Here is a 67584-nt window from a genome sequence, read left to right as displayed (position 1 = left end):
CGGTCCCCCAACTGTAAAATTGAGAGTGCTCTCTCTCTCTCTCTCTCTCTCTCTCTCTCTCTCTCTCTCTCTCTCTCTCTCTCTCTCTCTCTCTCGCGCTCGCGCTCGCTCTCGCTCTCGCTCTCTCACTCCATCTCCTCTCTTCCCTCTCTTTTTTCTCCCTGTCTTTCTCTCATGCTGTCTCTGTCTCTCTTCTTTTTCATCTGCTTTCTCTTTACCCTCTCTGCTCTCCCCTTTCTACCAGAACTGGGGCACTTGCATCAAAACCTCTGGAGATCTCATCTGGTGCCAACTGATTCGTCTCTAGGGGAAATGAGCTCAGCACTTTAGAAGAGGAGCCTTGTATCCCTGTCCCAGATTTAAAGGCCAGACTGCAGGAGGACACATGGCAGCTGGAAACATGCCAGGCCCCAGGCCCAGAGATCTAGAAAGACTTCTAGGCCATGCAGGGCCCTGGGGAAGGCCCCCTGACTCACACCATTCCAAAAGGAAGAGTATCAGAGCTCTCTTTGAAGAATGCTGAGATTTCCAAGGAAGGCAATGAGAGACTCCTCAGATTAAGTTAGCCTGCGCAACCTTAAAGCAACTGTAATCTCTCTCTTTTGACTTGTTTCCTGGATGTGAGCTAGCATTGGAGTTAGAAATAGGTCTTTTCTCTTTGAGTGGAAACAGAAACAACCGTGTCTGACCTAGGACTAGTCTTGTTTGTAGACCCAGTAAGATGAGATCCTGAATAAGAACCTGCCCAAAGCATAAATTATGTCTGTTTGTTTTTTGTTTAGTCTGGAAGGGTTTTCATTATTCTTACTGAAAAACAAATATTTATCCAAATATGTGATTTCATTGGTATAGGGAATAAATGAAGAAACTCCCTCAACAGTCACCTGATTTGCAATTTTTAGTTTTATATCAAGTTCCTTCCTTCCTTCCTTCCTTCCTTCCTTCCTTCCTTCCCTCAAATATAATAAGCATTTCCTATACGCCAAGTCCTATTTGAGGCCCTTTAGAACAAGAAGCTACGTAAGAGGCAATCCCTGACATCAAAGAGTTTCTGGTCTAATAGAAGTGATAAGATAGGCAGGGTGATGGAATAGAAAGAATCCTGACTTTGAAGTGAGAGGACCCAGACTCCAATCTGCCCTTGCCTACTATCTGAGTTACCTTGGACAAATCACTTGCCCTATAGGATCTCAGTTTCCTTATTATAAAATGAAGAGATTGGAATAGATAGTCTCCTAGGTCTCCTCTAGTTCTAAGAATATGAGCTTATGACAGGGACACGTAGACAATAGAATGACAATGACAATAGAAGGCAGTATATGCTAAGGGCTAATTAATTCCTAGAGAAAATAAATGTTATAGGACCTCATAAGAGGGTGGGTGGAAGGGCTGATCAGGAAGGTAGAAAAGAATACTTGGAAGAAAAAAAGCCTGAGAACAAAAGCGACAAAATTAAAAGACTTCACAATTTTGCTTGGGGTTGGCCTGCTTTGGTCAACATCATTACCATCACCTTGTTCATTAGAGATACATTGTGTTGACAATTCTTCCGATGACTATAGGACCAGGCTCTACAATTTGCTGTGAGTGCCATCTGGTGCCTAGACCCAAACATGAATGTGAAAGAAGGATAAGCTGAGCAACACAGTTTGTAATTCCACTTTAGGAAAGTGGATAAAACAGGAAAAACAAATGAATATTTTTTTAAATCTCTTCTTACTTATTTAAAAGAGCATCAGGTATGCTAGGCTGAGTAAACCCCATCTCTTTCCAGATGTTATCTAAGAATTGGGAGAATGGTGGGGAAAAGAATGCAGTTGGGAAGAAGACAGATTCATCCTCTTTTACCTTCTCTTTACAGGTTAAGATAAATACTAACCATCCCATTTCACTTTATAATCCTTCTGGAGCTTAGAATCATAGATAAGATCATGAATTTAAACATGGAAGTGGTCTTATAAGCCATTGAGTTTAATCCTGCTCACTTTACAAGTGAGCAAACCTAGACAAAGAGAGATTAAATGTTTAGATTCAGAAGCTTTAGAGCAAAATGAATTTTAGGCAACATCCAAACTAATTCCATCTAATCTAATCTAATTTTAAAGATGAAGAAACTGAGATAGAGAGTTCATAGGCAGATGCCTGCCTGATCAATTATTTCATATATGTGTATATATAATTTGTATGTATTTATTTATGTACGTGTTTGTCTCCCAATGAAATGTAAGCTTCTTGAGGACAGAGACTGTTTTCATTTTTGTCTTTGTATCTCTCACACCTACTACAGTGCCTGGAATATGACAAATGTTTGAAGACTGATAAGCAGATTTGAACTCATTTGAACTTTATGATTCCAGGTAAAGCATTACAAAATGTTGCCTTTCCTGCCATGTAAGAATTCTAAGCTTTTCTTTCTATATTTTTCATCCTGATGTCTTATTTGCTCAACAGAAAGAGATAGATAAGATGTTCAGTTGTTTTTTATAGTCGTGTGGGATGGTGTGGTGATCAGGTTAGTCCAGTTACTTCTATCTGTACCTCCCCCTACTACTGACTTAGTGCTTAGATGGGTACAAATATTCGTTCTGCACTCTGGGAAGTAGTATAAAAAGATCTTTAATTATCATTACCTTTTTATTAGCTCTGAGCCCCCAGCCCAAGGATGTACTTCTGACAAGACACGTCAGTATTATATTTCTCTTTATCTCTTCTCTGGGGATAGTCAATTCCCCCCAATCATATCACTAATAAATATACTTGATTAGCAAATGCCATCACTTAAAGTAGCCGACAAAGATCTTTTTTTTAAACTCTTACCTTCCATCTTGGAGTCAATACTATGTATTGGCTCCAAGGCAGAAGAGTGGTAAGGGCTAGGCAATGGGGGTCAAGTGACTTGCCCAGGGTCACACAGCTGGGAAGTGTCTGAGGTCAGATTTGAACCTAGGATCTCTTGTCTCTAGGCCTGGTTCTCATTCCACTGAGCCACCCAGCTGCCCCCTCTACAAAGACCTATTAAACATTTAGAATAAAGAAATGAAACCAATTATCCCTTTGCCTAGAGGAAAAAACTTCAGGTACTCATGAAGGAGCTCAAAGGGAGGAGAAGATAGAAGATTATGGTTTTGGACATGGAAAGAGAGAAAGAGGGAGGAGAGAGACAGAGAAAAGAAAGGGGGAGAATCTAGTTATATACAGATCAAGGGATCTTCTATTCGAGCAGAATGTAAGATCTTTGAAAGCAGGGGCAAATTTAGTGTGATACTTTATGCACAGTAGACTTTTAAAAGTTTCTTGGATTAGATTGGATTATATTCAAGACCATGTAGTAGGCATTATGGGGGAGGCAGAACAAGAAGCACATTGTACACATGAGAAGATTATATAACAATACTAAGAACTATATCATGGTGTAGTAGAAGAACCCTGCTTTGGGAATCAGGAGATATGAGTTCTAGTTTAGGTTTCATCATTAATTCACTGAGTGACTTTTAGTAAGTCATTTCCTTTCTTTGGGCTTCAGTGACCTCATCTTCAAAATGAGAAGGCTGAATTAGGTGACCTCTAAGTTCCTCTTCAGCTTTAAATCTTATCTCTTTTTCCATGTAGTGAGAAGAGCTAGTTTTCAAGACTGAATGCTTAGAAAGTTGCATTTAAGTGTCTTGATCCCCCACGTAATGAGCAGGGATATTTGCCTTCTCTAAGGGTAGGCCTCCTTCTTGTTGAATACTGCTTTTCACAAGAGATCAGGAAGGTGAGGGAAATTCAAGAGTTTACCTCTCCATCAACTTCCCTCCTGAGAGGAAGACCTTTTAAATAATGAACTTTTAGCACAAAGAGTTTGGAAGCAACTTGGCAAGAAGCCTTAGAATTCAGAAGAGTCTCAAGAGGAATGCTTGTTCTCCAGTTGCACATTCAGTCAGGGTGGCCTGGTGTTTGAGAACAAAGGAACAAGGCCATAGGGAAAGTGTGGCCAATGTGGACACAGACCAAGAACCTCAAGGAACTTTATGTGATTGAATTAAGTCGTTTCTAGGGTTAAGAACTGATGAGGGAGGATTAGAGATGGTTGGCTGTGAGATCAGTTTCCAGGACACCCACACATTGCTTATAGGCAGAAAATCCTGATGAGTTTTCAGAAAAAGGCATTTTTCTCATCAATTACTCACCCTTTTCAATAATATTAACATTTCTCTATAGTATACTAAGCAACTGGAATCCACTGGGGCATATTAGCCAGAAATATGCTTAATTGACCATTATGGTGAGAGCTCTGACTAACGTTCTCATTCCATTGGGTACTGGCATTGTTGGCAAACTGACAATTTTCGATTATTTCCCAGGGAATTACCTCCTCCAAACACTGCTTTTTATGGTTGTGCCATGAGAATACTGTGGTGCCAATCCCAATCTCTCCAATTCCTCTCCTCCTGTGTGACCTTTGTCCCCATCCTCCTGTTCACAAGAGAGTCACCCAAAATGTTAGAAGCTTTCCTTTAGATCTTGAATTTCATGAGTATCAATGAAGTATATTGACTATCTACATAGCATATTGCTTTTGGAAAATTTGATAACTTTTTATTTCCATATTTTCCAACCCTCTTAACAGATTTCCAACCTGCCACAAGGTAATGATTTTATTGTTATTTAAGAAGTTGTAGACCGAATCTCATATGGATTGGAGAAGCTGAAAACTTGATGGAATGAAGCAATAGTGGACTGGTAGAGGGCAGAGATGGAAATGGTGAAAGGACTGCTAAGTTCTGGCTGTTAGTGGATATGTGCTCTTAATTTGTGGAGCAATAACCCAACAGTATAAATAAATGGAAATTTCAATTCAATAATTACTTAACACCTACTGTTGAACTAGAGGCCAAGTGGGGATACAAAGACAAACAAAAAAAAGATTCCTGCCCTCAAGAGGGTTACATTTCACTAACATTCTAGATTATGAAAGTGAACAAAATAAAGCAAAATAATGAATTCCAAAACCTAATATAAATTGCCTTTGGATTACCTGCTGTTTTGAATTTTCCAGATATATCTGCATAAGGCTGAACAACTGAGAGCTGAGAGACTAAGGATTCATTCACTTTCACATCCCAGACTGCTCAAGAGGAAATATGCTACCTCACTACCATGTACTATGTCTGCTTGGTCTTAGAATGTTACAATCTCCTATGTGTCTACATATGCATTTGAATCATGTAGCTGTACTTACAGGCAGGAAAAAAAAAACATTTTAATTCAGGCACTCTCTGCCCTACAAATTAACCATGATCTGGTCAGGAGGGTCTGGGACAATCTTCCTCTCCCTTGGCCCATTCCTAGGGGAGTGCCAAAGCATCATTAGTTGAATCTTAACTGTTGAATTCAGGCCTAGCCTCTGAGGTCCAGGAATAAAGAGGTGGGGATGTAAAAATGCCAACAAAGTCTCAGCAGCATTGGAAAAAGTCATTTGTTTATTTTTATTTAAAATCAGCTCATGCATGCACCCATCACCTTCTCTGCTGGATCTGGGAGCCCCAGACTCTATGGATTCCAGCCCACTACAAACTAGGCTTGGCTCCAACAACAACTTTTCCTTTTGCCTTTGATGGATTTGTTTTCTATGGAGGCAAACCCAAAATTGCAAATGGATAGGCAGAGAAGGGAGTAGTTTTTTTTTGTGTATCAGAAGTCTGGACTGGCTTCATTTGGGTAAATAATTGCAAGGGGAGCTATCACAGTCCCAGCATAGATGACAGTTCTATGGAGTTATTACTACCAGAATCAATCATGAGTTAATCATATCAAGAGACAAATTATTGGTATAGTTTCTGTCCCAACTCCAGCAACTCTTTCCCTCTCTCGAGGAATAATCTAGGACAGTGGTGGTGAACCTTTTAGAGACTGAGTACCCAAACTGCAACCCACATGCTGCATGTGAGCCCCCTGCCTTACCCCAGACAGGGGAGGAAGGAAGCACTCCCATGGGGCTGCTGGGCAAAGGGGCAGGTGATGTGAGAAATATCCTCAAGTGTGCATGGAAAGGGAGCAGCCCCCTCCAGCATGCTCTGGCACCCATGCCATAGGTTTGCCAATGTGAATCTAGGATGAGAGATGAGGAGGCTTACTCTATGGTTTGGTCTAGGCACTGGCAGCCAAAATGTCTTTGTCCTCTACTACTGTCTACACAAAGTTTTGAAGGAGACAGGAACAGTTCATTTCACTTTATCTCATTTTAGTTCAAAAATGCCATCTATGTGTCCAACTCTGTGCTAGGTACTTTAGAGGACATGGAAAAATATAAAAGTGCATGAACTCATTTCTCAAGGAACTAAGGCTACAGCTGAGAAAAGAACCATTTGAATTTTCTCAGACAGAATTCTGGTTATCTGGCTAAGGACCAGACAGGGCACAAGTGAAGGAGAAGAAATAAGCAAGAAGAGAATGATTCTGGCTCAATATAAGGAAAAGCTTCCTTTAAAGAAAAAAAAAAGAGCTTTCTGAAAATGTAATAGGCTATTTTGGATAGAAAGTGAGCCTCCAGATGTAGTTCATGAGGGACTAGATGATTATTTGTCCCAACAGTTTTCTAGAGGATTTGTGCTTTTCAGGTAGGATTAGTTAGGTGATTCCTGATGTATCTTCCAGTTTTGAGAATATAGTATTCTAAGTGGTTTGATTTGTCAATTCTATTCACAATCTAATAATGCTAGCACTTTTTTTTTTTTTTTTTAGTATTTTAAGGTTTGAAAAGCACTCTTATGGTTGTCATACAAATTAGCTATTTATTCTCCCAACAACCCTTGGAGGTGGGTGCTATTTTTATGATCATTTTACAGGTGGGGAAACTGAGGCAAACAGAAACATGGGAAAGAACTTGCCTATGATCACACAGTAAGTGTTGGAGATAGGATTTGAACTTGGGTCTTTTGACTCCAACTCGAGAACCCTGTCCAATGTACCCCCTAGCTAATGCCTTTGGGTAAGTTGTGGTGACTCTTCAGTCATTTCTACTCAAGAGCAAATATTCATATTCAGATTAGATAGTTAGTCAATAAGCAACAATTATCTGGCTACAATATTTGTAAATATCTGCATTGTTTTCTGGTTTTTATTTAGTTGTCACTGTTAGGCAGATACAACTGGTGCTTTAGTTTCCCCAGCTATCAGCAAACATCATTTCTTACTCTTCTCCTTCTCAGACAGGGTCTACAAGTGAAGAAGAGAAATTGAGATTGTTAGACAAAAAATCATAACACTTTTCTCCTAAATTACAGTAGGTTGATGTTTCCAACAACAAAAAATCTTTTAGTCTTGAATGATCCAGATAATGGCCTGCGTTCTCCCCAAGATATGGAGAGTGTAGATAAGTTCACAGAGGGTTAACCACAAAACGTCAAGACAGAGCAAAACCCCAGAGCACACAAACACCAGATAATTATATTTGCTGCAGCTCCCTCTAAATCAGTGTTTACTCTCCTGCTTCTCTGTAGCTATAATTGTCTCCATGCTGCTGGTTGCTAAGCAATTGGACAATTTTCCTTATCGGCTAAGCATTTTTTAATGTTCAAGTAAAATGATACACTAGAAACAAATAGGCACCAAGAGAGATTTTTCTCTCACTCTTTGTTTTGAGAAGTTGAATTTTTTTTTCACCTTCTTTTTAATCTAATGAACAAACCTGCGATGCACCCGAATTTCATTAGGAGACCACAGGTTTCTGGGGCTTTGAAGAACTGGTAGGCCCCCAGCAAATCTTAAGTGATAATGCTAATGCATCTGACGTCAGTTGGAATAGGGAAAAGATGAATTCTCAACTGCTTTAAAGTAGGGCTCCTGAAATAGCAAACACTTCCAGGAAGACATGTAGCACTTCAGGCAAAATGATTACCAAATTAATGGTTCAAGGGCTTGCTGATGTTTCTATTACCAAATTAATCATATTTCTTTCAAGCAAGTTGTTCTACTTCGATGGGTGGTCAGAAGTAAATGAAATCTGCCTCAATTTCCACAAAAGTATGTTTGCTCATTAGCTTGCATTTCATGGAAGAGATATAGAATCAGTTAACACTTTCAGGTTCTGATGTAATAGTTTTTTCATATGGGCAGCTAGATGGTGCAGTGGATAGAGTGCTGGACTTGGAGTCAAGAAGATCAGGAAGATTCATCTTCCTGAGTTCAAATGTGACCTCAGATGCTTCCTAGTTGTATAACCCTGGGCAAGTCACTTAACCCTGTCTGTCTCAGTTTTCCCATCTGTAAAAAGAGCTGGAGAAGGAAATGGCAAACCACTCCAATGTTTTTGCCAAGATAACCCCATATGAGGTCACAAAGATTCGGACACAACTGGAATGAATAAACAACAATCTGATGTAATAATGGTGGCTAGCATTTATAGAGTTCTTTAAGGCTTTCAAAGATATTTACAAATATCTTATTCTACCTTCACAACAACCTTGAAAGGTAGGTGCTATTATTATCATCCCCATTTTACTTATGAAAAAAATTGAGGCAGATAGAGGTTAAATGACTTAGCCAGGATCACACAGCTAGCTAATAAATGCCTGAGGCTGATTTTGAACTCAGTTCACTATGACTTCAGATCCCACTCACTCCTGTACCACCTAGCTGCCTATAATTTAGGCCATATACTTAGTATAAGGGACTTATCATAAAGGACTTATGATTAGATTTCAAGGGGTCCATGAACTTGAATGGGAAAAAAATTTTTTTTTGCAATATAATGGGCTTCATTTGTACTTCTACATGTTTTATTTTATTCATTTAAAAACATTATTCTGAGAAGGGGGTCTATGAACTTTACAAGACTGTCAAGGGGATTGATGATATATATATATATATTTAAAGGTTAAGAAAACTTGATGTAGGCACAAAATCTCACTTGATAATGTACCTCAAATATTTTAAGGCTTGATTTTAGGAATCCTAAAATGTCAGAAAACAATTGTCAAAAACTGTTTCTACATGTAACTGGGGGAGGGGGGATGGGAAGACTTGTTTTGGGAGCATCTAGGTGGCTCAGTGGATAGAATGCCAGGACTGAAGTCAGGAGGTCCTGAATTACAAATCTAGCTTTGGGTACTTCCTAGCTTCACAAGATTGCCACGGAAGTCCTGATGACCCTGGGCAAGTCACTTAAGCCCTTGCCCTTCTGTCCTAGAGTTGTCACTAAGACAGAAAATTATGGGTTTAAAATTTTTTAAAGACTTTGACCTCTTTCTTGGACCCAGAGCTTAGTAGGTCCTGAGTCTTTAGTTGTAAATACCCACCATTAAAAAAAAAAGTCTCACTACCCTTCTACTTAGAAGAATTTTTCCAAAAGCAAAAACATTTTATTAAGTAAGATTAGTCCCAGAAATATAAAGATCCCAGGCCAGGTGAGTGCTGAATCTGCAAAAGTCACTGGAGATAGGGAATGGCTGAACAAACTGTGGCCCATTTAATTATATAATCAATCCATGACAACTCAAAGATCTGATAGTGCTAAGATCCTGGAGACATCCCAATTTTGTTAAGGGTAGCTCTTCTCCTAGGAGTCTGAAAGAGTTTTCTCCCAGAGCATTATATTGTAATAAGAGGGATCGTGGAATGAAAGCAGAACTGGGAGAATAACATACTGTAAAAAAATAAATAAATTATTAATTGATTGATTTATGATCTATCCCTAGTTTATGATCTACCCCTAATTTATTTCCAATCAGTGTTATTTAATTTAGTGTGATTACATATGTGATGGTTCAATATACCCATATTCAATATGTAGTCAATCATGTTTGATCATATAGTTTCTCCATATCATATTCACATTAGGCTAAAGTACTCTTTGTTATATCAGACTTGTTAAGTCATAAGAAGCAGGTTCAAGACTGTACACTAAGAACCATGAGTGTATTTGCTGAACCACAAAAATGTTTGAGCTAAAGGATTTCCACCCATGTGGCCAACATGAGGAAAGGGATCATCCCAACCTCCAGACCTCCACCCTCACTCAACTTGGGGAGATAAGCATTCCATTTTGCCCATCTCATGAGCCCTCAGTCAGTGATTGGTGTGCCCATCCTATAAGCAGAGATGACCCTTATCTTGTCCCTCTTATGACTCCCACCCCCACCCCATGGAATGTCCCCAAGTTATTTTAGGAGCCCCTTGACCCTTCCTCATTTCCCTCAATTGTCCAACTTCGGGTGGGATTCTGCTTACTGAATGGTTGCCCAACTCCTGCTTGTTCTGCCTGCCGGTTGTCTCAAGACCACCAATAAGAATTTGTATTTTGTGGTATATCATATGGACTATCCAGGACCTGAAGATTATAAAATCTGTTCTGGGGAATAAGAGGGGATCTTAGATTGTAAGGAAGATCTGAGGTCCCATTCATTAAAGGGGACCAGGTCCCCTTGATAATTGGTTATTGGTTCAGAGTTCTGCCTCAGTGGTTTTTATTGCAGATTGGACAGATTTTTTTCACAACACAATGAATACAATAATGAAAATGAGAAGAAAATGAAAATAAATCCAGAATGCTGAGTAATCATTATGACCACTCTTGGCCCCTGGAAGAAAAGTGAAGAAGTATCTCAGTCCATTCAGTAGAGAGGAGGAGGATTATGGTTACAATTTGTTTCACTGCCACAAGTGTTAATTTAGTTGGTTTTGCATTTCTTTGTTACAATTGGTACATATATGGAAATGACTGTGATGTAAGAAATAAGGTATCAATAGTCTGTAGGAGGAATATATTTGGAAATGAATGTGGTTTTTTAAAAAAAAGGCATCAGTAAAACGTATTTAAGAAGAAAAAAGATCATATGGACAAAACTGGGATGCAAAATCTGGTTTTTCAGGTTGAAAATCCAGCATTCTTTCTACTGCCTCATCCAGCATCTCTTTGCCTTCCAAAATATCTTTGACTTTCTATGTAGCTCTTTGAGGCAAGAACTAGGACCAACTGATAGAATTGATGGGAAGCAGATTTTAGCTTAATGTTACACTGGGAGCTCCCTTCACTTATAAGACCCCAGAAAAGCTAGTATAAGTATGACTTCCACAGATGTGTTTCCTTGACTAGAGAACAAATTAGTTTAAAGCAAAAGCCATTTAATTAAACACTAAGAAAAATTAAGAGACAAGAAAGATATAGTTGTACTCTCCACAGGTTGCCATACCACCAATGGAGGAGGGCACATACAAACAGAGGGGCACATGCATGACCTACAGTAATTCATACCTCTCATGCTGCAAGTCCACCAGCATTCTCTCATGGTGTTCCAGTTCTGCTCCCTACTGGGCATTTCTGCCTTCAGCTTTGTCTTCTGCCCTTTTAGTTGTGCTACATTGTCTTCCTGTAGTGGGAGGAGCTTGTCAACTGGGGTGTATAGCCCCAGGGTTTATCTTTAGCTCTTTTATGATGCAGATATCAGGAAACTATACTTAGTTAGCTAGATAGAACATTTAAAATCTGTCTCGGGTAATTGGATCTAAGATGACATTGAGTTCTGTCCCATTTTTTATTTAAAGTGAAAAAATTCCTTTCAGTTTCTTTCCACTCCCATAATACCATTCACCACCCTGGGAGCCTTTGTAAAAGACTGAAGGAACAGTAAAGCAAGTTACTTTTTGACCTACATTCCCACAAACAAGATTGCTGTTTTGCCTACAAATAAATAAAAAGAAACCATTTTCTAACCAACAGTGGAATAGGCTGTCTTGGGAAGTAATGAATTCCATACCACTGGTAGAGAGTAGAAATTGGTCAAGTATTTTTCTGGAGTGTCAGAGAAATGATTTGTGCATTCAGCAAGGCCATAGAGGTAGGACTAGTTGCCCTTTAAATTCCCTGTCATCTGAGATTAAATAAACTCTGCATTCTGAGAGGAGGACAGAAACTACAATAAAATCTGCTGGGAAAACTCTTCTATATAATTTCTGAATCCAGTCAAAGAAGAATGCCAAGACAGATTTAGTGTTATCTCTAAAGGGGAAAGGAAGAACATAAGCATTTCCATAATACCTACTTTGGGCCAGACACTGTGCTAAGTGCTTTTTACAAATATTATCTCAGTTGATCATAACAAGGACCTTATGAGATAAGTTTTTAATTGTCCTTGTTTTATAGTTGAGGAAACTGAGATTAAGTGACTTGCCCAGGGTCACATAGCTAGTAAGTGAGACTGGATTTAAACTTCCTAACTTCTGGCCCAGCACTCTATACTTTAAGCATCTAAGGCACAGGATAGATAAGGAGACTAAAATCTAGAGAATTAAAGGGATTTCTCTAAGGTCATATAGATAGTAAGTAGGAAAAGCTAGAGTTAGAACCCATGCCCTCCAATGTCCAAATCAAACTGTCTTTCTATTCTACAGTGATACAGGTCCACAAATTGAGAACACATAGGGAAGGTACCCTTTGAGAATGAAGACATTAAGGGCTTAAGATACTACTGTTACTTCATTGACAAGTGAGAAGCAATGAATCTGCACAACATTTGAGTACTAATTCCAGGACACAGGATTGATCATGAGGGAATGATTATTTTATTTCCCATCTTCTTTGTGATGTTGAGCAGAAGGCTGGAGGGTTGGGGGAGCACCATGGTCTGTGCTGAATCTTTGTGAGCTTAATTCACAGTAACTTTATCTCTGGGACTGATGTGAATAGAGCTCTCAAACCACCAGACACTAATTGCCAGGAATTGGACAAATGCCAGTGTTCCCTCCTTCCCTCCTTTCCTCTGTCCTCTCTCTCTCTCTCTCTCTCTCTCTCTCTCTCTCTCTCTCTCTCTCTCTCTCTCTCTCTCTCTCTCTCTCTCTCTCTCTCTCTCTCTCCTCTTTCCCCTCCACTTACTAAATTAGATCCAGATGTTTACATGGAATAAAATATTAACAAATGTCTCCCAAGGGCAGCCGATCGTTATTACTGAGTGAGTACATTAATAATCTAGGGTCCCCAAAACTCTAAGGTGTCACCCCAGGTCTTTGGCCAAATAGGATAAAGGGAGTTTTTGTTTGTTTGTTGGGAGTGGTTTTTAAATAATGTGGGTGTGGGCTGTCCTTATATTCTAATTTAAGTCCCAGTTGTCAAAGTGATGAAATGTTTACCCATGTTATCAGTGAAAAGGTCCTCTGTGAATCCTTTCTGAGAACAAAAATCACTCAATGTAGTCCCAGGAAGACATTAAAGCCCTCCCCTAATTTCTGCTTTTAGTCCTTGCTTTCTTTCCCATGTGGACAACTTCCACCACCTCTTTCTTTACAAAGCCAATTACCCATTTGTAGCCTCCTGCTTTGGACTGGGAAAGGGGCCATCTAAGCACAGAGCAGAGGAATCAAATACAAATCCATGCGTACATGCTAAGCACCGGAAGTGTGTCCAACCCTATGCTAGGCTCTGTAGGGAATATGAGAACAATTCAGTTGAATATTTTGAAGGCAGTCCTTAATTTTAAGAAGCTTTAAGTTAGGAGGACTCTACAGGAGGGGCTATGAATCTCTATATACAATTTATATATATATAAATCTAGGGTTTATGAACTTAACACATTTTTTATAACTGTATTTGATATAACTGGTTTCTTTTGTAATCTAGGTAATATATTTATACATTAAAAAACATCATTCTGAGAAGAGGTCCATTGCCTTTGTCAGATCTCTGTGAACATGTCAGATTTGTGACATGTTCCATGACACAAAAAGTGTTAAGAATCCCTGCTCTAGTGGTAATTAGAGAATAATAGGAACTGGTTAGTTCTTACCAGGAAGCCAATGAGCTACCCGATATTCTTCCCAGAACTCCAAGAATCCCTGACTTGATTGAGAAACATCTTTACACATCAACTATCTTCTTGGTATAGGAATAAATCTTTTTCTAGGAGATATAGGCTGACGAGGAATATACAAGATTCAGAGAGCGTGGGGAGAAAAAGTGAGAGCAGGTCACTGGGAGCTCCCTAGGGATAGAAAAAGGAGAGTAGGTTCATCCTACTCTCTTGTTTCTTATATTTCTTACTTATTTCTTATGTTCATTTTATTTCTTATATTTCTTTTATCCCTTTCTTTTATTCTGGAAAACTATATGCCATCAAGCCGAGGTCATACCTGGTAGAGGCTGAGCAAATGTTTGATGAATGGATAAATGCCTAACTTAGTGAAGCAGATCTAGGTTCAGTCTCTTTTGTCTAGCCTTGGTAAATTTTAAGTGTCCTTTTGAGTTGTTATCTTGTTGGTTGGGATAAGTTTGCCAGGAACTATGCACACATTTGTTAGCCCCAGCTTCCCCCAAATAGAGCCACAGTCCTGGCATGCTCTCCATGCAGTGTGGCTTTAGGGTGGACTGAGGTAGTCCCCATGGGTTGGAACCTCAATAGCACTGAGCTCTATCTGGACTAACCAGCCACACATGTTGCAAACCAAAGGAAGACAAAATAATGTAGGGTGCTGATGAAAGCCTCTCTCTGAGCTCCCGCCTGATTAAAGACCAGCCAATCTAACGTGGTCATCAACATGTGGGAAAGTACTATCAGAGGCAGGAAAAGGTCACTCTTGATCCATATGGATGTTCAACAGATGGCCAGGGCAGGCGAGTCTGGTTAAACTGGGCTTGGATTTCTTGAGTGACTAACTCCAAGAAGATTAAAACTCAAGGGTCCCATTTTGTTCGCCTGTCTTTCAGTCAATAACATAGATTGGGTAGCATAAGGGAAAGTCCCTTCCCCTATCTGATCCTTAACTTCCTCCTTTATAAATTGAAGGGGTTGGGCAAAATGATTTCTAAAGGTCATTTCCAGCTCTGACATTCTATGGATCTGCGTCTGAAAGCAGATCCTGTATCAGGGATTGAGTGAGACTAAGAAGGACTGGATTTGAGTCTTGCCTTGATGTGGAACTGAATGATCTTGGGCAAGTCACTTCACTGCTTTAAATAATGGGCATTCACATAGCTCCCTAAGGTTTATAAGGGATTTATATACCATATGGTCTTCACAACAACTCTGTACTTTAGATGTTATAATGTCCAACAAGGTTCAGAGAGGTTAGTAACTAACCTAAAGTCAGGGATAATAAGTGCTAGAAGCAGGATTAGAATCTATGTTTCACCTGACTCCAAAGCCGGTACTCTCCACATCATACCACATTGCCTCTCTAGGTCTCTGAGGTAGGGATAGCAATGATGGAAAAGCTTAAATATATACTAACATACTAATTTAATATACTAATTTTTCACATTTCTATAACACTGAAGTCTAAAAAGTCTATAAAGCACTTTGCCTGTAACAACCCTAGGAAGTTAGAAAGTGAAAATATTATTTTGCCAGCTTTACATACATGGAACCTGAAGCTCAGAGAGGTTAAGTGACTTACCCAAGGTCTTAGCACACAGACAAATGCTAGCCATTGTTATTAAGTCACAATAAAAGAAATGAATTGTTGGGTCCATGCCTTGGGGGGAGCCTAGTCTAGTTGGATCCTAAATGTAGACTCATTTCTTTGGCCAAGGAATCATAGGCTGTTTTCATCAGAGAAAGGAAGATTTTGGAACAGCATGTACATCCAGAATGTTGCTGGCACACTGAAGCTTTTCATCAGCAATGAATCCGTTAATGCCGCAGACAGATTTAGGAAATCACTGTAGAGAGGGATTGGTTTCCCAAAGGGAAAATGTACAGACATTTCTTTCTCCCTCTCACACTGGAGTCTCCTATTCAGCTCACAGAAAACCTTCTTCTCCTTAACATCTGCCCTGGCTGTAGTGGCTTTGCCAGCTGTTTATTAGGCTGATGTCACTGCTTTAAGCTGAACCAGGATTTACTTCCAAGATTTACACTCTCAGAATGCATTTCATTTGGCTTGGTTTGCATGTGGCAGGAAAGGAGAGCAAATATGTGTAATTGGGGAGAAGGAGAGTCTTCTGGCATCAACCTGGTCTTTCTAAGAATAGGTAGCTTGTTTTCTTTCAAGGAAACAGGAAAGAAAAATAATCTTTCTTGTTCTTCTTCAAAGAAGAAACCGAAGTTGTAAAATTAATAGAGTTTGTCTTCTACATCTTCTCACGTTCCATTTGAGAGCTTTATCTACACCCTAGTGTCTACTTCCCCACCCTTTTCCATACATGTTGCTCTTGTTTTCTACTCTGCTTAGAAAGTGGATTCAATAAGTGATTCATTACATAGATTGAATTAGTTTAATGTATTACCTCTAGTAGTGAGATTTTTTTATATTTTAGAAAATGAGTCAAGAAAAGGGCAACTTTTAACCCAAAAGAATGAATTACACATGGTAGAATTTCAGTCACTATGATGCTAGGCCAGGGGAACTGTCCTTAAGTAAGAGTCCTTCCCTTAAATCCAAAATAGATGGCCACTTGGTATATGTGTGTGGTGGCAAGCATGAAAGGTCTGCTTCTCAAAGGAAGAGGCTATACTAAACTAGAGAGAATATCCTCCCTGCCTTAGAATTGGTTATTGATGAGGAGTGTATTTTTTTCCTCAGGAATTAATTCCATAGCTTGCTGAGGGAAAAAATTGCTCTCATGTATAGTACATGTCTAATTGAAGCCCCAAGTTAACGAAGTTTAACAAAGAAAGATACATACGGAATCTCAGAGTGGGAAGGGACTTGTACCAGGTCCCATAGCCCTTCTACAGGTGATCATCAAACCTCTGCTTACATATCTCCAGTGATAGGTAGTCCACTCTCCTTCTAGGCAGGCTCTCTCACTTTCTGACAGCATTAATTGTTAGAAAATGTTTGTTTACATTGTACAGATATCTGTGTCCTTACAACTTCACCCTCTGATTGCTCATTCTTTCTGTCTTCTGGAGTGAAGTAGAAATGTCTCTTCCAAATGATAGTCCTTCAAATAATTCAAAAGCAATAAGAAGGAATCATATCTTTCCTCCTCCCTACATCTTCTCTTCTAAGTGAAAACCACAGGTACCACTCCCATAGACTTCCTCCTTTCGCACCAAGTAGTTCTTTCACAAAAATGTACCACTAAGTTAAAAGGGAAGCTGGAAAAGGCAGCACTAGTCAGACCATATCTGTGGTGTTCTATTCAGCTCTGGGAACTTTATTTAGGGGAGACGTTTGGTATATTTTAAAGGAGAAATCTGCTATGCAATCAGAAGGATGTAAGAACAGGAAGCTATGTCATAAGAGCAATGATTGAAGGAACTGGGATTTCTTAGGCTGGAGAAGATTTAGGATGATATTACTATCTTTAGATATCTGAAAGACTACCATGTGGAAAGGGAGCCAACTTATTTTACATATAGCTAGAAGTCAGAACAAGAACTAATAGATTGAAGTTATCAGAAAATTCTAGAATGGATTATTAAAGAGCTAGCTAATGAACATCTGGAAAAGAAAATGATGATTATGAAATTACAAAATTGATGATTATAAAAAAAGATTACAAAAAAAAACACAATATGGCTTCATCAAGAATAGTGCATACTAAACTAGCATTATTTCCTCTTTTTGCAATGTTACTAAACTGATAAATCAGAAGAATTAGGAAAATGTTATTTAATTAGATTTTAGCAGTCATTTATAAAGTATGTTTTTCTTATTGAAAAGCTGGCGAAACATGGGATAGATTTGAGGCAATAAGTTAATTTGAAACTAGTTGACTGCTGGGACTCAAAGAATTAGCATTAAAGGTTCCATGTCAGCTTGGAAGGAGGTGCCCAGTGTAGTGCCCCAAGTATCTGGGCTTGAGCCTGTGCTGCTTAACCTTTTATCAGTGCTTTGGATGAAGGCCAAGAAGCCATCCTTGTCAAGCTGACAGAAGACATGATGTTACTTGTGATAGCTGACACAGTGGGCAATGGAGTTGGAATCCAAAAAGATCTCTTTAAAACTTTTTTGTATTCTGAACTGAAGAAGCACCAAATAAAATGAGCATTTCCACAAACAAAATAGGTTAGGAAGAAAGGATAATACATGAAATGGCAAGTATCTATTATTTGTACATATGTTACATATTAATATTATATATTATTTATACATCAATGAGGATATGGCAGCCAAAAAAGCTAATATAATCCTGGTTCGTAACAAGAGAAGCATCACCTCTAGAATAAAAGGAGATAAGAATCTCACTGGACTCTGCCATGGTGAGAGTATTATGTTTAGTGAATTATTCTCGGTTCTGTGTGCCACATTCTAGAACAGGCACTAGACAGTATCCAAAGGATAACTACAATGGTGAACATCCTTCAGTTCATATTATATGAGGATCAGACAAAGGAACTAAGATTTACTCTGGAGTAGACAAGACTCAGGGTAGAAATTATAGTTGTTTTCAAAGTGTAGAATTGCTCTATTTAGTTCCATTTTAGAAGAACTAGGAATAATGGGTTGGAATCAGGAAGACATCTTCCTGAGTTCAAATCCAGCTTCAGGCACTTAATAGCTATGTGACCCTGGATTGAGTCACTTAAACCTATTTGCTGGAGAAGGAAATGTCAAACCACTTGAGTATCTTTTCCAAAGGAAACCTCAAAATGGGGTTACAAAGAGCTGGACATGACTGAAAATGGCTGAACAACAAAAGAAAAACTTTCTAATTGTTAGAACTTTCCAAAAGTAGACTGGGCTGCTTGTGACAATAGTGGATTGCCTCTGACTGGATATCCTTTGATCCTGTAATACCACTACTAGTTCTGTATACCAAAGAGACCATAAAAAAAGGGGAAAGAACCTACTTGTACAAAAATATTGGTAACAGTTCTTTTTGTGGTGGCAAAGAATTGGAAATTGAGGGGATATACATCAACTGGGGAATGGCTGAACAAATTGTGGTATATAATGGTGATGGCATACTATTGTGTTATAAGAAATGATGAACAGGATGATTTCTGAAAAAGCTGGGAAAATCTGCATGACGATGCAGAGGGAAATAAATGGAACCAGGAGAACATTGAACATAGTAACAGCAATATTGTACAATGATCAACTGTGAAAGACTTAGATACTCTCAGAAATACAATGATCTGGGACAATTCTGAGTGATTTATGACAAAGAATGATCCAGAAAAAGGACTTTTGGAGTCAGATTCAGATCAAAGCATACTATCTTCCATATTTGTTTATATTTTATTTCGGGGTTTTGATTTTATATGAGTATTCTCTTAAAATAATGACAATATGGAAATAGATTATGCATGATAATACATGTGTAATCCAGATCAAATTGCTTATATCTCTGATGGAGGGAGGGAAGGGAAGGAGGGAGATAGTTTGGATCTTATAATTTTAAAAAATATGCTGAAAATTGTTATTATGTGTAATTGGAAAAATAAAATCTCTGAATAAAAAAATAGGATACTCAAGCCTTCACAAATACATTCAACTAAATTACAATGTAAATAAAGCAATAATAGAATGTATTCCCCATAAACCTTTAACTGACTATCCCACAAAATACATTTACAATGGAAAGAGTGGCTCCTTATAGGAATTATATGTGACATCTACACAGCTAGACATCATATATGAAAGGATATCATATAAGGAACATGTAATAAGGACCCAGACATGGACGGAAAACTTGTACCTTTGACAATGTAAAGTTGCTAATGTCTTTTACTGATGTCATTATTCTTTGCTATTGAACCTGCTCTTACAAGGGCTTTAACTCTGTTGCTTTCCACTAAGGTTGCTCCCAAATACTGTCCACCAAACATTACTTTCCTCTTTTTCATTGCTCCCTGTCCTGCACTATTCTGTGATGTTTTGCTAGAAACTACTTTCTTTTGTGCCTAGTTGTCAACTCCATTTATTTTTAGGGCCAATTTATACTCCCCAAAACATTCATTAGAAATGCTGTAACTATAGTTCTTCTAGTCATTTCCAACTGAGCATTATGGGATTGTGGGATTTGGTGGTGCTATGGTTAATAAACCTCTCCCTGCTAAGGAGAAGCTATAGTTTTTCAATCTGATTTGTCAGCCAGCACTTTAACTGTCCTTCTGTGGCTCAGCTGTCTTCAACTGAGATGCTATCTTCAAACTTGCTACAACTCAGTCTGTGAATTACTAGAAGAGTTGTAATTAGTAAGCCTCTCACTGGCGGAGAAGATTATAACTGTCCTCAGCCCACATTCTTAGTCAATAGCTGTGACACTCTCTTCTTAACCAGACTGAACTAGGCTATGTACCCTTTGAAGTCTCCTTAGAATTCTTTTGTTAATTGTTTTTATGAATTTATTTCCTGAACTCCATTGCCCACTACCCTTCTTCTATGGGTTATTTATTGCCTACCATGATCAGAAACCTGTTTTAGTTTTTAGTTTTTAAACTATCCTAGTTGAGGCAAATATCCCCAGGCCTTAGCCTTTACTGATTCCTCCAGTCAATTCTGATCTCCTTTGGACCTGGACAGAAGGTTAATTTTGTGCTTCTCTGATGTGCTTATCACATATTATTATTATCATAGTCATCTTTTCAATTCAACAAATATTCTAGTAAAACATTCATTCCTTGTGGGTAGGAACTATTTTACTCAAGTAGTAGTTTGTGGGTTACATTTCTTTTTTTTTAAACCAACTTTTTTTTATTCTTAACTTAAAACACCAAAAAAGAACATTTATAACCATATAACAGAATGCAAAAAAGATGATTCTATGTGAAGTTGTGAATCTGTTTTATATTGCTTGCTTTTTTAAAAAGTATATAAATTCTACATTTTACTTTCAAAACTGTCCTACTTGTTTGTGCGTCCCTTTTAAGTACTTCCTATTTGCTTTTGTACATTTTTAGTAAAGTTACAATGCCCTTCTTTTTTTTTAACTTTAGCATCACTTCTGCTACTCTCCTCCGACCTAGAAATCTGTCCTCCTGCAATTAAGCAAGAGATAGAAAAAAGGGAAAAACATCATAACAAATAAACATGATCATATAAAATTAAACACAGAATAGCAGTGTCCAAAGATGTATGTTCTTCACCTATGTCCATTACCTCTCTGTCAGGAGGTGGGCCTCATCATAAGTCCTCTGGAGGACTCGAAACTACCACACCAATGCAACTATCAACAATTTGGAAATAGGTCTTGATCAATGACACATGTTAAAACCAGTGGAAATGTGCATTGGCCATGGGTGGGGGGAGAAAGGGAGGCGAAGGGGAAAGTAGGAGCATGAATCATGTAACCATGTTAAAAATGAATATTAATAAATGTTTAAAAAAATAAGTCCTCTGGAGACATGATTAGTCATTTCTTTGAATTCTTAAATCTGTCAAAGTTGTTTTCCTTTATAATATTGCTGTTCTTATGTAAAATGTTTTCTTGATTCTATTTACTCTATTCTGTATCAGTTCATACTAACCAATCATTTCTTCATTATTTCTTATGGTGAATTAATATTCCATTATGTTCATGCACATTCCAATAGTCATAAGAAAAAGCAAATTTTGCTCCCTCTTTCCTCCTTTCTCTGCTTGTATATTCCTCTTTTTATTCTCTTTTCTCTAGCTCTTTACTTTTTAAGTTGTTTTCTTTTCCCATTTTTCTTCAACCTGTCTTATTTGATTTTTTAATTCCTTGTTGAGCTCTTCCAGAGCCTGAGTCCAATTCCCTGGATTTTTTGAGGTTTTGCTTAAAGTTCCTTGTATCCCATTGACCTCTGTTGGTTCCATTTTCTGATCTTTATCCCCATAGAAGTTTCCAGTTGTTGCCTCCTTTTTTTTTTTTTTTACTCATCCTCCCCCCACCCCCAACTCCCTCTATTGTTTTACTGAAATAGGGCATTCCAGCTGTTCTGCCCTGGAGGGAATCTTCAGTCTTTTCTCTTCTCTGCAGGTATACTGGATTAGACTGGTTGAGCTGACCTGCAGAGCTAATCTGCCCTGAGGCCAAATCTTCTCCAGCCTGCTTACTTGGAAGCTGAGGGTGCCCAATCAGATGCACCTCCCCACCCACCCCCAAGTTCCTCCTGGCCAACCTCTGTTAGAGCCTTGGACCTCACATGGTGGATCTGAAGTTCTCTGTCACAGTTGTGTTCAGCAGGAGAATCCTGTGTCTCCTCCATCTTGTTGGGTGTGAATTTCTGTCTTTTTTGAAGCACTTTTTAAAGATTGGTATGGAAGGATAGTCAAAGAGGTTTCAGCTTTTGTTGCTCCTAAATTTTCATCTTGATTTGCTCTAGCTCTTTAAAAACTAACCCTCAGAACCAAACTAACCCACCCCCAGGGCCTGTTTTTCTTATTTAACTTTTTTATCACCCTTTGGAGAAGTTAAGTTCTGACAGGACTTTTCTTACTTCATACTTATTAGCATATTATCACTACATCATCATATGGCTTTGTTCGTATACATTTACATTTCCAAATTTTCTTTGACACATGTTTATACTTTAAAATTCCTATCCAGATTTGATTGTTTCATCAGAGATGATTAAGAGTCTTCTCTCTGGGGGTAATAGGTGGCTCAGTGGATTAAGAGTCAGGTCCAGAGATGGGAGGTCCTGGGTTCAAATCTGACCTCAGACACTTCCTAGCTGTGTGACCCTGGACAAGTCACTTAACCCCCATTGCTAGCCCTTCCCACTCTACTGCCTTGGAATCAATGCACAGTATTGATTCTAAGATAGAAGGTAAGGGTTAAAAAAAAAAAAAGAGTCCTTTCTCCATTTAAGGTCCATTTTTCCCTTATGGGAAACTCAGCTTGCAGGAAAGACAAGTTATTCATAGTTGTAAATTCCATTTGCTTTTTGGAATGTTGTATTCCAAGGTCTCCTTTAATTTTAAATATAAATTTCCTGGGAAAGACTTATATGAACTGATGTAAATTGAAGTGAGCAGAACCAGAAGAACATTGTTCACATTAACAGCAATTGTTTTTGATTAACAACTGTGAATGACCTAGTTATTCTTAGTAATACAGTGATCCAAAACAATCCAAGAGACTCATGATAAAAAATTCCATCCACCTCAAGTTATTGAAATAAAGAACTAATGGAGTTTTATTGCAGACCAAAAATCCTATATTCTACCTCCTTCCTTCCTTCCTTCCTTCCTTCCTTCCTTCCTTCCTTCCTTCCACTCTCTTCCCTACCCCTCCCTCTCTTCCTTCTCCTCTTCCTCCTTCTTATCCTACTCCTTTTCTTCCTCCTCCTCCTCTCTTGTTTGAACTCTCTCCTACAAAATGACTAATATAAAAAAGTGTTTTATATGATTGCACATATATAATCTATATCCGATTGCTTGTCATCTCAGGAAGGGGACAGGAGTGAGAGGGAGTGGGGAATGAAAGAATTCAAAACTCAAAAATTTTTTTAAATTCTTAATAAAAGAAATAGTCATTTTCAAGTTTTGTGTAGTTCCTTGGTACTTGAAGTGCTTCTTTCTGGAGGCTTAGAGTATTTTTTCTTTGATGTGGGAGCTCTGAATTTTAGTTGCAACATTCCTAGGACTTTTCCTTTTGAGTTTTTTAAAATGGCAATTTGTGGGATTTTTCCTCTACTTACTTTAGGCTATTATTTTAATAGGTCTGGAATGTTTTCATTTCTGATTGCTTGAAATATAGTATACAAGCTTTAGAAAAAATCTTGGTTTTCCGGGAATCTAATGGCTAAATAAACTGGCATATGAATGTAATATGATATATATTATAAGAAACGAAGAAAAAGACAGTTTCTGAAAAACCCGAGAAGATTCATGTGGACTGATACAGAGTAAAGTGAGCAGAAATAGAAGAACAATTTATATTATCACAGCAATTTTTATAAAAAACAAACAAAACTCCCAAACATGCAATTCTGAGGAATGATGAAGAATGCTGACCCTCATGACAAAAAACAACAACAGACTAATTTATAGAATAAGTAATATATTTTTGGCCTATGTGGGAGTTTATTTAGCCTGACTGTGCTTATATGATACATGAATTCTTTCTTTTTTAAAAGTATTTGCTTTTAATGACCCCAAAGAGAGATATGTCTCTCCCCAGAAGCCTCTTGCTCTCCCTTTTAAAAATACTTTATTGATATTTTATTATTTTCTTATATTAAAAGTACTTGCCATTGACTCTGCTTGCCACTCTCCACCTCCATCCTCCTTTTAAACAAATAAATATAATTAACTAAAACAAACCAGTGCAATGTTCACCACCTCTCTTTCTGTTGAGAGGCAAGAAGCACATTTCTATCACATTAGATTTTTGAAGTCTTTATAGATCACTGCATTGATCAGATTAGAGTTCTAAAGTTTTCAGTATTGTCTTACTTAATATTATTGTGTTTGTGATAGTAGCTGTAGCCTAACTACCACTAGTACCATTCCTCCTCCTCCTGCAGACCCAACCACATGTAATTTAGACTAGTTTTTTCCTTAAAAGGTATTGAAGGAGCAGCTGAGTGTCTCAGTGGATTGAGAGCCAGGCCCAGAAATGGGAGGTACTGGGTTAAAATCTGGTGTCAGACACTTCCTAGCTGTGTGACCCTGGGCAAGTCACTTAACCCCCATTGCCTATCCTTTACCACTCTTCTGCCTTGGAACCAATACACACTATTGGTTCTAAAATAAAAAGTAAAGGTTTAAAAAAAATAGGTATTGAAACCATCCTGAATACTTGATTAAAAGAAGCCAGGGTGGGTGGTGCTAATGATTCACGCTATTGAAAGAATTTCTTAGGCACTTCTTGAGTACAAAGCATCCATAAAGAGTTCCAGGTGCAGCCTAATGTTTGGCTAGAAGGCCAAATGGACAACTCAGGGGCAGGGGAGCTTTGCTCAGCTGAATTTATTTAGGTTTTCATCTCTGTATATATTTATTGAATATCCTTATATTCTTAGAGGTAAATAAATCTCCTTTTATTAACTGTTGAATGACCCACACATCTCATTCTAGTGTCAAAAAACTACTAAAGGATTGGTTTGAGTCAGACCCAGCACATAAAAGTGGTTATTTTGTAAAACTCTCATAGTTTATATACAAACAACAAACTATTTTATTTTGTATCAGTTAATATGTCTTCTATTGTTTTATCAAATTATTCATATTTGTCATTTCCTATGATATAATAATATTCTACTATATTCATATAACACCACAGTTTTTCAGCTTTTCCTTAAATGGGGGATACTTATTTTGTTTCTAGTTCTTTTTTTATAACAAAATATATAATACATAAAGTAAATATATTTTTAATATCTGAGAACAATCTGTCTTTGATTTCCTTGTATATGTCTGCTAGTGGCATTGTGGGATTAAAGATTTAGTGATTTGGGAATATAATTCCATCCCACCCCCCAAGTAGAGTTGGACAATTTCAGTTATAAGCATATATTAATATACTTGTTTTCCATTGTTTTTTCAACATTCTATATTTTCCTCTTTTGTCATCTTTGCTGACCTAATAGGCAGGAAGTAGTACCTTAGAGTTGTTTTATTTTGGATTTCTGTTATTATTAGTTATTTGGAAAAATATTTCATATGGATGTTAACATATTCTTTTAAAAATTACCTGATCATATTCTTTAGCCACTTATTTACTGGGAAATGGTTCTTATTCTATTGTATAAATTATCTCTCTAGTTTAAATATTAGATCTTTTCCAGAGATGTTTGCTCTAAGGATTTCTCCAAGAATGCTTAGCTTTTGGGGAAAGCTGATTCTGAAATGAAACTTAATCCCTGTTAAATGTTGATACATGAAAAAAAAGAAAAAAAATTATCCCTAATGAACTACTTTTCTCCTAATTAAAGCTTTACTGTTTTTTGTTTGTGCAAAAGCTTTTCAATTTTATTTTCTATGAATCACAGTTATCACTTGTTTAGTGAGGAATTCTCTCTCTAATTATAATTGTGCAAGTTATCTCCTTCCATGCTTCACTAATATTTAAAATTTAGACTTTTTAATATTTAGATCTTGATTGCAATTGGAGCTTATAGTATATGGTATAAATGGTAGTCTAAATCTAATAATATACTAGACTTCATTCCAGTTTTTGTCATAGTTTTTGGGAAAAGAATAATTTCATTAAATAAAGATAAAGACAGAAGGCATTTCAGACACAGGAGACAGCCTATATAACTGCATCGAGGCAAAGAGAAGGTAGGATAACACAGAAAAACAATTAATGGCTCAGTTTTGCTATAATGTAAAATGCAGTAATTAATGAAAAAGCACTTTAAAACATTTTACTTACATACTTGGGGCAAGGAATACAAATAGAAAAGCTGAAACAATCCTTACTCTTGAGGTGCTCACATTCTGATGGGGGAGACATTACATATAAAAAGATAATTAAGCTGCAAGTCATATGGAAAAGCTCCATAGGTCACGAGTATATCAGCAAAGCAGATGGTAATGTATCTTTCTTTAATGTCATTTCCACTGATAATATCATATATGTTTTTTGATGTCGAAACATTTGATAGTGTTAAGTACTTCAGTGTCCAAGGCTTTCCTTTCTGGGTCTTTAGTAACTGTGATTCTTGAAGAGGCAGTAGTTTTAGCACTTGTAGGAGTAGTTGTCCAGTCAGATCTCCATAGGACTTGGTTCCTGGAATAATGGTGGTAGGACCTCTGAAGCACTGTCATTCCTTGAGCTCTTGGGCCTTCTTGCCCATAGGTAATAGTTGGTCAATGATTAGTATTGGTGATGTCAAAGAAGATTTGATGTCAAATCTTCTCTATAGGAATTGTTCTTAATAATGCCTAGAGGTTGGATAAATGGGAAGCACTGCTATTCTTAGGGTTCCTAGCTTGAGGTCTTGTGATGTCTCCATTATGATCTGAAGGGAGATGGTGTGGTTTGACTTACTTTGTTTACCTTCTGTTTCAAAGGGAGTAATGTGAAGCAAGTCTGGAAAGGTAGTTTGGAATTAGATTTTGGAGGCTTCAAAAGCTAGGTTGAGGAGTTTCTTCTGGGTTGGACCATTTGTGAAATCTTTGGGAAAACAACTCCATCTATGATGAATGAATTAAATTGAATTGAATTCATCCAGGTACTCACATTTTGGTGTCCCTTCATCATGACATTTATGAAGAGCTGCATCTCACCTTTTCCTCCACCTCTGTGTAGTCACAAAACCTTTTATTTCCTGCTGTGGATATCTCACTCTGAAGAGAAAAGTCTAATTCTATAGTTTGAAAACCCCTTGTGCCCAGGTTGACATGCCCTTTTGTTCACTACAGGGAACTGATTGCTAGAAGGACTTCTAAATGACTAGTTTAGTAGCCAAGATAATCTGTGAAGAGTTTGCAGCAAGAGGAGCCAGTAAAAATAGGAAATCTGGGCCTGTCAGGACAAAAGTTTCAATTGCTCTTTAATGGCGGGAATTTATTTTCCCTTCCTAAAAATTCCTCCAGGGGAAGGAGGGAAAAATAAAAATGAATGAGGATAGATGCCAGGGAACCAAACCTGAGGACATTACTAGGGTGAAATCCTTGTATTCCTGCTTCCCTAAAAAGGAAGCAGAGACACAAAGAAAGGGAACCTGGAGGACATTCCTTAATTGCTTCCTATGTTTCATATGTGGTAATATTGTAGGATTACAGAATATTAGATCTTAAAAAGATCTTAGATCAGCTAGTCATTTTATAAGTGAGGAAACTGAAGCCCAGAGAAGGAAACTATCTCTTCCAAGGCCATACAATGAGTTAGTGGTAGATGTTAAGACTAACATTCAAATCTTTCAATCAATGCATTGCATTGCTTCTCTGGTAACCTTAAAATGATACCTGTGTATTATCATTATTGTCATCATTATCATTCCATTTATTATCAACATTATTATCATTCATTACATATCATTATCATGTCTTGGAAAATTACAAAATGTTATACCAAAACCAAACACTCGGGTGGGAAGAGCCAAAATGGCAGAGTAAAGGCAGGGATACACATGTGCTCTCCCAAGTTTCCCTTCAAACAACTTTAAATTAACATCTCAAAATGAATTCTGGAACAATAAAACAAACAAAAAACCAAGGTAAAATAATTTTCCTTCCCAAAACAATTTAGTCATCAGGAAAGGTCTGTCTTGTTGGGGTGAGAATGGAGTGGAGTCTATTTTGGGCTGTTCCCAGGCAAACCAGAAGCAGGTCTTGGTGGTGACTAAATTGGTACCAGCAACTTCTTGCTCTCAGCCCACAGATAGTAAGACAGTTGGACACTTGGTCCAAACAAGATTACAGGGCTCCTTTTGCTAGCATGGGGTGCAGGAATGTGTTGCATTGTCCATATAGGGTTCCAAGTCATAGTTTCAGGATGAGGAGGAAAACTAGGAGGAGTGGAGATCCTAGTCACAGTTCCAAGGAGGAAAAAAGTACTTCTGGGAGCTCATAGATCAGAGAACAGGCCAGAGGAGCAGTTATCACTCCTCTCCTTAGATCATACCATCTTGGATGAACTAAAATTTTACACACTCCCAGAACTAGCTCTGAAAATAGTAGCAGAAAGCACCTGGAGCATGGGATAGCATCTATTCCACTGTAAAATAAAAATGTTAACGTAAAGTTACATTGAAGAAATAGACTGGAAAAATTAGTTAAAAGCAACAACAAGAAAAAAGAATTTGACCATAACAAGTTACTATGGTGACAAGGAAGATCAAAACATGAACCCAGAAGAAGAGAACAAAGTCAAAACAACTACAAATAAAGCCTCAAAGAAAAATGTGAATTGGATATAAGCCCAACAAGAATTCCTTGAAGAGTTCAAAAAGGATTTTGAAAAACAAATAAGACAGGCAGAGAAAAAATTAGGAAAAGAAAAGAGAGTGCTGGAATTTTTTTGAAAGCAGAGAGAAAGGCAGAGGCCTCTTCTCTGCCACTCAAACTTAAGATGTTGAGAATCTTGTGAGAACCAGTCTTTGGAATCCTGTCCAAATTTCATTAAAAGTGAAAGGGATGGTAGTTCTAGCACCCAGATGGTACCCAGCCACCTAGAAAGCTACTTCATGGTATACAAGGCAGATGGGAAATTGAAAAACTTGTACATTTTCTCCAAAATCATAAGCAGGAAAAACACCTAGTATACCTGGGCCTATGTGAAATATTATGGAAAGGCTCTTTGAGGCCATGCTTAAGAATGTAAAAATAATATATATTTTTGGGATATTCATGGAATTTCAAAAACTGCAAAGTGATATTTTAGTATACACTGATATAATGGTCTGGGGAATAGACATTCATGAAATAAATTGGTTTTGCAGTATGACCCCCCCCCCCGCCCCCGAAATGCAAGCACCTTTGTGCATTGCTTAGCGTACATAGCCTGGATTGGCCATATTAGCAGCACATAAATGTTCTTGCTTCTCATGGAAGGGTTCTATGTCAGTCTCATCTCCATTAACTAAAAATGTCCCCTACAGTAGAAAAAGCTCCAGGAAAACCCAGTTGAAGACAATGATTCTGGCAGACAGAGTAGTGTTTCAAAAGGAGATGAAAGCTTTTGCATTTTGTATCCAGGCCTCTTCAAAGTATGAATATAATCTTATATTTCAGTTAAAAGACCTAGATTTTGCTAATCTTACCCAAGGTTTCACCTTGCTATGGATGTCCAAGACACCAGAACTGAGAGGAAAACACTTTCCATGCTTGCATTTCTGGGGGTGGGGGGTGGGGGGGAGGTGCGTCATATTGCAAAAATACTAGCAAAAAGACTCCAGCAAGCAATCACAAGGGTTATTCATTATGTTCAGGTGGGATTTATAGCAGGAATGCAAGGATGGTTCAATATTATCAAAACCATCCACATAATTGACCATATCAACAAGTAAACAAACAAAAATCACATGATTATCTCAATAGATGCTGAAAAAGCCTTTGACAAAATACAAAACCCATTCCTATTGAAAACACTAGAAAGTATAGGAATAGTAGGACTTTCCTAAAAATAATAAACTATATATCTTAAACCATCAACAAGCATCGTCTGCAATAGGGATAAATTAGAAGCCTTCCCAATAAGATCAGGAGTGAAACAAGGATGCCCATTATTACCTCTATTATTCAACATTGTACTAGAAACACTAGTGGTAGCAATTACAGAAGAAAAAGAAATTGAAGGGATTAAAGTAGACAATGAAGAGACTAAGCTATCACTCTTTGCAGATGATATGATGGTCTACTTAAAAAATCCTAGAAAATTAACTAAAAAGCTAGTGGAAATAATCAACAACTTTAGCAAAGTTGCAGGATACAAAATAACCCACATAAGTCATTAGCATTTCTATATATTTCCAACACATAGCAGCAAGAGTTAGAAAGAGAAATTCCGTTTAAAATCACCCTAGACAATATAAAATACTTTGGAATCTATTTGTCAAGACAAACACAGGGATTATATGGACACAATTACAAAACACTTTCCACACAATTAAAATGAGATCTAAATAATTGGAAAAAAATTAATTGCTCATTTGTAGGATAAGCTGATATAATAAAAATGACAATCCTACCCAAATTATTTTACTTATTCAGTGTCATACCTATCAAACTACAAAGAAACTTTTTTTATAGAATTAGAAAAAATTACAACAAAGTTCATTTGGAAGAACAAAAGATCAAGAATATCAAGGGAATTAATGAAAAAAATGTAAAGGATGGAGGCTTAGCAGTACCAGATCTTAAACTGTACTATAAAGCAATGATCATCAAAATAAGACCTCAGAAAGATAGTTTATGAGAAACCCAAAGATTCTCACTTTTGGGACAAGAACCCACTATTTGACAAAAACTGCTGGGAAAATTAGAAAACAGTATAGGAGAGATTAAATTTAGATCAAAATCTCAAACCCTGTACCAAGATAAGTTCAGAATGGGAAAATGACTTAAATATAAAGAGGGAAATTATAAGTAAATTAGGTGAACATAGAATAGAATATCTGTCAGATCTATGGGAAAGGAAAGAATTTAAGACCAAGCAAGAGATAGAGAATATTACAAAATATAAAATGAATAATTTTGATTACATTAAATTAAAAAGGTTTCATACAAACAAAACCAATGCAAACAAAATTAGAAGGGAAGCAACAAATTGGGAAAAAAAATCTTAAAAACCTCTGACAAAGGTCTAATTTTTCAAATTTATAAGGAGCTAAGTCAATTGTACAAAAAATCAAGCCATTCCCCAATTGATAAATGGGCAAGGAACATGAAAAGGCAGTTCTCAGATAAAGAAACCAAAACTATCAATAAAAACATGAGAAAGTGTTCTAAATCTCTCATAATTGGAGAAATACAAAACAAAACAACTCGGAGGTACCACCTCACACCTAACATATTGGCCAATGTGATGGTAAAGGAAAATAATAAATGTTGGAGGGGCTGTGGCAAAATTGGGGCACTGCTAGTGAGTTTTGAATTGATCCAACCATTCTGGAGGGCAATTTGGAATTATGTCCAAAGGAGTTTAAAAGATTGCCTTTGATCCAGCAATACCACTGCTTGGATTTGTACCCCAAAGAGACAATAAGGGAAACTACTTGTACGAAAATATTTATAGCCACACTCTTTGTGGCGACAAAAAAGTTGGGAAATGAGGGAGTGTCCATTGATTGGGGAATGGCAGAACAAATTGTGATATCTGATAATGATGGAATACTATTGTGCTGAAAGTAATGATGAACTGGAAGAATTCCATGTGAATTGGAAAGATATCCAAGAATTGATGCAGAGTGAGAGGAATAGAACCAGGAGAACATTGTACACAGAAATGGATACACTGTGGCACAATCAAATGTAATGGACTTCTCTGCTAGCAGCAATGCAATGATCTAGGACAATCTTGAGGGACTTATAAAAAAGGAAGCTATCCACATCCAGAGAAAGAACTGTAGAAATGTAGTAGAAATGCAGAAGAAAAACACATTATTTATCACTTGTGTATATGGGTATAGGATTTGGGGTTTTGACTTTAAATGGTCAGTCTGTTGCAAATATTAATAAAATGGAAATAGAATTGCTTGTCAGCTCAGGGAGGCGGGGTGGAAAAAGGGAAGGAAAGACTATAAATCCTGTAATCATGGAAAATACTCTTAATTAATTAATTAATTGAAAATTAAAATGCATTTGTTCAACATAAAAAAAGTCATAGGCCAAATGGAAAAAGATATACAAACTTTAAATGAAGAAAATAACTTCTTAAAAAGAAGACTTGGCCAAATGGGAAAGGAGGGACAAAAACTTCCTGAAGAAAATATTTTTTTAAAAATTAGAATTGGGCAAGTAGAAGCTAATGACTCCATGAAGTATCAATAAATAAAACAAAACCAAAAGAATGAAAAAAAAATAGAAGAAAATGTAAATATCTTATTAGAAAAACAAATGATCTCATTGTAGATTGAGGAAAGATAATTTAAGAATTATTGGACTACTTAAAAGCCATAGTCCAAAAAAGGGCATAGGCAGGTTTTTTTCTTTTTTTTTTTTAAGAACCCTTACCTTCTGTCTTGGAGCCAATATTGGCTCCAAGGTAGAAGACTGGTAAAACTAGGCAATGGGGGTAATTTGCCCAGGGTCACACAGCTGGGAAGTGTCTGAGGCCAGATTTGAACTTAGGACCTCCCATCTCTAGGCCTGGCTCTCAATCCACTGAGCTACCCAGTTGCCCCCCATAGGCAGTTTTTTTAAATTATCAAGGAAAATTGCCCTAATATCCTGGAACTAGAAAACAAAATTGAAATTTAAGGAATCCACTCATCATCTCCTTAAAGAGATCCCAAAATGAAAACTCCCTGAAATATTATTGCCAGATTTAAGACAGAAAGAAGCAATTCAAATCTCATAAGGCCACAGTCAAGATAACACAAGATTTAGTAGTAGCTTCTAAATTATATGATTATGATGGAATATGATTGTATTATAAGGAATAATTAGGGAAATGGATTCAGTAAAACCTGAAAAGACTTATGTGAACTGATACCAAGTGATGTGAGTGGAACCAGAAGAGTGTAGACAGTAAATGTAATATTGTACAATGATCAACTGTGAATAGGTTAGTTATTCTCAGCAATATAATGATCCAATATAATTCTGAAGAATTTATAATGAAAAATGCTATCCAACTCAAGAGAAGTAAAACAATGGAGTCTGAATGTAGATTGAAGCACACTTTTAAAAAGTTTCTTTTTCTTTGATTTTTTTTGGCTTACATTTTCTTTTACAACATGACTAATATGTTTTGCATGGCTATATATGTATAATCTATATCAAATTGCTTGCCTACTCAATGAGGGAGAGGGAAGGAGAGAGAGAATTTGGAACTCAAAATTTTAAAAATGAATGTGAGAAATTGTTTTTACATGTAATTGGAAAAAACACATACATACATACATATTTAACCCAATTGATGGAGATCTGAATGTAGATACCATTCTTCTCTTTATTTTCTTCATGAATTTTTCTCTAGTATAAGCAATATGTGTCTTGTTTTACAACATGATAAACAGGGAAATATGTATTATATGATCATATATATATGTATATATACAACTTATATCATGCCTTCTTGGGGAGGGAGAAAAGAAGGGAGTGGAGAAAAAAAGAAAAAACACAGATCTTTGGACATAGCTAATGTGAGAATTTGTTTCTCTTGGATAAGCATATTATGATTTATTATATATTCAAAACAAATCATAAGTGTTATAATATTGTTATGTATTATATTGTTGTATACAAAAAAAGAATGGTAAGTAAAAAAGAGTAATTGTGAATGACTAAGCTATTCTTAGCAATATGAACATTCAAATCAGATGCAAAAGACTTAGGAAGGAAGATGTTCTCCACCTCTAGAGAAAGAAGCGATATTTGGAAGTATGTATCATATGGTTTCACATATATATCTGTGTTAAATGTTGTTTCTTTCTCTAGTACAGGCTTGGGAGGGAGAGAGAGACAACTTGAAACTCAAAATCTAACAAAATTTGAAAAAAGAAGTTTTTTAAAAGAAAAAAACCCATGGGGCAGCTGGGTAGCTCAGTGGAGTGAAAGTCAGGCCTAGAGACAGGAGATCCTAGGTTCAAACCCAGCCTCAGCCACTTCCCAGCTGTGTGACCCTGGGCAAGTCACTTGACCCCCATTGCCCACCCTTACCACTCTTCCACCTATGAGACAATACACCGAAAAGTACAAGGGTTTAAAAAAAAAAAGAAAAAACCCAAGAATTATTATTATTCCAATCATAATAACTAATTTTAATATGTATAAAACATTCAAATGTTTTAGGAAGTATTTTCTTTACTATAAAGTATTTTTTAAGTTACAGAAATGACAGACTCAATGTGTCACTTCAATAAGGCATGAAATAAATGTAGTTTCTAACTGTGGAATTATTGTAACAAACATTGAAACTTAAACATAATCACTAAGTGTTGTTGTTTGGTATCTGAGTAGACCAATGGTATTTGCAGGGATACTTGAGAATAAGGGATGGGGCTAATGAACCAAGAGGTGCTGGGAGGTAGCAAGGGTTAGGAAGGAACAGAATAAGGTGAGGGGTTGGCAGGGAAGTGTTGGACTGAGCAGGCCTGGGGCAGATGACTAGGAATTGAATTGAGTTGAAAAACATCTTTCCTTGAGGATTGGGTGGGTGGGTGGGTGGAGGTTCTTGAGAGTGGAACAAAGGTCATGGATTTAAAATGAAAAGGTATCTGGGGAGCCATCTAGTCCAATTTTCCCTTATTATAGATGAGGAAATAGATCCAAAGCAGGGAAGGGATTTGTCTTGGGTTACATAGGTAGTAAGTAGTTGGACTGGATTCCAACTTGTCTTCTGTCTTCAAGATCTGGTGTTCTTGTAAATTCTAATTGTCAGTGTTTTAAAAAGGAACCCAACTATGAAGGAGGTTGTTCTCTCAAGGGTGAGAATTGCAAATCACAAGTAATAGTTCCAGCAGCATTTTTCAGATCATGATATAATTACCTTCCAAGTAAAGAATATCCTCAATTCAGACCATATGCTTGTGTATTGATATCAGTATTTGGCAGTATCTTTCCATGTTAAAAGACATTTTCAAAGATGAAACATTTAAAATTTCATTATAGATCAGCATGAACAAATTAACAAATAAACATTTGCAATCACTTTTGATGATAGAGAACATTAACTTTGAAATCTAATTAGGTGAAATGTTTTCCCCCCCGGCCCCCAAAAAGAATTTCATTGTTCTCATTTGTACTTTTTTTTTTTGAAAGCTAACATTTATATAATATTTAGTCTGTGCCAGGTGTTGTGGTAAGCAATTTGCAATAATTATTTGGTCCTCACAACAACCCTGGGATGGAAGGTACTATTATTATCCCCACTTTACAAATAAAGAAACTAAGGTAAAAAAGGTGAAGTGACTTGCTTGGCTAGTAAGTGTAAGAGGGTGGATTTGAACTCAGGTCTTCCTGACTCCAGACCCAGCACTCTACCCACTACATCACCTGGCTTCCTTGTATTACAAAAAACTGTACCCAATTATTATTGTTATATTTTGAATTTTGTCATTTAAATTTGTGGAAATTTGTTTTCTCTCTTGTAATATAGGTACCTCCACAATATACACAATTTTGCTTCTTGTTCCATAATGCTTAAAATATTTAGTATTTAGAAAAAAAATGTGCTTACCCCTGATTTATCCCACAGTCTGATCCTGTGAGTGGTCTGGAGGGTCAATTTAAATCTGTTTGATCTGGAATGTTTCTTTCTGTTATAACATTCCAGGAACTGAAAGGCCACAAATACCAGACAGTGTTTACAAAACAAGGAAGGAGGGTACAGGAAACACTAGAGTTTTCCTTCCACATATTTGTGGAGCAGAATATAATCAACCTTTGATGACACTTGTTCTTTGAAGCCTTCATGTCAAAATGTCTCATTTCTAGTTTCCTACTCTGAATGTAGGAGGAACATGGGTACTTTGAAAGGATTCTCAGTTGTCTATGCCCAGGCAAAATCTTGAAGTTGGCAAAGTTTATCTATTGACTCCAAGTGTTCTCCTTTGCCTTTTGCTCATCTCTTGCTTCAAACTCTAGGTAGCACAACCTCTCATAATTAGATTTTCATAAGTAGAATGTCAAAGCTAGAAAGGACTTTATATCAGCTATTATCTATACCAATGCCCTGTTCCCTTCCCATTTTATAGATGAAGAAACTGAGATTCAAAATGCAATAATTAAAATGGGTATGACAAATATAAGAATTAAAAAATATTGTTGTGGAAGCCATGTATAAAAAAATTAACTCTCAAGTCATAAGGCTGTTAGCTTTAATAGCTTTATTACAGCAAGGTAGAGATAGTAAAAGAGGGAAATTTAGGAAGGAGATAGAAAATATTGCCTAGCTAAACAGTCTATAATTGTCCATCCAAAAAAATCTAGTTCAACTCCGACAAAGGCTCCCTCAGGTCTAAAGCTCCAACCAGAAGAGCAGGAGAGTCTCAGCCTCCAGGTTCCAATCTCCAAGTGGAAGTCCAAGAGACTCTTCAGCCAGAGTCACCAGCCCAGAAGAATCCAACTCAGAGACACCAAAGCAGAAATCCTCTCTCTGCAAGAGCCACCAAGGCAGAAGAATGAATCAGAATCCCTTAGGTTGGCTTTTATAAGCAGTTTTCCCCCCATCACTTCCTGTCTCTTTGGTTTCTAGTTCCTTTCACTGTGGCCTGGTCTATCACATCTCAGGAACCAATCATAGTTTCCCAATTTGTTCAGCACTGCAGGAGGCCCAGTGCTAGCACCTAGGTCCCCTTTAATCTCTTTCTGACTATTTGCCTGATTCCCTTGCCATCTCTGACTTGAAAGCTCCAGAAGCTTCTATCACCACCATCAAGTCCCGCCACTGGTGTTGTAACCACCTGGGCTCTGAGTTAGCTCCCAGCCCACCTCCCTATGTCACAGATCTCTTTTTCAGACCTCTTAAATTGAGTTGGACTAGAAGCATATCTTATCCTGACCTTTCGTTGGCTTTGTCACTTCAGAATTCAATTTTAGGTGTTATTTTATATTATGTTGGGAGAGCTTGGCTTTCATGTTCCTTTACTCTAACATCTTGGCCTCTGCCTCAGCTCTGCTTTTTAAAAACAGTATAATCTTAAGTCAATTCCCTTCTCTGGGACTCAGTTTCCTTCTGTAATAATAGTGTAGTATCTGATGATCCCCTCAGTTTCTTTCAGCTCTAGCTCCTTTGATCCCATGTGGGATTAAGAAGCCAACATAACAATTTAAAAATACCTGAATCTTGGAGAAGTTTGTGCTCAAGCCTCCTGGGAAGGCCTACATTGAACTCCTTAATCAATGCTACCCTCTTTAGATGGCTTTTCAGCACCCCACTTCTTCCCCCACCAAATTTATCTGCCTTGTCTTGCCAGATCTTCAGGGAGAGAATTTATCCCCACACAATTGCCTATAAGATACTCTGAGAATTGTATAGAACTTGAGAGATAGGGTATTATGGATGGCTCCAGAGTTCTGGGTTGGAGTCAGGAAGGCCTGAATCATATCCTGCCTCTGATACTTAAAAGCTTCAGGGACTAAGTCTATTTCTCCATTTGGAAAAGGGGGATAATAACTCCTTCAGTAGCTAGAAGGTACAGTGGATATAGCAAGTAGGCCTAAAGTCAGAAAGATTTGAATTCATATCCAGCCTCAGATACTAGCTGAGTAAGCCATTTGATTTCTCTTTCCTCTACTATAAAATGAAGATAATAAGAGCCCTTATCTCCCAGGGTTGTTAGGATAAATCTTGAATCAAATGAGATAGAACACAAAATGGCTATTTTTTCTGCAATACTTACTTTGAAGAGTGGTTGTTAGGCTCAAATTCAGTCAGTTTGTCAATAGACATTAATTAAGCACCTTTATAGTGCCAGGTACTGTGTTATGCCCTGGTAATATAAAAAGAGGTAATAGATAGTCTTCACCCTCTAGGAACTCACATCCTAATAAAGAGTCAAAAAACCCAAACAAACAAATATTTGGAAATCAGCTGTTTACTGGATAAATAGGAAACAAGTAGTAAGAGGAAAACTAGAATTTAAGGGTGGTTAGAAAAGACTTTGTAGAAGATAGAATTTCACTGGGATTTGAAGGAAGGAAGTCAAAGGCAGTCAGAAGGCAGAGATAAAAAGGGAGAGCATTCCAGGTGTGGAGGACAGCCAGACAAGTACCCAGTTCTAAGAGATGATGGAGTGTTTTGTTTTAGAAGAGTAGGGAGAATAGTGTCACTGGATCGAAGAGTTTGTAGTAGAGAGGAAGATGTAAGAAGACTAGAAAGGTAGGAGGAGGTCAGGCTATTAAGGAGTCTGAATGCCTTTCTGTTTCAGGTTTCTTGTCCATAAAATGAGGATATTGGACCAGATTATCTCTAAGGAACTCTCCTTTTTAAAAACTGTGATAATTCATCAGCCCCAACTCTGGGCAGGGAAGGAAGCATAGTGGAAGGGACCACAGGCTTCCATGTGAGGAGAACTGTGTTTGTTAAGGCTCAAAGAGGAGATGGCACATGATATATGAGGGAGGCAGGGAAGGGTGGGGGCTGGGCAGTGAAGAAAATAGTCCAGCTGGAGCAGAGGGTTAGGTTACCATAGATGGAAATTGCTCCAGGGGTTAACCTCAACTAGAAATATTTTTTAGAATATTCTTAGCTTCCAAGGGTTGAGGTTTAATACCAGGAATGGTAAATGCTCAGGATGTTAGGGATTAGTATACAGGAGAGGAGGACCTCAGGAATTCCTGGGCAGGCATAATGGTAGAAAGTGAAGAGTGAAGGGATTGGACTATATAAAACCCCAAGGGTCCTTCCATCACTCAGTCCTATGATCCCTTCCTTGCCAGGAGTCAGGGCTTGTGTATCATTGTAGGACTTTAAAGAGCAAAATTTCTAAAAGAATCTAGTCCAACACCCTCACTTTGTGGTTGAGATTGAGGACCCAAGTGACTTATACACCATCACACAGATTATAAGAGGCACAGCTAGAATTTGAACTCAGGTCTTCTGTTATTTCATTCACCCACTTATTGCTGGGTCATTTTAGTAAGGCTGCTGCAAAATTGTATCAGCTCCCAACCAACTCATTGTAAAGCAAGGACAAGAAAGAGAATGGGTGAGAAGAGCATCTTTGGAAGGTTATCAGGTAAAGGGCAGAAAACCCTTCAAAGAAATGCCCTCAGAAACTCAAGCCTTGTGACCTGGATCCTGGGAGGGGGGAGTTTAGGAGCAACTAGATCTCCTAGCTCTCATTCTCTTGCCAATCATCTACCAGTACTTCCTCCCCTCTATTAATTGTTTGTCCATTCCTGGTTGAAAACAGCAAAAATAATAACTTTGCTATCTTTATACACATATAGGAAGGATGATCTATGATGGCTTGATATTTAATCAATATTTCTCTTGGAATACAGAGAGATATTATAGGCCATAAGACAAGACAAAGTGGTCCCAATAATCATCCTGTTTCATTGACCTTCAAATTCTCACTATTTTACAAGGCCCATTTTAAAGCCCACCTCTTCCATCTTGCCTTGCTAACTTAGCATGGTATGGTGGGAAGAACATTGGCTTTGGAGTCAAAGGACCTGGATTCGAATTTCATTGGCAATGCTTACTTCATTCAAGACCTTGAGCAAGCCCCTTCTTTTTTTGAGGAGGACCTCACTTTCCTCACCTGTGAAATGAGAAAGTTGTACTAGATGGCCTCTGAGGTCCCTTCCAGCTACCAATCTGTTTGTGCTAGGTGAAACTGATCTTTTCCTTCCTTTTGATCTACTCACACTACTTTGAATCTATTTAAGAATAGGTCCAGTCCTGTCAGGACACAAATAACTTGGTCTCAGAATTTCATAGGTCAACAAAGTCATTAACAGGTTAGTGAATAAGCCTTTAGCAAATTCCTACTATGCATCTAACTCTATGCTGTGGGGGGCTACAAAGGAAAAAGCATGATTTCTGTCCTCAGAATTGAGCTTTCCCTTCCTGATGACCCACCCACACCACTTATATTCCATTCAAGTGTTTGGGGGCATTTGATCATATTTCAATGGATCTTTGACTTCAACTCTATGAATACTCATTTCACCAGCACAAAGGATGGTCCATTCATGACTTGTTCATGTCTTTCTACCAAGCTTTGGTAGCAAACTATCCAACATACTGGAGACCTTCCTCTGATTCATTAGACTTTAAGTTCCATGAAATCATGAACTGTTTTTTGCCTTTCTTTGTATACTCAGAACTTAGCATAGTGCCTGGAACCCATCAAGCATTTAATAAATATTTGCTGGCATCTTGATTTTCTGAGAATGTCAATATGGATGGGATTAATTTCGTCCCAAAGTGTCTTCTTGGACATTGGATAAAGAATGATCCCACAATAGAGTATATCAATAGTTAAACAAATATTTTAGATGGTCTAAAAACTACAAATGTGTAAGCATGGTCCACCCCTCTTTCTGAGACACTGCCTCTGCCACTGTAATAATGGAAGGGGCAATGAATGAGACAGGAAGCCATCTTCCATTTTTCTCTTTCTCACTGGTTTACTGTGGCCCCCAAATTCATCAGATGGTAGACCCTCTGTTTAGGAGTTCCTCTTATTTAGTAAAGCTGTTGCCCAGAAAGTAGATAGAGTATGTTTCCAGTCCTTTCCTCAATCTTTCCAGTTAGGAAGAGACTATTGAAGTTTGCCTTCTGGTGGCACCTCTGCTCCATAAGAATCTTTGGAGGATGCTTTGATCACTTTCAATTTAGACTTTTTGTACACTATTTTGTATAATTTTCTTAGGAATTTCTGGGTCTTCTATTCTTATATCCCCAAGTGCAAAGCACTTAAGGGCAAGTACCATATCCTGTCTTTCTGGGTACAAAATAAATGCTCAATTCAAATTTCAACTGTGAGCCCATAGGCTCTTTTTGTCTCCCACTAATTTTTTGCTTAGGTGAAGATTACTGGGAGGAAAAACTCCCACAGTTAATGGTATTTTATCTTTCCTAAAGAAGGGGAAAGAGGCTATTATTAGGATCTTATTAGCACTAAGTGAGCGCCCAGACCAAGAACACTCCCAAGTTAGACAGCGTTGAACTGGGAGGACACGTGGTTTACTTTGTGGGAACAAAAGGGACCCATTGAGTTGGGTTCAAGTATGCAGTGATAACAGGGTTCTCACTTTTTCCAGTCCTTGGAAATTACTTTATTTAGTTGGCAGCAACAGCTGGGCATTGGTCATATAAATCAGTTCTGCATGAATTGATGAACAGCTGGAGGTTTGCAGGACAATTTGTCCAGCGCTGTACAAGTCACAAACAACTCAGTCCCATAGTATCGCAAGAACAAAGTCATTAACAGACTAATCAATTGGCATTTGGCAAATTCCTACTGTTCGTCCAGATCTGTGTTTGATGTTATGAGGAATACAAAGTAGGAGCCTTGATTTCTGCCCACAAGAAGCCTACAATCAGTCAATCAATTAATCAAGAAGCATTTATTAAATATTATGTGCCAGGCACATTGCTAGGGGTTGGAGATGCAAAGACAAAAGTGAAACTTGTCTTGATCTGAAAGTGCTTACATTCTATTAGAGGACACGACATGTACAATCAATAGGGGGAAAAAACCTATAAGCCTTTTTTTTTCAGTTGTGTCCAACTCTTTATAACTATATTTCAGGTTTTCCTTGGCAAAGATACGGAAGGTTTGCCATTTCCTTTTCCAGCTCATTTTACAGATGAGGAAAATGAGGCAGGGTTAAGTGACTTGTCCAGGGTCATGCAGCTAGTAAGTGTCTGAGGCTGGATTTGAACTCAGAAAGATGAATCTATATGATTCCAAACCCAGTGCTCTATGCACTGTACCACCTCACCATCCCCATCTATAAGTTGGTACCTTCCAATTCTGTCTTTGTTGGAAAAATGTGACTGTTTCATAGAATCATAGATGGAGAGTTGGAAGACACCATAGTGACCAATTAATCCAACTCCAAATTTTTAGAAATTAGCATAATTTCAAAATAATCACTTCTTAAGAACCTACTATGCATCCACAAATATCTCTTGTGGAACAGGTACTACAGAACTGGACCAGAAATAAGCCCAGATTTGAAATCGAGAAAGAAGATGGCTAGATCAAATTTGGGAAACCGCACCGCTTTAAATGATTTGAAGGTTCAAAAACCCATTTTGAGCACTAATTTTCTCCTTGTGATGTTGTCAATCAGGAAGCACCAGGATCTCTGAAGAATCAAAATGCCAGGTGAGTCAAAGGACATAGTTGGCATGAATAGGAAATAATTTCATTGATGACTTGTGTGACATGTAAAAGGTGTCAGGGATCATGGAAAAAGAGGTCAGCTAATGATCAAGGCAACTATGGTATATGGTGGAAAAACTATTGACTCAGCAGCCAGATTTTGTTGTTGTTCAGTTGTGTCTGTCTCTCTGTGATGCCATTTGGGGTTTTCTTGGCAAAGATACTGGAGTGGTTTGCTATTTCCTTCCCCAGCTCATTTTCTAGATGAGGAAACTGAGGCCAATAGGATTTAATGACTCGTCCAAGGTAACTTGGCTAATAAACATCTGAGTCTGGGTTTGAGCTCAGAAAGATGAGTCTTCCTGACTCCAGGATTAATGCTCTACCCACTGTGCCACCTAACTGCCCCCAGTCAGGAAAGCTGCCTAAATCTTATTTCTCATGCTTACTACATGTGTGGTCTTAAGTAAGCCAAATAGCCTCCCTGGGTTTCAGTTTCTTTAAATTAAGAGAATAACCTCTGAGTTTCCTTCTAGTCTTAGATTTAGGATCCTATATAGTTTGAACACAGCATAAAGATACACAACCTGAGTACTACACTGGTACTATGAATTATTATTATTATTATTGTTTTTTAAATAAACCCTTACCTTCCATCTTGGAATCAATACTCTGTATTGGTTCCAAGGCAGAAGAGTGGTAAGGGCTAGGCAATGGGGGTCAAGTGACTTGCCCAGGGTCACACAGCTAGGAAGTGTCTGAGGTCAGATTTGAACCTAGGACCTCCCATCTCTGGGCCTGTCTCTTAATCCACTGAGCCACCTAGCTGCCCCTTATTATTATTTTTTAAACCCTTATCTTCTGTCTTAGAATCAATACTATGTATTGGCTACAAGGCAGAAGAGTGGTAAGGGTAGGCAATGGGGGTTAAGTGACTTGCCCAGGGTCACACAGCTGGGAAGTGTCTGAGGCCAGATTTGAACCTGGGACCTCCAGTCTCTAGGCATGGCTCTCAATCCACAAAGCCACCCAACTGTCCCCTATTATAAATTATTCAATGAATGGCTAAGCCTCCAGAACATTCATTGGACCACATGGACAAAAATGACCTTGGATGAGTTGATGTGGCTACGTTGCAATATTCACCAATGGAACCCTATGCCCATGGGAGGAGGGATCTGTTAATGACAACTGGTATTTATAAAGTGCTAAAAAATTTATAAAGAACTTTGTATGCACCATGTCATTGGATCCTCACAACAATCTTGTGAAGAAGGTAGTAGGTGCTACGGGAGTCCTTTTCCCTGTTTTACAGATGAGGAGACCGAGGTTAAGTGACTTGCTTGTGGTCTTATGCTGAAGCTAGTACAAGTCAAAGGCAGGATTCTCACTCGACTCCAGTTCTCTTTCCAGTATGCTATTTGTTGCATTTCCATTTTGGATGAAATGTTTAACTGGATATGAGACACTATTTAGGGGATGCTGTCTAAAAAAGCAGGTTACCAGGTGCTTCGGAAAAATGACTTTAACCTTTGGGAGAGAAGACCCGCATGCGTGAAACAGCCAGAGAACAGAACAGAACAAAGATAATGTTAAACTGTGTGTGGTTCAGACAAGTGAGTGAGTGCTAGAGAGATCTACAGAGGAGATCATTGCGGGCTAGGACACTCAAGGGGAAAGCTCTCAGAGGAGACAGATTTGGAAAGGACTTTAAAGGCTGGAGAAGTTAGCAAGATCTGAGGCTAATGAAGGAGTAAGGGTTGTTCTGTGAGGGCTCAGTGCTTTCTAATTGCCAGCACTGACAAGATCTGGGCATGGTCGGGCATAGTTCCTGGTTTTGTCCTTGATAACTTCAGGCTTGGAGTTTCTCTCCCCTCCCCATCCCTGTGAGGAAAATGAAAGCAAATATTTTTGTGGGGGTGGGGTGGAATGGGGCAGTTAGGTTTTCAGATTGGGATTACCCTTCATGGCTGGAGAAACTAAGCTCATGTTGATTTTCTCCTTTACTTATTTTCACAATTCCCTCTCTGAGGGCTATGGCAGAAAGGGTTCCATCTTTTCTTCTCTTACAATGTAAGTTCCTTGAAAACAGGGACTATTTCCTTCTCTTATTTTTATCCCCAGTACTTAGCTCAAAACCTACCATATAAATGCTTGTTGATAGGTTGATGTTTCCCTTTTCCCTCCATTCTCTCCCTATCTCCCTGTCTCTCTCTCTATATATCTATATATCTATATATCTATTTATCTTGTGTGTGTGTGTGTGTGTGTGTGTGTGTGTGTGTGTGTAAAATGTAGATGTATAGATATTTATACACACATATATATGGCGGAAGAGAGCGGTACCCTTGAGAATTTTCTCTTTGAGAAATGAAGGTCCTGGAGAGAACAATCTCCACTTTCCCTGTGTTCTCCATCCTTTAGAGCAGGGGTCGCCAACGTATGGCTCTTGAGTCATATCTGGCTCTTTTGAGGGCCAGATATGGCTCTTTCTGCAGGAGCCATAAAGTCAATTTTTTTTCAGGCGCTGTTACAGGAGCGCGCACTGTGAGCACTGTAGGGCTCTCACGAAATTACATTTAAAAAAATGTGGCATTCCCAGCTGTGTGACCCTAGGCAAGTCACTTGACCCCCATTGCCCACCCTTACCAATCTTCCACCTATGAGACAATACACCGAAGTACAAGGGTTAAAAATAAAAAAATAAAATAAAATAAAATAAAAAAATGTGGCGTTTATGGCTCTCACGGCCAAAAAGGTTGCCGACCCCTGCTTTAGAATGATTCCCCCTTTAATCCCATTTGCAAGTCCAGGCTATATACTCTAGGAGGGCTGGGTCAGTTACATGGGTTCTGAGTCCTTGAAGATAGAAATAATTGTTAAATGTTATTAATTTCCTTATTTATACAATGAGAAAGTGGAACTAGATGATTCTTAAGATCCTTTTTACCTTGAAAACTCTGATCCTGTGTTCCTCACCCCATCTCCCCCCCTGTTTTCTTCCATCCTCTCGTCCCCTGATGTCCAAATTTTCTTCAGCATTCAGGCACAAGTTCTGGTCCCTTGGCAATAGTTGCAAATCTCAGTGACCTTCTTCTTTTGGTTCCCCCCATTTTTTGGAAAATGAGGTGTTTGAACTAAATAATCTCTAAGGTATCTTCTAGTTCTAATGCTCTGAAATTCTCTAACTCCTACAGAAAGTCAGTTCTCTTCTCTGAAACTTAGCTTTCTACTCTGTAAAATGGGAATGATATTTGCTTGCCCTCCATCACAAGCAATTATGAAGGATATGCTATGTAAAGATGAAAGAGTTCTGGAAAGTTGGGGTACCAATGTAGGAATTCAACAGATGCTTATTGGGAAAAAAATCCAACAACCACCACCCAAATGCTTATTACTTTGCACCCAGGAAATCAATTATGATTGAGCCAGTACAGAGAATGGGTTTTTTTGGTGTTTTTTTTTCAGAGTATGTTTTAATACAACACACAGCAAACATCATCATAGATTCACAGATTCATATTTGGAAGGGCATCAAGTCCAACCCCCTCATTTTACAGATGAGCAAACTGAGGTCCAGAGGAGGTAAGTCATTTACCAAAGGCCACATGGGCAGCAAAATCATATGTACTGGATTTGTGGTTTCATACACAACCTTCATTTCCTGTTCTTTGCATTTAGAAATGTTCATATCAATGATTTTCTAGTCTGTAATGAATAAAAAGAAAATAACACATAAGGTCTGGCATGTGGTAAGTGCTTAATAAATGCTTGTTGAAGTAAATGGAACTTTTCCATTAGGACATCAAAGAGAAGGTGGGCTGAGCACTCACTCTTACATAATGGGAGAAGGAAACCAATACTCAGAAAAAGGAAGTGACTTGCCCAAGGTCTCACAATGAGTTAATGATTGAACCCAGGTCTTGTGATTATCACTCCAGGGTTGGGTTTTTTTTCCCCCTTTCCACAAGATGTACATATATACATAAGTGTGGGAGGTAAATTTCTTGGCCACAAGCCCCTGTCTCCTCCTACATTTCTCCAGCTGGGGCTTGTCCTGTCTCCCAGTTCTGCCCAGAGGGGAGGAGGTGGTGAGGGGAAGGAGGACATGGGTGGGGAGCTCTTTGGGCTTGCCTGTCAGAGTGAGTCTGGGTAGGATGGCTGTAGGGGCCTTGGCTGGTTCATTTTAGGAATCTTGTGTTTTTTGTTGTTGTTGTTTCATTTTTTAAAGAATAATATAGGGCATGAAGGGACACAGAGACAGGTGAACTAATCTACTCTTCCTTCATTTCTTCGTAGCTTACTCATGGAGTCTAGCTTTTGTTGGCAAGCCTAGGCAGGCTGGAGAAATCAGGAAAGCCCCATCTGGAGAGCAGGTGAAGACTCAGACAATTACCTTTACAGAAGCCAGGTGTGGAGCTGCTGAAGGCATTGACCTGGGGAGTAGGCTCCCCATCCAAGTGGAGCCTCCAGGGAATGGGAAAGGAGGAAGGAAGAGAACTCTACCCTTAGTTATTAGCCAACAACTGGGTCCAAGGTGTGTCAGGTCCAAAAGATTTTCTCTAGGATTTTCTGTGAGAAAGGAAGAAGATGACTTAGATTAGCTGGGGGGGGGAGGCCACTGTCCCAATGAGGGAGAAAAAACACATTCATCTTGAGGACAATTTAGACTAGAGCAACATAACAGCAAGTATTCAATAATATTAACTGAAGACAACAGTGTTGAGCTATTCCCCAAGGAAAGTAAATCAACAAGCATTTATCTAGATAGAGCCTATTAGGTACTAGGTACTATGTAAAGCACTAGAAATCCCCACAAAAGTATAAAAACAAACAATCCCTAATCTCAAGGAACTCATATTCTAATGGAAGATGACATGCAAACAACTATATTAACCAGATATATACAGAAGGACTTGGGAATAATCTCAGAGAGAAGATCTTAAGATTAAGGAAGACTGGGAAGAGCTTCCAGTAGAAGATGGGGCTTTAGGTGAGACTGGAAGTTAAAAGGCAGAGAATAATGACAAGGGAGAGAGTTCTAGGCATGGGAGGCAACCATTGAAAGTGTCGACAGTCAGGAGATAGATTATGTTGTTTGAAGAAGAGCAAGGATACCAGTGTCACTGGATCATAGAATTCACGTAGAGTGGTGTAAGAAAACTGGAGAAGTAAGAAGAGACCTAGTCATAGTGGGTTTTAAAAGGCAAATTTATGATTCAGAGTGAAAGGAGCAGAACCAGGAGAACATTATACACAGAAACTAATACACTGTGGTACAATCAAATGTAATGGACTTCTGTACTAGCAGCATTGCAATGATCCAGGACAATTCTGAGGGACTCATGAGAAAGAAAACTAGCCACATCCAGAGAAAGAACTGTGGGAGTAGAAACACAGAAAAAAAAACAACTGCTTGATCACATGGTTCAACGGGGTTATGATTGGGGATGTAGACTCTAAATAATCACCCTAGTGAAATTATCAATAATATGGAAATAGGTTTTGATCAATGATACATGTAAAACTCAGTGAAATTGCACATTGGCTACAGGATGGGGGGGTTGGAGGGGAGGGAAAGAACATGAATCATGTAACCATGGAAAAACATTCTAAATTAATTAATAAATAAAAATGTTCAGTTAAAAAATAAAAGGCAAATTTAGAGGTGGGGGAAAAGAGAGATAGCACAATGGATAGAGCATCAGGTCTGGAGACAGGGAGGTCTTGAGCTCAAATCTAGCCTTAGCTACTTCCTAGCTGTGTGACCCTGGGCAAGTCACATTAATTTCCATTGCCTAGCCCTTACTGCTCTTCTGTCTTAGAACCAATATTTATAGAAGGTAAAGGTTAAAAAAAAAAAACAAGCCAAATGTGATTTTATATTTGATCCTAGAAGCAAAAGGGAACCCCTAAAGTTTAGTAACTCATCTAGCCTTTGAGATTTGAGAAGGGTTGAGGGATCTGAGCAGAGGGATTTTCCCCTTCTCCTCTATGCCCTCCTTTGTCCTTCTCATATCATATCATACTTATATTTCACATTGTATCATACTCAGCAGGTGTGCATACTGCATCCTTCCTTAAGGTTCTCGAGGGAGGGGACTTGTCAGCCTGTGGAACAGAAAGAACTCCAGAAACGCAGGTGTGAATACTGCTTCAGACGAGGAAGCCCAGTGTCGTGGTGATAAGAGGTTTGGCAGCAGTGGAATCTGGGTTCAAATTCTTCCTCTGGTACTGACTTCCTGTGTGACCTTTCTAAATCTCAGCTCCTTCATCTGTAAAATCAAGATGGTACTTCCTCCAGCTCCAGCTATTTCACAAGGATGCTATAAAGAAGGTGCTGGAAACTTACTGACAAATTTGGGGTGCTGTCCATAGGATAATAGATTTAGGGCTGGAAGGGATTTGAGTCCATCAAGCCAGATAACAAACGTGAAGTACTTTGCATACTTTTAAATGCTATGTAAATGTAGGTACATAAGAAGTGCCTAATAAATGCTTCTTGATTTGCCTAAACATCTTGTGGTTTTTAATTGCTATAAATAAATCCAAATTGTTTTAAAAATTATTATTATTATTAAACCCTTGGCACCCCCAATCCTCATTTTACCAATGAAAAAAACTGAAGCCTGAAAGAGATTAAGTAAGTTTACCAGAGTCACACAGTGTCTGGCACAGGATTTGAACTCAGGTCTTCTTGACTCCAAATCTTACTTTGTCCAGCAGGTAGATGATACAGGAGTTAGCTAGAGTCAGGACAACCCAAGTACAACAGGATAACCTGTTTCAGATACTTGCTGTATGACCCTGAGCAAGTTACCTAAGGTCTTTCTGCCTCAGTTTCCTCATTTGTGAAAATGCATCTATTTCCAAGGGCTGAGAGGATATGAAATAACATGTGTAAAGTGCTTTGCAAACTTTAAAGCACTATGTAAAATGCTAGCTAGAGCTTAGCATGTTGCCTAATACAAAGTAGACTACAAATACCTGGATTTTTTGAGTTGGGTCTTGTAGGAATTGGTTGCGAACGTTGTTGGAATGGTTAAGAGGACAGAGAATTTGCCTGGGGGGCACAGAGTTGGGAATTGGATTGTGGCAGGGGCAGAGAACTGGAACCTTATTGGTGGAGTCAAAGAATGGATTCAGACTGATGGGAGAGTCTAGTTGCTGAGTCTGCAGGGCTGACTGAAACAGGGTGAGCAACAGATGCTGTAATTAGCCCCAACCCAGGAGGATTGTGAGGATCTCTCTTCGACTACCACCCCCTCACTCCATTCTAGCCAGGTGTACTTACTGACCCCATCTCACCTGTGGACTCCGGGCTGCTCATACTCTGTAACCCGCTCCTGGCCTAGGTGAAAGACTGTGAGAATTTCTTCTCTGAGCCAGAATCTTGCCTCAGGACATCTTGGGTTCTGCCATGTTGGTTTTTCCCAACTGTCTGATATTTGTGATTCATTCTATCCTCTTAAGCATGGTATGCTCTTTCCCCATTGTCTTCTCAGACTCCTGAGGGCTTGCCTTGGTGTTCATTTTTTCATTTCATGTGTAAAAGAATAAGAAATCTAGGCCAAAATTATGAGCTGAAAATCCAATTTTATTTTATTGTGGGCACAAAATAAGTTGGAGGCTTCATCACACCCAGTTGCGATAAGACCCCATTTAGACATCCAGTGGTATGTTTTATAGGTTTGTGATAACTAATTAGCATAAGTCATTAACACAGCAGAATATTAAGAAGTTAAGAAACATGCAATAGCGCTTGCTAACAAGGATTTGGAACATTTCGCCCCACAAAGTCCTCAAAGTTCAGTGCAAGGTTAACTCTCCTACTTAGGTCAGAGTAACTTTTCTTGGCCACACTACTGGGGGAGCCTGTAGTGGCATAAATCTTTAAGGATTCAACACCATCTGAAGAAAACAAGGCTGTTTCGTACTATCTTATCAGGGCAGCTGTCCACTCTCCACTCTCAATGAACCCAGCTCCTTCTGCCCGGGTCTCAGCTTCCCTAGATAACGACACAGACCCACAGTTTTATTCCTTAATATTGTTCATTGCTACAATATTCTCATACATCAAACGATATATTTTCCAATACAATTAGTTAACATTATATTACTCAAATTGATGTCTTATACACAGTTTAATAACTAGGTCTAACTTTCTATACTTATAGTTGCAGTTACGTATCTAAAGGATTACATATGATCATTGTTCATAATCAATAATATAAAGGCAATAGAACACTTTTCCTTTCACATGTAACAGAGGGTTCCCATTTTCAAACCACCGGGGGTTTGTTGTCAAATGTTCTTGGAGAAGTGTGTGGATTATCTCCACATTACAAAGTGAAATGTCATTTAATCCTCTCAAAGGCTCTGTGGGGATGGGCAGGGCAGGGATTTGTAATATTTGACACATTTAATGCTTTAATCTTTACAAAAGTGCTTGATCTCAGTACTCACCCATCCCCTGTGAAGTTAGGAATGCTAGGTATTATTATCCCCATTTTACAGATGAGGAGCCTGACTCCTCCACAATCTCATGGCTAGTCAGCAACAGAGCTAGGACTAAAGACCTAGGTCTCTTGACTCCAAGTACAGGACTTTCCACTTTGCCATAGTTTCTTGCTTGGCCTTTTGGCTTTAATGTTTTCCAGACGAGCGAGGGAATGAATGAATGAATGAAAGAAGAGCATTTTAGAGCTTACTATTTGCCAAGCACTGTGTAAAGAACTGGTGATACAAATATGAAATTAAGCTAGTCCCTATCTTCAAGGAGCTTATTTTGTAACAGGGGAGATAAAACAGAGGGGAATAGAGGCCAGAAGAAGGAGTTATGGCCTGGGAAGTCATAAATAGGCTAAGTGGAATAAGAGAGCTGCCCAGTGACATCCCAGGGTGTTACATCTCTGCCAGGAGGCAGATTCCACGTTGCTCTGACCTGTCTCTGCTTTACTTGTGGCTACTGTCTGTGATCAAACATCCTTGGAGAAGCGTGAGGATTATCTCCACAAGCTCCTGAGCAAAGGTCAGACTTCATTCTTTCCTGGTATTTCTGGATCACAGGGTGAAGCTTCATCTAGGTTCTTCGATGCAGAAGGAACCTCAAGAGGTCATCTGGGGCGGCCCCCTGCTTTTGGGCAGGAACAGTATTTCTATTCTCTTTTCAAAGAGACAGAGGATTTAGGAAAATTGCCCAAGACACAGCTAGTGAGGGGTGGAAAAGGAGGTGACCTGACTGTGTTCTCAGCCCAAGGTATTTTCGTGGGCAGGGGTGAACATGAGTGAACAGATCCCGGGCTCGGGACTTGCCTGTGCTCAGGGATTTGCTTTCCTCTTTCACTCTTCTCTTTGACTTGACTGTTCTACTGCCATCTGGAGCAGGATGGACACTGAGCTCCCAGAGTAAGGTGGATGGGCGCCCATGAGGAGGTGTCTTCTGATATTGTTGCCAGCACCTCCTTGGCCCCATTCACCTGGGAACCCTCCGAGGCTCTGCCCCTCTCCAGCCTGATGCTCTTTATGCAAAGGCTTGGGCAGACCTTGGCTTGGGGAACAATCATCTTACATAACATCCCTTCCCATCCAGCCTCGCCTTCCAAGTCTGAAAGAAAATCTCTTTCTCTTTCGGTAGGAATTTTCCACCCGCGAAGTCTGCTCCAGCTCCCGGGCACCATTGTTTTCTATCAGGGTTACAGAAATTACTAGGATTTTTCACACTGATCACACAAACCGTGGCTTGGGCCTGGGCCCAGCTTCCTGGGCCAGAGAGGCCTTGCCATCCCTTTAATTCAAACCAGGCCCTGTGCAGGAGCTGTTCACAAAAACACAAACACTGATCTTTCCACAGCGTAGATTGTTCATGTCTCCAGCCTGCATCTCCTTGGCCTTGGCCTTGGCTTGGCTGGGTGGAGAGGGGTGAGGAGAGACCTGGAGTCAGAAAGACTGGGCTCAACACCATCAGGACTCAGACACAAGTCATTTTAACCTCAGTCTGCCTCAGCTTCCTCATCTATAAAGTGGGGATGATAATAATAGCATCTATCTATGAAAATGAAATATTTGTTAAGCATTTTGCAAACCTTAAAGTGCTATGTAATTACTATTTATCGTTATTATTATCATCTTCTTCATCATTCTCATTATCTAGCAAAGTCATATCTTTTTTTAAATTTAAATTTAATTTAAAAAAATTTTCCCCATGGTTACATGATTCATGTTCTCTCCCTCTCCTCTGTTCTCTCCCCTCCCAGAATGGACAAGCAATTCCACTGAGTTAGATATTGTGTATATAATTATAATATACGTAATATATTATCACTCAATACCCACCTCCATATTATTCATTTTCCTAATAATCTTTTAAAACCAAAACCCCAAATCCTATACCCACATATACAAGTGATAAATCATGTGTTTCTCCTCCCACAGTTCTTTCTCTTGATGTGGATAGCATTCTTTCTCCCAAGTCCCTCAGGGTTGTCCTGGATCATTGCATTAGCAAGGTCATATCTTAAGGGACCAGAGGTCCCTGGGCTTCCTCCTGTCTGACACGCTCCTTCCAAAAGTCCCAGGGAGGAGAGCAGTGAGCATTCGTGGGACTCGAGCTGGGAAACCCACGTTCAGGTCTCTGTTCTGCTTCTCAGTCACTGTGTGACCCTCCTCTCTTTGGACTTCTCTGTCCCCTTCTGGAACACTAGAGGGACGGTTTTTATTGCAATGACTTCCTCTTATTGCCAAGGCTTCCAGCAAAGTGCAGAGGCATAAAAAGGGGAAGCCTTAGGGTAGCCCTGGTCTAAGGCTTTGTGCTTTCTTTGAGCAATGCTGGAAGTCATAATTCAGAAACCTCCCTCCAGAGGAGAGAGCACAAGACACTTTGATGCTAGGCAAAGTCCCACTAATTCTTGTCCTTTGTATCCCTCCCCTTTCCCTGCTTCCCCCAGAGCTCCCTACCTTGTATATCCAGTGGTTGACATTTGCATTTTAGTAGGGGCCTTCAGTGCCTTACCCCCAAGGCCTGGCTTCATCCAAGATAGAACAAGCAATTCGTGTTATTTCCTAGAATTTCAGGGGAGCCAGGAATCTCCCCTCCTCTAGCCCAATTTTCAGTGATACTTAGTACTGTGGAAAGAGGGCTGAATTTGTAGCCAGCTGGGTGAAATCATGGCTAGAACCAGGAGTCAGGAAGAGGAGCTCAGATCTCAGCCTCTAGCATCTATGAAATTCTCCCCACCTCAGTTTCTTCATCTGTAAAATGTGAATAATGATAGTACCTATGTCAAAGTATCAAATGAAATAATAACAATAGCTAGCATTTATAGAGTACTTTAAAGTTTTCAAACTATTTTATAAATATTAACTCTTTTTTTTTCCTTAAAAAGCATTGGGAAGATTGGAACAGATAGCTGGTTCAGTGGATAGAAAGCCAGGCCTGGAGTCAGTGGGGACCTAGGTTCAAATTTGACCCCAGACACTTCTATTTGTGTGATACTGGGCATCTTAATCCCAATTATCGAGTTCTTACCATTCTTCTGCCTTGGAACTGATATGTAGTATCAATTCTAAGGCAGAAGATAAGGGTTTAAAAAAGAAAAAAAGCACTGGCAGGTAATTGATATTATCCTTATTTTATAGATGAGAAAACTGAGGTAGAAAGAGGTTAAGCAACTTGCCCAAGGTCACACAGCTAGTTGGAGGCTGTGTTTGAATTCAAGGTATTCCTGATTCCAGGCACAATATTTTTTTATATACTTTAAAACACTTGGCTATCAAGTCAAAAAATCTGGATTTAAATGCTATCTTGTTTACTTACTGCTTATGTCAGTGGTGGGCAAACTATGGCCCGCAGGCCAGATGCAGCCCTTCCCCTTCATAATCTTTCAGTCATTAATAGGGCTTAGTATCACAAAAAATACAAGAATTTTGTAAAATGTATCATTGTTTATTTTTTAATAAATTATATTGGCCCGCCTAAAGTTTTTTTCCTTTCCTTTGGCCCCCTCTTTAAAAAGTTTGTCCTGGGCTAAGCCACTTAAATTCTTAGAGCCTCCTCATTTCCCCAAATTGTAATATGATGGGGTTGACCTGGACCGCTGAGATCATAGATCTATGATCCTTCCCTTAGGTCCTCCCCAATGACTGAAATCCTTTCTTGGGGGACAGATTTTATCTTTCTCCAGTGAGAGATGAGGCTTAGAGTGAGGAACACCAGCCAGAAGGACAACATTTGCAAAGAAAAGTGGGTGACTCAAAGCCTTTCTGGCTCATATTGTTTCCCCCCATTTTACAGATGAGGAAACTGAGGCCCAGAAGAGTGAGTGATTTGTCTGCAGTCCTATAGCTAGTAAATATAGCTAGTAAATGAAAGACCTGAATATGTTCAACCTAAAGCCTTTTCTCTCTGTCTTTAAGGCAGCTAGGTGGCACAATGGTTTTAGAGCACTGGACCTGGAGTCAAAAGGACTTGAGCTCCAATCTGGCTTCAGACACTTAATAGTTGTGTGACTATGAGCAAGTCATATTACCCTGTTGGCCTCAGTTTTCTCATCTGCAAAATGAACTGGAGAAGGAAATGGCAAACTGCTTTGGTAACTTTGTCAAGGAAAACCCCAAATGGGGTCACAAAGAGTCAAATGTGACTGAAACAACTCAAAAACAACTCTTTATGGGACACAAGAATGCCTCTATCTCTCTATGTATGCACTCCATTATGCCTCATATTTTATTCCACTTCCCTGACATTCCATAGAACATTCCAGATAACTAAAACAATAGCTTCATTCAAGCCCTCCTTTGATATCCCACTGTAGTGTGGAAGTGACTCTGGATTAGTGAAGGCAGTGCTTATACAAACTGGACGGCTTTGAAAATGGGCTCAGAATTGGACTGTCTACCTGACCTTTAACGACCTATGAAAGGGAGAAGCTGGGTTTAAGTTTGGCCTTAGATGTTTCTTAGCTGTGTGACCCAGGGCAGGTCATTTAACTTGCTGTGTGACAAACAGGTGTGACCTTAATTGCTTAGCCCTTACCTCTCTTCTGCCTTGGAACCAATCCTTAGTATTAATTCTAAAACAGAAGGAAAGAGTTTAAAAAAAAACACCACCAATTTTCTGGATGAAAATATTAACATTCTATAGCAGTAACACAGCTAGTAACATTCCATAGCAGATTTCTGTCCCACAATCCTTGGAACTTGGCTCTCCTTTCCTGGGTGCTTGCTAGACACCTTGGAGTGAGGGCAGCTATCTAAAGTGATCCTGGCATCATCAGACAAACCTCTAACTGCTCTCAGGGGTGGGTTTAAGGTGGAGGTGGCAGTCCTTTGATTCTTTAGCATCGCTCTACTCTTCTCATGGACTAGTCTCTGAATTCTATAGGAAATGAGCTAGTTTGGAGTTATCATCTCCTCTTGAATTGGATAGAACCCAGAATTCCCCCCAGTCCTCCTGTTGCCCACATGCAAATGAGCAGCAGAGAAACAAGGTTCTGAGAAAGCATTGCCTCTTCTGGTCAGTGCATTGTCTCTGTAGGCTATTTTCTTTGTTTTGTTTGCTTGATTGATTGTTTTCATGTACAGATTTCACATTTGTCTTTGTCTTTGCTCCTTCAAACATTAAGGTTGCTAAAGTTAGAAAGGGGGATACTCTACTAATTTTATTCTTTGGCCTCTTGTCAAATGAGAGGAACAATGGAGATCTGGATTGGAGTTTCTCTTCAGAACTCTTGGACTTAGAAGAGAACCCATGTCTTCTACTCATCCATTGTTCGCTTTCTGGTGGAACAAAGTACCATTCAGTTGAGGAGGTAGGACATTCCTACTGGATTTCTACGAGACAGGTACTTTGAAAAACCATAGAACAGGGAGTAGCTGGGTGACTCAGTGGATTGAGAACCAGGCCTAGAGATGGGAGGTCCTAGGTTCAAATCTGACCTCAGACACTTCCCAGCTGTGTGGCCCTGGGCAAGTCACTTGACCCCCATTACCTAGCCCTTACCACTCTTCTGCCTTGGTGCCAATACACAGTATTGACTCCAAGATGGAAGATAATGGTTTAAAAGAAAGAAAAAAAACATAGAGAACACCATACAAATATGAGCCGTTAGTATTTTTTTTCTGTCTGAATGGACATGAAAAACATGGCGGAACAGTGAATAATCTAGATACCATGAAGCATATGTTATATGTTAGGCTGGAAGGTTAGAGTGGCATCAGAACAGGACAGACTTTGAATGCCAGGCTGAGGAGTTTGAAGTTAATTGAGCTGATGGAAGGGGCCCTGGGTATGGGATAATCAGAACTGTGCTTTGATTAAAGAATCATAGAATTTGAGAACTGGAAGGAAATTGGAAATAATTTAGCCTAATTATTTTATTTTTTTTTAAATTTGATTTATTTTTGAAACTCTTTCTGTCTTAGTGACAACTCTAAGACAGAAGGAAAAGGGCTAGGCTAGGCTAAGTGACTTGCCCAGATTCACACAGCTAGGAAGTGTCTTGAGGTCAAATTTGGACCCAGGACCTCCTAACTCCAGGTCTGGCATGCTATCCTCTGAGCCACTTATCATCTCCTAGCCTAATTCTTTTACAAAGGAGAAAACTAAGACTCAAAAAAGGGAAATGACTTGGCCCAGGTCGCTTAGAGAAAAAGGAGCAAAGCTAAATTTCGAACCCAAGTTTTTTTCAGTCATATGCTCAGATCCAAGCCCCTTTTACGGGACTTGCTATATTGGGGTAGAACAAGTAAAACCCAGCTTCTAATGTGTTGGCTCAGTCAACTCCTCTAAGCAGCTCTTCAAAGACCCATCATCTCTCCATTGTTCCTCTCATTTGACTAGGGGCCAAGGAACACAGCCCAGGGGGAAGGGTCCCTCATAAGTCAGGCCAGTGAGCCTGCCAAAATTCCTGATAGCTTTTAACTTCTGTCAAGGCAAATAAGCTTCCTTGGGAGGACTGAACGGAGCTGGGCAGAGAGCACAAGCAAACAGTTGTCCCAGAACGGCTCAGTTTGTTTTCCAGGAAAGCTCCAGCACAGACATCCTCCCTCTTGGCCCTCCCTGCTCATTGGGAACGCTTGAAGGTGAAGCAGGCTTTCCTGAGAGGAAACTGCTAACTGGCACCTAGAGGAACCCTGGCAAAATGCCCCTCTGGGAGGCTACCCTTGAATTTATTTCTAATTCTGATTCATTTTAGTGCAGTGTAGGACCCCAGGACCTACTGTGGGGTATTCAGCTCTATGCTTGAGGGCCACAGGATGAGACCCATGCCCCATCCGTGGTTGGAAGGACAACACTTGGACAGGTGAGCCAGGAAATAATTAGACTCCAGTGAGTGGTGCAGGTAGGCAGTGTCTAAGAGAACTGAGGATCCAAACCTTGTTTCCCATCACTCAGTTCCTTGTTTTCATCCCCCTCAACCCTCCCACCCCAAAGTCCCAACTGAATGCCATCCACCCTTTCCACTGTGTCCTCTGGAATATCTGATCCATAGGCAAAAATCTTCCCTTCACTACCCTGCTCCATCTTGAAGCAATCACTGAAACTTGGATCCATGCTGATGATACTGCCTCTTTGACCACACTTTCCAGTACTGGCCGTACCTTTCACTAATTCTCCTTGGCTCTCTAGTCAAGGCAGATAAGTTGATATACTGCTTGCTTCTCATTTCTACTTCCATTGTTCTCTTCCTGTCTCCATCACTATGTAACTTCTCTTTATGGTTCATTCAATTCTTATCTACTACCTCATCAAATTCCTAGTAGCTTTCCTTCCTTCCTCATCGAGTTCAGTACTTGGTTCACAATTTTTCTTCCTTTCCCAACTTCTGCCCTCATACTTGGGACTGTAGTATACATGTCTCTCTTCCAAACCCTCTAACGTCTAACCCCTTGGTTCCTCAACCTACTCACTTCCAATGACCTTCCTCCATCCCACCTCAGCTACACACAAAAATAGTCTTAACCTTGATCTTGCTATAACCCACAAAGGCACTACTTTCATGTTCAAGAATTCTAAGATCCCATAATCTGACCATAATCTATTGGTTTTTCATCTCTCCCTCTGCCTTCCTTTATGAAACCCTACTCTTTGTTCATACATAACCTCCAATCTCTCCATTCCCTGGTTCTCTTCAGGTTCTCTTCTCTGCACTAGTCACACTCTTTTCTTTTCCCCATCTTTTTTTTTTTCCTTTTAAAACTCTTGCCTTCCATATTGGAATAAATACTGGGTATTGGTTCCAAGGCAGAAGAGTGGTAAGAGCTAGGCAGTGGGGGTTAAGTGACTTGCTCAGGGTCACACAACTAGGAAGTGTCTGAGGGCAGATTTGAACCCAGGACTTCCCATCTCTGGGCCTGACTCTTAATCCACTGAGCCACCCAGTTGCCTCTCTTTTACCCATCTTGATCCTTCAGTGAACTCTATACTTTTTTCTTTTCTTTCAAATTCCAGGACCTTTTCTCATAATATTGATTATACCCTGCCAAGCCTCAGTTTTGGATCACTCCCATCATTTGCCGCCTTCACTTCTTCACATGTGCTGCTGAATGAAGGTGGAGAAAATCATTCTCATAGGATCCACTACAAATTTGTTCTATAACCTCAACTGAGCCATTGCTTCTTTTTTTTTATTATTATTTTTTATTTTTTTTATTTTAAACCCTTAACTTCTGTGTATTGACTTATAGGTGGAAGAGTGGTAAGGGTAGGCAATGGGGGTCAAGTGACTTGCCCAGGGTCACACAGCTGGGAAGTGGCTGAGGTCGGATTTGAACCTAGGACCTCCCGTCTCTAGGCCTGGCTCTCAATCCACTGAGCTACCCAGCTGCCCCCGCCATTGCTTCTTTTAAACACCTCTGGTGAAATGAGGAACAATCTTCTCTGTTGAATGTTTTCTATACCTGTCTTATTAATTCATGACCCTACTCTCCACAGTGGCTCTTCAAACCTTTTCTACCCTCATACTTCTCACAGCTTTCTCTTCCCTAACCCTCTCAGCTGAGAACTGTAGAATTGTGTCTCCTATTTTATGGGGAGGAGGGAAGGTCATTCACTGTGAATTTCCTCTTCTCTCTTCTTTCTCACCTCATCACTCAAATGTTTTTTCTCAAACAAAGAGGTGGCCCAAGGATAACTTCTCTACATGCACAAGTGATCTTATTCTATCCCATCTTCTATGATTGTCCTCTCTGTTATTCTGACTCTATCACTAATCTTCAATCTCTCCCTGTCTTCTGACTCCTTTTCTGCTACCTTACAAACATGCCCATATCTCTAAACATCACTTGATCCTTCCATCCTCACTAACAATTGTCCTAGATCTTGGCTGCCTTTTGCAGTAAAACTCCTTGAAAAGACTATGCAAAAGATGCTTCAATTTTCTTTCCTCTTACTCTCTTAAACTCTTTTAATCTAGATCATTTCACTGAAACTACTTTCACCAAAGTTACCAATAATTTTTTTTTTTATAAATGAGTATTTATTTTTCACTTTTATCTTTGAAAAATTTTAGCTCTACATCCTCTCCTACTCCTCTCTGACCCATTAAGAAGGCCAGCAGTATAATATCAATTATGCATAAAGTCACATAAAGCACATTTCCATATCAGCCTTGCTGCAGAAAAAGCCAGAAAAAAATATGTTTCAATCCATACTCAGAATTCATCAGTTCTCTTTTTGGAAGTAGATAACATTTTTTCATCATGGATCCTTTGGAATTGTCTTAGATCATTGTATTGATCAAAGTAGCCAAGTCTCTGATCATCATCTCAATGTTGCTGTTACTATGTGTTCTCCTGGTTCTGCTCACTTACTTTGTATCAGGTCCTGTAATTCTTTCCAGGTTTTTCTGAAACCATCTTACTCATGCTTTCTTCTAGCAAAATAGTATTCTATCACAACCATATACCACAACTTGTTTTGTCATTCCCCAATTGATAAGTATCTCCTTAGTTACCATTTTTTGTCACCACAAAAAGAGCTACTATAAATATATTTTCTACAAATAGATTCTTTTCCCTTTTTTTTTTAAATCTCTTTGGGACTTAGTAGTGGTATTGCTGAGGTAAAGTGTATGAACAGTTTTATAGCTGTGTGAAATTAACATAATATATAAAATATAACTCCTAGTTGGCACATGTACTTTAGGGTAGGATGCAGAGTGACAGTACAGTTTCTAACTTCTGGAATAGGTTGATTAAAGCCCTGCTGTGGCCTCTGACCCAGAGGTGTGGTGTGATGACATGCCTGGATGTCAGAAACCATAACCCAGACCGTCTAGTCAAAAGCCAAGTAGGCTATCGTGGGCAAGATATAAGAGCCAGGACAAGTGGGAATGAGGTCTCTCTGTCATTTTTTGGCTTTTGAAAGTTCTCTCACTGGCCAGCAGTGTTTATCTATGTAAGCAATCTTTGGCAAGCTGGCCAGCACAGCACTCGGCTAGTGAATCCAGGAACTAAGATTTGTAACCTTGGCAGGAGACTTTGGGCGGTTAGGCTGCTAACTTTCTTTCTTTCTCTTCACTAATAAGTATTTATAAATTTAGCATAAAGTCTCCAAGATTAATTTTTATTTATTACATAGCTCTATGGGCGTAGTTCCATGTTGTCCTTCAAAATAGCTAGACCAGTTCACAGCTCCACCAACTGTATAAAGTAACCCGACTTTCCTACATTCCCTCCAGCATTTGACATTTTCTTTTTCTGTTATGTTAACCAATCTTATAGGTGGGAAGTGGTACCTCAGAGTTTTTTTAATTTGCATTTCTCTAACCAATAGTTAGAGTATTTTTCATGTGATTATTAATAACTTTAATTTCTTTTTCTGAAAACCTGGTCATATGTGGTATATGCGGGTGATGGAATACTATTGTGCTAAAAGGAATAATAAACTGGAGGAGTTCCAGGCGAACTGGAGAGACCTCCAGGAACTGATGCAGAGCGAAAGGAGCAGAGCCAGAAGAATATTGTACACAGAGACTGATATACTGTGGTAAAATCTAATGTAATGGGCTTCTGTACCAGCAACAATGCAATGACCCAGGACAGTTCTGAGGGATTTATGGTAAAGAATGCTACCCACATTCAGAGGAAGGACTGCAGGAGAGGAAACATATAAGAAAAGCAACTGCTTGAACACATGGGTCGGGGTGGACATGATTGGGGATGTGGACTCGAAACTACCACACCAATGCAACCACCAACAATTTGGAAATAGGTCTTGATCAAGGACACATGACAAAACCAGTGGAAATGTGCGTCAGTCATGGGTGGGGAGAGTGTGGGGGGTGAAGGGGAAAGTAGGAGCATGAATCACGTAACCATGTTAAAAATGATTATTAATAAATGTTTAAATTAAAAAAAAAACAACCTGGTCATATCCTTTAACTATTTATCAATGGTTTTTACTTTTTAAAATACATTTTGCTCAATTTACTATATATTTAAGAAATAGGGTCTCCATCAGAGAAACATGCTATAATTCCTCCCCACATCCCCTAGTTTTATGTTTTCTTTCTTACTTTGTCTGCATTTGTTTTGCTTGTATAAAACATTTTAAATTTCATGTATTCAAAATTATCCATTTTACTTCCTATGAACCTCTCTATTATTTGGTCATAAACTCTTCCCTTCTCTATATATTTGAGAGGTATATTTTTCCATGCTCTCCTAATTTACCCATGATATACCCTTTTATGTCTAAATAAATTACCCATTGTGATCTTATTTTAGTATATGATATGAGATGTTGGTTGGTCTATGCTTTGTTTTAAAAAAAATTTTTTTTTAAACCCTTAATTTCTGTGTATTGGCTCATAGGTGGAAGAGTGGTAAGGGTGGGCAATGGGGGTCAAGTGACTTGCCCAGGGTCACACAGCTGGGAAGTGTCTGAGGGAGGATTTGAACCTAGGACCTCTGGTCTCTAGGCCTGACTCTCAATCCACTGAGCTACCCAGCTGCCCCACTATGCTTTTTGACAATACTGCTTTCTAGTTTTCCTGGTAATTTTTGTCAAATGATGAGTTCTTGTCCCAAAGGTTAAATCTTTGAGTTTATCAAACACTAGATTACTATGGTCATTTACTACTATGTATTATTGTATATGTTATATATTCTACTGATCTATCACTCTATTTCTTAGTCAGTACCAGATTGGTTTGATGATTATCACTCTGTAATACAGGTTAAGATATAGTACTCCTAGGTTACCTTCCTTTAAATTTTTTTCCCTGCCAATTCCTATAATATTCTTCTAGATGAATTTTGTATTTTTTTTAGCTCTATAAAACAGTTCTTTAGTATTTTGCTTGGTATGGAACTGAAAAAAATAAATTAATCTATGTAGATTTATCATTTTATTATGTTGGTTTGGCTTACCAATGAGCAATAAATATTTCCCTAATCGTTTAGATCTGTATGCTGTGTAAAAAGTGTTTTTTAATTGTGCTAATAACACTAAAAATAAATGAACAATAAATTTGAGAAATAAAGATGTCAGAAAGAGAAAAAGGAAAGAAAGAAATACTTTTCCATTAGGGATCCAACATGCTGGAGACCTTCTGACCCTGGTAGTCATCAACAGGGCATTGTGGTTATTCACTGGTCACTCCATATTCTTTTTTTTTTTTCTTTATATGAATTTTCTTTATATGAATCAATGTAAGTCAGTACTAAGTTAGTACAAACCCTACTAAGGTATCTAGCCAGAACAAAAAGCAAGCAGAATGCTCCCCAACCCCAAATGATAATTGTATTTAAAGAATTTCTGGGTTTATGTTGACAGATAGACCTAAAAGTATTTTATATTATCTGTGATCATTTTAAATGGAATTTCTCTTTCTATCTCTTGCTGGGGTTTGTTGGTAATTCATAGAAATGCTGGTGTTAGGTGTGTGTTTATTTTATATGTTGAAATTGCACGAATTATTCATTGTTTCAACTAGATTTTTAGTTGATTCTCTAGGGTTCTCCAAGTATACTATAATATTGTCTGGAAAGAGTGATACTTTTGTTTCTTCATTGCCTATTTTTATTTCATTATTTTCTTTTTCTTGCCTTATTTATTGCTAGAGCTAGCATTTCTCATAGGATATTAAATAATAGTGGTAATAATGGGCATTGTTGCCCACCTTACTGGAAAGGCTGGCACCATTTTAGATAGATACTACTTGTCATTTTAAGAAAAGTTCCATTTATTCCTATACTTTCTAATGTTTTTAATAGGAATGGGTTTGTATTTTGTAAAAAGTCTTTTATACCTCTATTGCTACAATCATGTAATTTTTGTTATTGATATGGTGAATGATGCTTATAGTTTTCCTAATATTGAACCAGCCCTGCATTCCTCTGTAAATCCCAGCTGGTCATACTTTGTGATATATTGCTGAAATATCCTTGCTAGTATTTTACTTAAAATGTTTGCACCAATATCCTTTAGGGAAGTTGACCTATAGTTTTCTTCCTTTTTTTTTTCTCTTTTTTCTCTCCCTGCTTTAGGTATCAAAGCCATATCTGTCACAAAAGGATTTTGGTAAGGCTCCTGATTTTCCTTTTTTTCTTTTTTTTTAATATTTTACATAGAATTGGGACTAATTGTTCCTTAAATATTTGGTAAAGTTCACATGTAAATTCTTTTGGTCTTGGAAATTTTTTCTTAGAGAGTTCATTTATGGCTTGCTCAATTTCTTTTTCTAATATTGGGTTATTTAAGTATTATATTTCCTTTTCTGTTAATCTGGACAATTTTGTCAGTTTCACTGACATATATTTGGGCAAATAACGACTAATAAGTGATTTGATTTCATTTTCATTGGTGGTAATATTCACCTTTTTTATTTGTGATATTGGCATTTTTTTTCCTTTTAAAAGATCAAATTAACCAATGATTTCTCTAATTTGCAAAAAGAAAACCAGCTTCTACTTTTATTTATTAAGTGCAATTATTTTTTATTTTTAATTTTATTAATCTCGCCTTCAATTTTCAAGGTTTTCATTTTAGTATTTAATAGGGGATTTAAAAAGTGTATTCTTTCGGGGGCAGCTGGGTAGCTCAGTGGATTGAGAGCCAGGCCTAGAGATGGGAGGTCCTGGGTTCAAATTTGACCTCAGACACTTCCCAGCCGTGTGACCCTGGGGAAGTCACTTGACCCCCATTGCCTATCCTTACCACTCTTCTGCCTTGTCAATACTGTGTATTGACTCCAAGACGGAAGGTAAGGGTTTAAAAAAAAATTGTATACTTTCTTATTTTTTTTAGTTGCATGCTCATTTATTGATCTGTTCTTTCTCTTTTCTATTGATATGTGTGTTTATATATATATCTTCCCCTAAGTACCACTCTGATTGCATCCCACAAATTTTGGTATATTGTCTTGTTTTTATTATCTTTAATGAAATTACTAATTGCTTCCTTGATTTGTTGGGCCTACTCATTCTTTATATTTTGACTATTTAGTGTCCAATTAATTTTTAATCTATGCTTCCATGACCCTTTACTGAATGTAATTTTCATTGCATTAGTATCTGAAAAGGATACATTTACTATTTCTGCCTTCCCGTATTTGTTTGTGAGGTTTTTATGCCATTAAGAAATGGTCAGTTTTTGTGAAGGTACCATTTTACAGTTCAGAAAAAACCCTATTCCTTTCTATTTCTATTGAATTTTCTTCAGAGGTTTGCCATATCTAACTTTTCTAAAATTTTATTCATCTCCTTAACTTATTGTTTATTTTTTTCAGTTAGATTTATCTAGCTCTGAGAGAGGAAAGTTGTCCCCTGCTAGTACAATCTCCTTGATTAAATCATTTAACTTTTCCTTTAAGAATTTGGATGCTATGCCATTTGGTATATATATCTATATATGTATATATATACTTAATATTAATATTTTCCATGGTACACTTTTAGCAAGATGGTCTCCTTTGTTATCTCTTGATTAGATCTGTTTTTGCTTTCATTTTGTCTGAGATCATGATTGCTACCCCTGCTTTTTTAACTTCTGTAGAAGAACTTCTGTAGAAGGACCATTAATTCTATATATAATATAAACAAAATATTGTTAGATTCTGGATTCTCATTCATGCTGCTATCAGTTACATTTTATGAGTGAGTTTGTTTCATCACAGTCACAGTTATGATTATGTGCATTTCCTGCCATCTTAATTTCTTGTTTATCCTTCTTTCTCTCTTTTCCTGTGCCACAAAAGTCTGTTTTCCTTTTGATCATTGTTTCCTTTAATATACTTTCCTTTTTATCACCTCTCTACTTTCACTTTTCCTTTTCTACTTCCCTGTTGGATAAGATAGATTTCTCTACTCAGCCACATGAATGTGTGTGTGTACACACACACACACACACACACACACACACACACACACACACACACACAGTGTTCCAGGAGGACTAGCACCATTGCTATGAGGGTTTGTTGAGTCCTTTTTCAAGGATCCTCATACTTTTGGTGCCTACCTTTTACTCAACTCTCACCTGTGGCTTCAAGAAACTGTAATGTGTACAGCAGCCACACTGTGGAAGAACCATCTTGGCAATAAAGCTAAACCAGATTGGGGGTAACAAACAAGTTTCAAAGCCTCCAGTTAGTTATGGAGAGGTATATCCCTGGCATATGAAGGCTTCACCTAGTGAGTGGATGAGAACAATTTGTTCCATTGGCCATGAAGGCAACCGACTTTTGTCTTCCCACTAGACTTTGATGACCCTGGAAGAGAGAGTGAGGCTTATGACTTTGTGTAATTCTGCTTCACAAATCCAATCCACATGCAAGCCAAGATATTACCATGTGATATTCCTGTTCTTTGAGAAGGAAGGAGAAACAACAAATAGTATGTGTGTGTGTGTGCATACACATGTATATTCTTCTGTCTTTGAACCAGTTCAGAGGAGAGTGAGTTTAAACATTGACTGCCTCCCATTTTCTTATCCATTATAAGAGGTCTTCTTTGTGAGCTTCTATTTTGGGGGAAATAATTTTCTCCATTCTTTCTCTTTCCCTTCTCTCAGTGCACCCCTCTTTCTTTTTTAAAGATCTTTTTAAAAAATCATCCCAACATCTCATTCCTGTTCCCTCTATGTAGTGTCTTTAACTGTCCTAATAATGATATTCTTAGGAGTTACATGTATCACATTCCCATATAAAAATGTAAATAGTTTAACCTCACTGAGTCTCTTTTGCTTTTGCTTTCATGTTACCTTAAATCTTTCATGTTTCTCTTAAATCTTGTATTTGAAATTCAGATTTTTTTTGTTCATCTTTGGTATTTTCTTTAGAAATGTTCACAAATTCTCTATTTCATTTAATATCCATTTTTCCCCTTGTAGGATATTATTCAGTTTTGTTGGGTAGGTGATTCTTGGTTTTCATCATAGATCTTTTACCTTCTTGAATATCATATTCTAAGCCCACTGCTCCATTAATATGGTAGCTACTAAATCTTATGTGATCCTGTTTGTGGCTTTTTTTTTTTTGTATTTTATGATATATATTTTTATTTTATTGTATCTTAATGATATATTTTTTGGCTACTTGAAGTATTTTCTCTTTTACCTGGAGTTCTGGAATATCTATAATAACTCCGGGAATTTTCATTTTGGGATTTCCTTTAAGAGGTGATTGGTGGATTCCTTCAATTTCTATTTTATCCTTTGGTCCTAGAATATCAAGCACTTTTTCTTTATAATTTCTTGAAACAGGATGTCCAGGTTCTTTCTTTGATCATTGCTTTTAGGTAACCTGATAATTCTTTAATTATCTCTTTTTAGTCTGTTTTCTAAGTCAGTTGTTTTTCTAATGAGAGATTTCACATTTTTTCCTATTTTTCATGCTTTTATAATCATTAGTGTCCATTTACCTAATTGTAATTTTAATAGAATTATTTTCTTCATTGTGTTTTTATACCTTTTTTCCTAGTTACTCAATTCTGCCTTTTAAGAGGCCAATATTCTCAAGTTGTTGTTTTTTTTAATTCCTTTCATAATTTGGACAATTCTGTTTTTTAATTATTTTTTTTGTGCCTCTTTTTTCAAGCTGTTAATTGTCTTTTCATAATCATTTTATATTGCTCTTATTTCTTTTCCCAATTTCCCCCCTACCATTCTAATTTTGAAAGTATTTTTTTTAGCTCTTCTAGGATTTCTTGTTAGGCTTGTGTCCAGTTTACATTTTTATTTTGCAGCTTTACTATTTTGACATCTTTGCATCTTCTGAGTTTGAATGTTCATTTTCTCTGTCACCACAGTAACTTTTAAGGGTCAAGTTCTTTGTGACTGCTATTTGCTCTTTTCCTCAGCCTTTTCCTGGGATTAGGCAATGGGGGAGGGACTCTCTCCCAAACTTCAAAGGTTTTTGTTCTGTTGTTTTCAAAGCTAGTTCTGGGGAATTGAAAGTTTTTAGTG

The 67584-nt window shown here is 38.4% G+C and overlaps 1 long non-coding RNA gene across 1 annotated transcript; it reads right to left on the bottom strand.

Moving 5' to 3' along the window:
• Nucleotides 1–7093: 7093 nt before the first annotated feature.
• LOC123235308 lies at nucleotides 7094–35635 on the bottom strand. Its single transcript, XR_006505380.1, has 3 exons — nucleotides 35567–35635; nucleotides 11234–11348; nucleotides 7094–7197 (listed from the first exon to the last, which is right to left on the bottom strand). It is a non-coding gene; the product is annotated as an uncharacterized LOC123235308 (long non-coding RNA).
• Nucleotides 35636–67584: the final 31949 nt, after the last annotated feature.

The sequence above is a fragment of the Gracilinanus agilis genome, chromosome 2 (genome assembly GCF_016433145.1).
Source record: "Gracilinanus agilis isolate LMUSP501 chromosome 2, AgileGrace, whole genome shotgun sequence".
NCBI lineage: Eukaryota > Metazoa > Chordata > Mammalia > Didelphimorphia > Didelphidae > Gracilinanus > Gracilinanus agilis.
This window is presented reverse-complemented; position numbering and strand designations above follow the sequence as displayed.